The following is a 72089-nucleotide window of genomic DNA, read 5'->3' as shown; positions in this document are numbered from 1 at the left end:
ACATGGACAATAAAATATCCAATGAATGGTGGAATATATATATATAAAAATAAGAAAAGAGCCAAGTGATGAGCACCGCGCCGGGCCCAGCGCGGTCACCCCACTTAAATAATGGCAGTCCCGAATCACGGTTTTTAACCTAGGCTCGTATTGTTGTTGAGCCGGTGTACTTGTACTTTAGATAGATAATACTCCTTTTAAAATGAGATCATGGAAGGGAGAATTAAAAGACAAGTAAATGGTGGTGGGATATCCACCTCTCACCCTGCTGGTGATATCATCTGCGGTCAAATGCGGTATTGTGATGGTAATCCGTGAACCAGTCTCTGCGGTCAGCTTGGGAGCCGTGCAATCGCGGTCTAGTGCAACATATGCGTTGACTTGAGTTGTTGTGGCGTCCGCGTGGATGGGAGCGCGCGCTCCTTCCGGCTGCTGTTGTATAGGGTGCCAGAGGAATATGGCTCCGGTTCGGGATCTACGTTTGTAAACCTAGGTATAGTTTCTGAAAGGCTCTGTTATCCTGAGTTCCCGGGACGCGTTTCAGGAGATCTGCTCGCTCCTTTCCTCAGCAAAAGGAATCTGGATAACTCTAATGTCCCTTGTATCCTGTCAGCTTTTATATCCATTCTGGACTAATCCACAAAACCTGTGATGGATCCTTCCAGGTAATTCTCCACACCTGTAGATCATTTGCTGCTGCATAGTTGTTACTACCTCATATGGAGTTACATAGATCGGCAACTTAGCAACATTTATTGGTCTACATCATTACATCTCTATTCTGTTTTGCATTACTCCCACCGTACAGTTTGAGTGGAAGAATGAAATTAGTTTAAACACAATAATAAGAATAATGAACAATAATGGAAAATGGTAAAATAACTTCCTTTTTATACATGTGCAAATATTTAACACGCCTTCTAATTAGTGCATGCATATGTTAATGCCGTGCATACTATTCAGTTGTGAACCGCTCTAACTATCATGTCCCCTGGATGGTCCAAGTGATACAGAGGGTGATTACTGACATGTCATCACATGGAATTCAGCTACTCTACTTACTCCCGATATCCGACAATAATGAGGTGGTGAGTTCAGACGCTGCGGTATCTGGAGCGTTATATGTAATCAAATATGAAGTACTCCGCAACTTATGTTCAAGCTTTTCTACACTTTTTAATCACTATTTGGAGAACACGGGACTTTTTGTGATAATAAAACTTGACTATTTCACAAGATATAATGGACAATATGAAATGTGTAGTACGCCAAGTTGGAGGAGGCGTACCTTAGTCACGAGGGGTGGTTCACAACTGAATAGTATGCACGGCATTAACATATGCATGCACTAATTAGAAGGCGTGTTAATTATTTGCACATGTATAAAAAGGAAGTTGTTCACTAGATGGATATGCTTGAAAAAGGTGGCGGAGGCCACTGAAACGTCGCATCATATCCTCGTTTGTTTATTTGCTGCGCTGCACCTATGTTTCTTTTACTTTTAATGGAATAAATCACTGAAGATTCTTTTTCACTTGAAGTGCTGCTGGACATTGATTATTTTTTAGCTTTGTGATATCGTTGGTCAGATACTATCCGGCTGGCACTCGGACTTTATAAACTGAATGGTGGTGCCGCTACAAATACAGTGGACTATATTCAGACCGTAAGCAGGCACACCAAGTGTCAATATGGAGAATCCAAGCACAACCACACAGTGTGAATTGGGCTCTACGTTTGCAGCACATGCAGCGTTATTTACTGCTGGAGATATTGACAGAATACGAGGGGATGTGGAAGAAGATTATGTCTTCTTATAGATACCATCATCCATGGAATTGCAACGCAAATTGGAATATCTGTCGAAACGAAGACTTATGCCCCTATTCCACAGGTCGTTTAGTGGAGCAAACGAGCGCTCTCAGCGCTCGTTTGCTCCTCGTTCCCCGCTCGCTGCCGCCGCTATTCAACACGGCTGCAGCGAGCGGGTGAGTGCGGGAGGGGGCGGCGGGGAGCTGCGGGGGGGCTGCCCGGGGAATCGCTGATCGTCCGGGCAGCCCATAGGATATAGCAGCGTCTGCTGCCGATGCTCCTATTCAACGGAGCGACGGCAGCAGATCGCTGCTATATCAGTCGCTTGTTTTTCAACATGTTGAAAAACAAGCGACTGCAACGATCAGCCGACATGAACGATGTCGACTGATCGTTGCACTCTATTCTACCGGACGATTATCGTCCGTAGCGGCCGATATCGGCCGAATACGAACGATAATCATTCCGTGGAATAGGGCCTTAAATCTACAACTACACATCAGCACGCTGGGCAAATATCACAAGGAACAAAAGATCCCAAGAGGTATGAGATCACATCTAAAACCTAATATCCCTCTAGAAGACGCTGAATCCCGCAACAAATTTGAAATTCTGTCCAATAGATATGCACTTGATCTCATTTTAGTACATATGGAAAGTATGCAAAAACAACTGAAGATAGTACATGTGAAAATTGCACAGGCAGACACAGCGTTAAAGTCTCTGCTACCAGAAGAAAATTATCAACAATTTATGGACAAACAAAACACATTACTAGACAAATACAAAAATGATTTACAAGAGAAAAAAAGACAGAAGTGGCATAGAGATGCACAAGATTATATGGATGGAAAGATCTACACATGGGGTGGCCCAGGAGACTACAATCAATTTCAGCGCAAGAAGAAAAGAGAGAGTAACAAGCAAGGGGAAATGGACAATGAAGTTTTTTTTAGAGAAAGGAAAAAACGACACACTAAGACGAGACGAGGAGGAAAGAAAAGAAACAGAAACCGGAAGAAGAACACAGAGGGGCAGCCGTACACAGACACCGAGAGCGACAACAAGGAAGAAATAAAGCCTAACGTGGTAAATATTTCTTCGATTATTTTAACACCAGAACAAACTAGACTGTTGAATAAGGGTTTGAAATTTTACCCGAGCCAATCCATAGACTGGTTCAATCTTGATTAAGACATAGCTGATTTTGCTCGGCGCTTAAATTTGAAAGTTTGGTTCGATTGTAACAAATCACCTAGTATGCACAGTACAACTATGGAGATGCCTAACAAAAAATTTTCCTTACAGGCTCTTGATCTCAGACTAGAGAGTGCGTTTAATCCTACCAATGTATCTCCAGCAATTGAGACATACAATAAGTTGATAAAAATGGAAGTAAAAAAATTACAAAGCTTGTATGACAAAGGGGAGGTAATTTTTCCAAATATGTCTACACATGACTATAAGGCTCTTAACTCCCTGATCCAGGACCACAGAATCGTAATTAAGCCGGCTGATAAAGGTGGCGCGATAGTGGTCATAGACAGGGAGTTATACATGGAAGAAGCTCACAGATAGTTACAGGACACAACTGTATATAAACCTCTGAGTAATGACCCAAAATTTAAAATAGCTAAGATGATTGAAAACATTGTTAATGAAGGTGTTAATAATGATGTTATTGATGAGAAAATGAGTGAATATTTGATTGTGAATTTTCCTAAAACACCACAATTGTATTTTTTACCTAAGATACATAAACACCTCACTAGACCACCAGGGCGACCAACTGTATCGGGACGTGATTCGATTTTCAGTCGTGTCTCGATATTCTTGGACAGGGTCTTGAGACCACTAGTTATGAAGACAAAATCGTACATTAAGGACACAACACATTTTTTGAGAGAAATTAAAGATCTTAAGATTCCAGAGACAGCTATACTGGTAACAATGGACATAACAAGTTTGTATACGTCCATTGAACAAACTATGGGTCTAAGAGCAATAGACAAAGCCATAGAAGAACTGTCCTTGAGGGGAAAAGAGAAAGATTTCATCATGCGATTATTAGAGATTATTCTGACGTATAATTATTTCAGATTTGATGGTAAATGGTATATGCAGACAAGGGGAGTGGCTATGGGTGCGAATGCAGCACCTACATATGCAAATATTGTTGTTGCCCAATTAGAGGAACATTGCATATACAACACGACACATTTTCAACAGGTACTTACCTGGAAACGTTTCATAGACGATGTGTTTATGATATGGACTGGTGAGATGACTGCATTGCATGAGTTTATGGATTATCTAAACACAATAGACAACACAATTAAATTTACAATGACGTGTGACATGAATTCCATCCATTATTTGGATGTGACAGTGACGAAACAAAACGATAGACTGACAACAAAACTATATCTGAAAGATACAGATTGCAACAACATCCTACAATATCAGAGTTGTCATCCACCCAAAATGAAGAACTCACTCCCTAAAAGTCAAATGCTGAGAGCATTCAGAATAACAGAACAATCAGGGGACCTACAAAAATCTCTCAACACCATAGCTAAACAGTTTCAAGATAGGGGTTACCCGAAAGAGGTCATACAACAGAGCAGAGAAGAAGTGACACAGTTAGACAGAAGGAAACTACTGGAAGAACAAACTAAACATCAAACGGTACAAAGAATACCATTCATTACAACATATACACATTTCTCCCCAAAAATTACAAGAATTGTTAACAAGTATTGGTACATCATTAGGGATACTTACCCACATATTCCTGACTTCCAGACACCTCCATTGGCTTCCTATAGACGGGTGGCCAATCTGAAAGACAAATCAGTAAAAACTGATATGAGCAAAAAAATTGAAACACAAACATCTTTGACACAGAAGAAAAAAACAGGTTCATACCCCTGCTTGAACTGTATCAACTGTAAGTACGTGATAAAAGGGCCAAAATTTATACATCCCCACACTGGGCTGGAATACAATATCAATCACTATTTAACATGCAATTCAGACTGGGTAATATACATACTGTGGTGCCCGTGCAATAAAATCTATGTAGGTGAAACTAGTTATGATTTCAAGACCAGGATGAATCAACACAGGTATACAATAAGGTCAAAGAAACAGGATTTACCGGTCTCCAAACATTTCTCTGATGCGGGACACAATGAGAGGGATTTAAGGTGTATGATAGTGGATCGAATTCCACCATTGGAGAAGGGTGGTGATAGACACCTAATACTAAAAAAGAGAGAGTTAAAATGGATATTCGATACAGATGCATTGGGACCTTTGGGTCTTAATGTAGAATATAAAACATATTAGAAGGTAAAAAATTCTCCAGATTACCCCAAGTTGAATGTCTTCTCCAGCAGGATTTACATGTGTAACAACTTCTGAGTACTCAATTTTAACTTCTTTTTCTCTTTATTCTTTATAGATGAGAATACTTGCTTGTTAACCCGGCCGACGAACTCACCACCACAGGGACGGGAAATAGAGGTATATCATCCTTCGAGCAGTATTCATATGGACCGGAGGGACGTGCGGTTTATTTTGTGCATGTGCATGTCGTATACAACAGCCTGGAGAGGCTTAAATGGCCGGGGTAGAAGTGGACAGTATCAACCATATGGATGTCAGCCAGGTCAGCGGTTCGCTGCATGGAGGATGTCCGGGGTCACCTGTCTACAGTATCGTACCTGTGCCAACGACACTATTACCAATAGCTCTAACTATCATGTCCCCTGGATGGTCCAAGTGATACAGAGGGTGATTACTGACATGTCATCACATGGAATTCAGCTACTCTACTTACTCCCGATATCCGACAATAATGAGGTGGTGAGTTCAGACGCTGCGGTATCTGGAGCGTTATATGTAATCAAATATGAAGTACTCCGCAACTTATGTTCAAGCTTTTCTACACTTTTTAATCACTATTTGGAGAACACAGGACTTTTTGTGATAATAAAACTGGACTATTTCACAAGATATAATGGACAATATGAAATGTGTAGTACGCCAAGTTGGAGGAGGCGTACCTTAGTCACGAGGGGTGGTTCACAACTGAATAGTATGCACGGCATTAACATATGCATGCACTAATTAGAAGGCGTGTTAATTATTTGCACATGTATAAAAAGGAAGTTGTTCACTAGATGGATATGCTTGAAAAAGGTGGCGGAGGCCACTGAAACGTCGCATCATATCCTCGTTTGTTTATTTGCTGTGCTGCACCTATGTTTCTTTTACTTTTAATGGAATAAATCACTGAAGATTCTTTTTCACTTGAAGTGCTGCTGGACATTGATTATTTTTTAGCTTTGTGATATCGTTGGTCAGATACTATCCGGCTGGCACTCGGACTTTATAAACTGAATGGTGGTGCCGCTACAAATACAGTGGACTATCTATCTATCTATCTATAAAAAATCTAAAATGCTGCAGCACTCAAGATAAATCAAGTTGATCGGTGCCGGCTGCACGCCAGGGGAGCCACCGGGCTATGCAATATATAAACCAGAAAGGCAGCAGCACTCCGTAGTTGTGGGAAAATCACATGGAAAATTTATTCACACTCCGGGCTTGAAAAAAGACCACTGTTGTAGTCAGAAACGTCGCTGCTGTATTTTTGCATGGAGTGTGAATACATTTTCCACGTGATTTTTCCACAACTACGGAGTGCTTCTGCCTTTCTGGTCTATCTATCTATCTATCTATCTATCTATCTATCTATCTATCTATATAAATAAAAGCGACTGCAGCACTTCAGACTTTGTGAAAAAAACTCTTAGATGGTGTTTATTCCATACAAAAACACACGGTGAACAAACAGCGACGTTTCGACGTCTCAATGACGTCTTTCTCAAGCCAGTGAATACACTCCATATACAGGTGCTATATATACAACTTGTGATTATACAAATCAATGACGTGTAGCATTGCACGTGATACATTAGATACATAATTGGTTGAAAAAATAAGTGATCAAAATAGGGGAATGTTGCCATTCCTAAATTCTGGGTGAAATAGTGTCCATAATCTTAGAAAGGAATGAAAATAAGACTAAACGGAACAGCCGTGGTTCACTCACTCGTCCTGACCCGCAGCATCAAACCCGGAGGTGGATTCATTGAGCCGCACGCTCAGCTGGAACGCACGGACATCTTAGACATGAGAGGTGTAGCATCATCGTAACTTAGCAACCAGTGACGCGTAGGTATCGTCCAAAGCAGCTTTCTGGAGCAATAGAGTCACGGAGTATTGTATGATAAAAGACCATCACTGCTGCCGAGAGTCCAACCAATTATCACAGAGTGGATTCCTAGCGGATGGAACAGGAGAGCCAGATTGAAGATATCCGAAGCGGCGTCAATCTCAGGACCACCCAGGTTCTCTGTGGGGGCTCATCAGCATTCCGGCCTATGTTCATGAATTATATCGCTCCGTATCAGAAAACCGCAGGTAAGTATTCACACCTCTCAATCTGTGGAAGACCAATGTGTAAGGAGCCATTGGGCTAGTTCCGATAGATAAGCTTTTCATGAGATCAGTCTGAAATAGAAAAAATATACATCAATAAAGATGACCAGGATAATTTGCATGTGATGAATAAAGTGAGTGTATTCTTGATATTCAGACATATAGGTAATAGCATAGTGGATATCTGTATTCAATTCATCTTGAAAAACAATACCTGGGTAGGATTTTGAAGTCCACATTTAATCCACGGGGCTTTAAGGAATTGAGGCGGAATATACACTCCAGCTCTCTACGTTTCAGCATTGATACACGGTCACCACCCCTAGTAAGGGGGGGGATCTGATTGATAAACATTAATTTGAGATCACTCTCTTTATGTTTCATGTCCGTAAAATGTTTTGGAACAGGGAGATCCTGTCTACCTTTACGTATAGTGTAGCGGTGTTGAGTGATTCTGGTTTTACCATCATGTGTAGTTTCGCCCACATACAACAACTTACATGGGCACCAGAGAACATAAACAATAAATTCAGAATTACAATTCAAAAATTTATTAATTCTATATGTTCTCCCCGTTTCTGGATGTTTAAATTCTTGTCCCTTTTGTACATATCTACAGTTTACACAGTTCCCGCACGGATGACAGCCTGTGACACGAGGACCTAAGAAGGTAAGTAAAGGACTCTGTGTGAATGTGACCTCAGTTTTGACCACCTTGTCTCTGATATAGAAGGGTCAGAAATATCAGAGACAAGGTGGTCAAAACTGAGGTCACATACGGAGCGATATAATTCATGAACACAGGCCGGAATGCTGATGAGCCCCCACAGAGAACCTGGGTGGTCCTGAGATTGACGCCGCTTCGGATATCTTCAATCTGGCTCTCCTGTTCCATCCGCTAGGAATCCACTCTGTGATAATTGGTTGGACTCTCGGCAGCAGTGATGGTCTTTTATCATACAATACTCCGTGACTCTATTGCTCCAGAAAGCTGCTTTGGACGATACCTACGCGTCACTGGTTGCTAAGTTACGATGATGCTACACCTCTCATGTCTAAGATGTCCGTGCGTTCCAGCTGAGCGTGCGGCTCAATGAATCCACCTCCAGGTTTGATGCTGCGGGTCAGGACGAGTGAGTGAACCACGGCTGTTCCGTTTAGTCTTATTTTCATTCCTTTCTAAGATTATGGACACTATTTCACCCAGAATTTAGGAATGGCAACATTCCCCTATTTTGATCACTTATTTTTTCAACCAATTATGTATCTAATGTATCACGTGCAATGCTACACGTCATTGATTTGTATAATCACAAGTTGTATATATAGCACCTGTATATGGAGTGTATTCACTGGCTTGAGAAAGACGTCATTGAGACGTTGTTTGTTCACCGTGTGTTTTTGTATGGAATAAACACCATCTAAGAGTTTTTTCACGAAGTCTGAAGTGCTGCAGTCGCTTTCATTTATCTACATAGACACCTGAGAATCAAGGTCGGACCGCTGGCACACAGCAAGCCCTGACTCCCTGAGTGCTGCGTGTTTTTCGATTTTTCTATCTATCTATCTATCTATCTATCTATCTATCTATCTATCTATCTATCTATCTTTTTCATCATCCCTTAGAGCATTTGACCCATGTTAGAGTTTTCTATAGAGAGCCTTATGCCTCTAAAAGATTGACTACCTTCTTCCACAGACTTTTGGCAATTAGATTAAGCAAGGGCAGACACACACAGCATAGGGCCCCTGTGCCAGGCCGTATTAACAGCTGCTGCTGCCCTAGGCACTAAACATGAAAACGCCCTATCTTAGGGACCGTGGGGGAGAGTGGTTTCGGAATCGCATTTTTCATGGTTTTTAACGGCTTAAACATAAACAAATTTCCACATTGAATCAATGATTAGAGCCGTCTGCGTATTGTCTGAGGGAATTCTCACCACAGGATTGGTAGATTGGTAGGTAATAGCTCCAGATGCACATTTATCACCGCCACACCAAACCTGACCAATACCGCCATATTGTGACTGTATAACGCCGCCATACCAGACCTGACCAATACCACCATACTGTGACTGGATAACACCACCATACCAGACCTGACCAATACCGCCATACTGTGACTGAGTAACACTGCCATACCAGACCTGACCAATACCACCATATTGTGACTGGATAACACCACCATACCAGACCTAACCAATACCACCATAACCCCCCTCCCCCCTCAAAAAGACACCAGATTTACTGGCAAGTATGAACTGGAGGTGGTAGATTCAAAAAATAAAAACAAAAAAAAAGTTAGTTTTCTTCCTCCTGCTCCCTGGTGCTGCCCCCCTGAAAGGTGCTGCCCTAGGCACCGGACCACGGGTGCCTAGTGGTAAATACGGCCCTGCCCCTGCGCAAAAAATGCCTGGGCCCCCTCTACCCCAGTGATTCCCACCATCCTTTCCCACCTCAGGGCACCTCTACCAAATGTTCTTCAAAATACAGAAAAGGCATTCACAGGTGACGTCTTTTTCGATCTGAGGCAACACTTTCCCTTTTTCTCTCCATCCGGCCCGGCCTCCATAATGATTTCTTCCAGCTACAATTTATCTCTTCAGAACCTGCCAGACAAACATCTCAGGCTCTGCACTTCTTACCTTTTTTACTACCTATAGGCTCCCATACCGTATATATATAGTAATTCTGCTGTTTAGTGTCACATTAAGTAAAGTCAGTAGGTGTGTGGGTTCCCCCCGTATGTAGGATCTCCCATATATTAATAACATCCCCTTCTATGACGCCCCCCATATAGTAATAATGCCCCTGCTGTGTACAGCCCTTATAAATAATGCCCCCTTGTTATGACCCCCCTCCCATAGTAATAATGCCCCCTGTTGTGACCTCCCTAGTAATATTGCCCCCTGCTTTATACAGCCCCTTTTCCCCCCTGCTCCAAAATAAAAAATATATATACTCACCTATTTCATTCAGGGAGCAGCTCTTTTCCATCTTCTCGCTCCATCTTCTGTCAGCCGAATAGGTCCTGCTGCTTTATTCTGTTCCTAATGTTCAGCCTGCTTACCCTGCAGTGAGCATGCTGAACATACTGCAGCGGCGCATCCCTAGAAGCTGCTTGGCTGCAGTCTGTAGGGATGCTGAAAGGGGGAGAACTGATTGTTATTACCCTTTTAGAATTAATTTTAGAAAATAAACTATAAGTATATACTAATTTCTGGTATATATTTGAGTAAGAAGTATAATTCTCTCTCTATAGAAAACTGATTTATTCACTGTTGTGAATAAAAGAAGCACTCTAGAAATTTTTTAATTTGTCCCCCAGCTGCGCGCTGGCACTAACCAGCAATGATAGGTGTTCCGCGTGCAGCTTCGTTCCAGTCCTGCAACGCCGTTTAAATCCTGCGTGCGTTTACATCGCCGCTCTTCTGACCCCTCTTCCGTCTCCATGTTGATTAAAGACCGGAAGTCACACTATCCAATGGATCTCTATGGGGGAGCATGACTTCCGGCCTTAAATCGACATAGAGACAGAAGAGGGGTCAGAAGAGCGTCAGGACCGGAATGAAGTAAAAAAAAAATTCTGGAGTCTCCATAAAACATGCACCAAAATCAGTAAACCTCTTGTTAATGCCCCTGGTTAAGTTTTGATGCACAAAGCTATGCTTCTATTTGTGAACATTTGGTCTGGAAAATTACATTTTGCTGGTGAAAATTTTTCACAATCATTTTGTAGGGTTTTTCATTTATTATTATTTTTATTATTTTAATATATTTATTATTATTTTTTTTTTATTCTTTCTTTAGAGCAATGAATATCAACAAATATTTATAAAGGTAGTAACTGTGTGCTTGTGAGAAGGTAGAAATGAGCAATAAATGAAAGTGCAAGTAAAATAGAAAGTAGTCTAAATAATACAGAGATTTACTAGAGAATTCACACAGTGACGTCATCGGTTTCGTTTTATCAGTTATTCTATTTTTATGTTTCAAAACAATCTGAAAGTGTGGAAACCTTCAGAAAAGTTTTCAATAACACTGATCATTGAAAGCCAATATTTCTTAGGACTATGGTGATAATCTGTTTGTACAAGCTGTTCACAGCCCAGAGATAGTCCGTAACAAGGTTCAAAATATGTCCCTTTTTTCAAGTTAGTAACATTTCTCCATATAATGGGTAGAGTATATTCAATAACAGTTAGAGATGAGTGCAACTGGAGCATGCTTGAGTCCAATTGTTCGTCATTTTAATATACTGTAGGTGGCTGCAGAAGTTGGAACCCTGGGGAGTCCGAGAAAACATGAATACAGCCTATGGCCGGGTTCACACAGTATGACACCAGCCGTTCTGTGACCTGGCGTGTCACAGAAAGGCCGGTGTCAATAAAGATCATCCCGTCCGGTACTGCAGTACCGGTAAGATGAAATTCATTTGTGCCGAATTGGTGTGTACCCACATCCCAATTCACCATAGCACACAATGGAGAGTGCGGCCAGAGCTGCACTTTCCATTGTGTGAACAGTCAGTGGTGTGCGGCTGCTATTCACTGAATAGCGGCCACACAAAACTCCCATGTCAGTTTTTCCTGTGGCTGCTAGGAATTCCGGACAGAGTGTATACTATGTGTATACACTCTAGCCGCAATTCCTCTGACTGCAGTGCAACATAAATTTTCTATGTTGCCTTGATAAAGCGCTTGACAGCGGGAAACGTACGTGGGCTGGGAGTGAGTTCCTCCGGGATGTTCCTGTCTTATACTGTCTATATGCAAGAAAGGTGAAGATTTTAGGTGAAGTGCCGTTCTTCGATCTTCTTTATATTATAAATTTTCTATAAATCAAGGCCATTGTTGCAACATAGCCTATGGCTGGATCAATGTTTTCCAGGCAGCCTTAGGGCTGCATCTAACTTCTATATACTGGCCTTATTTACAGACAGTATAGAACCCATTGATTTTTATTGGGCAATGTGCACGACCACATGAAAGTAAAACATTTATTTATACAGTCTGTATTTCTGTAACAAACTCCATAGAAGTTTATGGGTCTGTGAAAAATGCAAATACCATACAGATTCCACTTGTTTGCTCTCCTTTTTTGTGGATTGTGTCTCTTACAGGATGGATTCCAAGGGTTAGACAGGCTTGTGATATTGTTCCAAGCATTCAATTTATATTTCAGTTTACTTTTCTTTTTTTTGTGTGTATCCACAGTAAAAGGGCTGTTCCATAACTGAATTTTAAATTTCACTGTCAGATCATAAGAAACATTAGTTTCTAAGGCACCGCTTCTAATTAGCAGAAATTAACAAAATACAGCAAGTCTGGTGTAGTATTTTTATTATATTTATAGCATTCACCATGTGGGATATACAATTATATTCAATCTTACGATCACTAATATTATACACTGAACATCTAGTATAGTGTGATGTATTATCCTGTCAGAATAATGCTTATAGGTGACTTAACCGACCTTGCCGGAGACAGAACAAAGTAGGCAAAAATAGATAGCATACCTGTAGACCTTCATTAGGCTCCTTGCTGCTATAGAAATTCACCTGCATCCCAATAATTGCATCACCCCAGTGCTGATAGGATGACAAAGCCCAAAAACCACTTATATGCCACATTCACATTTTAACCACAGAATCTAAGGGGTTAAATAACAGGGATAGAAGGTTACTCTGCTCTTGATAGTTATGGCAGGGGCTCTGCTGTCATGTAACATCCAAGTTCCCTTCGAATTTCTGCACAGGAAACCATTGCCAGACTATTTTTGCCCCACTGACAAAAGACGTATTGTGGTCATTAAGGGGTAATAGATGGCACTTATCTATATTAGCTAGGTTGGAGAATTGATGTTGATACAGAAAACATGGGGGAGATTTATCAAACATGGTGTAAAGTGAAACTGGCTCAGTTACCCCTAGCAACCAATCAGATTCCACCTATCATTTTCCAAAGAGTCTGTGAGGAATGAAAGGTGGAATCTGATTGGTTGCTAGGGGCAACTGAGCCAGTTTCACTTTACACCATGTTTGATAAATCCATGTCTATGTGTAGTAAATGGGCAGCCTATTACTTTCAATAGGAACAGTGAAAAGCCTCATTTGCCCTGTGGTTTCCATGTAGAGAAACTGAACACTTGCTGCCCTGTGATCAGCTTGAAATGGCTAAGAATAAAGTGGAGAAAACATTAGCTGTTATTAATACAGATGAGCGAATTTACAACACAAACGAAGCAAATCGCTTTGTTAGCTCGGCAATCTGCTTATATGCCGGCTTTCTTCGAAGTGCTGCTGCGCTGCCCCAGCTGCCTGGAAAAGCTGGAACCAGTCCTGGGAGAAGTTTGCTAGGACTGGATGCAGCTTTTCCAGGCACCCAGGGTGGAGCAGCATGGAACGGCATGGACTTCAAAGGCAGCAGACTGAGAAGCAGATTTTTTTGCAGAAATCAATAGTCCAGATGATTTTAAGAAACTTTGTAATTGGGTTTATTAGCCAAATATGCCATTATCTGCATTTAAAAAGCCTTTTCCCAGGTCCCTCCCTCCCTCCTCTTTTCCATCCACTGCAAAAAATCAGGAAATTGTGACTTGTTGCATCAGACGTACCCAGTTTGGTCTATAGAAAGGGGAGGGGGGAGGAGGGAGAAGGGAGTTAGCCGACAGCAGAAAGCTGAGAACAAAGGGATTACAGGCACAGAGCTGGGTGACAGCTGTAATCAGAGCTCAGAGAGGTCAGTGGTGACTGTCAGAGGAGATAAAGGGCGATGTATTTGTAGATTAACTCTTTGTTGTCCTGTTTTGGTGTTTTATTTAGCTCTCTCCATAGGAGAACAATGAAGACAGGGGGGAGAGCTTCTAACTGCTTTTTCATAATAAAAATGCATTTTTTGGCTAATAAACCCAATTACAAAGTTTCTTAAAATCGCCTGGACTATTGATTTCTGCAAAAAAAAAAATAAATAATTCACGACAGTGTCACTTTAACTCATCTCTAGTTATTACTATTGACAGTATGCAGAAATCAGTTGTTTGTCACTCAGTAGATGCTTCACTTCCTTCAATTCTGTTGAATGAAAAAGCCAAGTTTCAGACTAGTTATAAATAAATTCAGATAAATACAATAGTACGTAATGTTTATTTAAAATACTCCATATAACTACTTGGAATGCACTATGTCGCTGACAAATTACCGTAACTGTATGTAGGAGAGACTTGGATGGATGTGTTCATATTTGAAGAGTTAGCTTGGTGCCGTTTGTATCCTTCTTCCCACACAGCTGGTTTTAAAAAAAATCCCCGTCCTTCTATTTCAGTGTTCCACCTGTGGCACCTCTGCTATCATAACTTTGAAGTGTATGAAATGTCCGAGTCCTACACTACATAGTACAACTGGTTGGAGCCTTATGTATATATGACAGCTGATGGATTATTACATAGTAGAATGGAGTGTGGGGGATTGTAATGTGTCCTATTTGATCATTAGAACATAAAGTGCATGGCTATGTAATTCATTGCAATCTTTGCAGAGGTGTTGGCTGGGTTGGGGAGGGGTAAACACTTCTGACATGACAGGAACCAACTTGTAGGAATAAATAAGCTATTTTTATACAATATATCAGAGGGAATGCAATTCTATACCATATACCATAGAACTAATTAAAAAAACGTTTGGGATATTTGGCTTGCAGGGGAAATTTATGGAAATCGTTCACGCCAAAAAAGTTCACGCCATCGGCGTCAATAGGATTAATGGGGCCCCATAACAAAAAACTGTATGGAGGCCCCAACCCCTCCAACATACTCACCTGGCCTGGCACAGTCCCCCAGCACGTCAATAGTGCGCCGTGGATCTGGGTGAATGAAGGAACGATACACTGGGCAAGGTAAGTATGTGTATATGGGGAGCTCTTGTTGTTGGGGGGGGGGGGGGGGGGGTGCCTAGAGGGTGTATTTGTGCAGGCTTCTATGTGCTGTGGGGGAGGGGGGCTGGGATGGATGTGGGCTCCTCTGTTCCCTTGTGGGCAAGGGGGTTCAGGCTCCTTTGTGGCGGGGATGGGGTGGTTCAGGCTGCCCTGTGCCCAAGGGGGGGGGGGGTTGTGCGGGCTGCTATGTGCCATGGGGGAGCTTGGGATGGGTGTGGGCTGCTATGGGCCCGGTTCTGCAGTCTGTGCCTGGGGGAAGGGAAGGTGGTCCAGGCTGCTCTGTGCCCGGGGGTGTTTGGGGGGGTGTTCCAGGTATTTTGACATGATGTGAGTGGCCGCTCTGATACCCCCTGTGGCTCTCAGGCAGCGGGAGTGGGCCGCTCTGACACACTGTGCCCGAGGGGGATGTGAGGTGCCGTGTGTGTGTGCGGGTTGGGCCCCTGTCCCTGCAATTTACATTCATGTCCTGGCCCACCAGAGGATCCGGTGGGCCCCAGCTTTAGAACCAGCAGTAACACTGACTGACGTGTCGTTTCTCACTGGTTCTTCATTGGTGGGCCGCCAGGATTATTTCCTCTGGTGGGCCCCAGATACCCCAGTCCGACATTGCACATGACTGCCTTCTTTGTAAGCACCCAGATGACTGGGACTTCCTGTATTTGATCTCTTTTTTTCAACCAGCACAGGACATAGTATTTCCGTCAGTCTTTTTTCAACCAAAATCAGGAATGGGTTGAAAACAGAAACAGAGAAAATCATTTCATTATAATTTTGCCCTGTCAGTTCCACTTCTGGTTTTGGTTGAGAAAATACTGACCAAAAGACTGGTGTAAAGTGAAACTGGCTCAGTTGCCCCTAGCAACCAATCAGATTCCACCTTTCATTTTCCAAAGAGTCTGTGAGGAATGAAAGGTGCAATCTGATTGGTTGCTAGGGGCAACTGAGCCAGTTTCACTTTACACCATGTTGGATAAATCTTCCCCTATGTGTGTACATTGCCTTAAAAGCTGCCTTCTGGAGACTGGACCTGGATTTCAAGTATAGGTTTGTTAGCATGATATGAAAATAATTCTTGTAAATTGTAAACATACTTCATTGAGAAAGTTTTGATTGGTTGGGGTCTGAGTGTTCATGCCCGTACCAACTGTGCGAACCAGCCGGGAAAAGAACACACTAAGCATGATCCCAATGTAAACCACCCATATGGGGGCTAAAATGACGTTGTTTTTTTTACATTTTATGTAGGGAAGTGGTATATTCGCTGTAAGGTTTTTATAAAGTGAGGGAAGAAAATAAAAACACAAAAATAAAATTATATCTTTTAATGAATATGATAAAAAAAAAAACATAAAAATAACACACATTTACACATTCATTTTTCCCAAGAGTTTTTTTTTTTTTTTTTTTAAATGCTACAGAGATCTATGGTGATAGATAAAAAAAACACTATAGCCAGACCATGCAATCTTTAAAAAAAAAAAAATTCCAGTGACTTAAAAGACATCACAAACAAAGGATAAAAGCCATGTAGGTATGGTGTTTATACAGTAGTTCTCTACTGATCACCTCAATCTACCAACTGTACTGCAGAGCTCAATGCACAAGCATTATGAAGTTTGCTCATAAACTCCCTCTAGTGGTAGCTGCTGACATTTACACAGTCATTTAACCTTATGGTTATGCAAACATGTAGCACTGTATCAGGAAAAATAGAGCTCCAGTAGAGATTCAGATACATTATGATTACTAACATTATTCCAAAACACAAAATAGTATTTAAATTGGAACATTCGTTTTGAATGATACTTGAAAAATTAATTAAAAAACTCATATCTTTCTTTTAATTACACGAAAGAGTTCATCATGAATCAGGAACTATAGTTTAAATAGTTAACCAGAAACAGCACCAGCTCCAGAGGTGGCCTTCATATTCTGTGTTCTCATGTAGCCTACAAGAGTTAAGAAAACAAAAATATTACTCTTCACAAAAGAATGGTGATAGTACTATTACTCCAGAACGATGGTAGTACTATTACTACAGAATGACGATAGTACTATTACTCCAGAACGATGATAGTTCTATTACTCCAGAACGATGGCAGTACTATTACTACAGAATGATGATAGTACTATTACTACAGAATGATGAAAGTACTATTACTACAGAATGATGATACTACTATTACTCCAGAACGATGATAGTACTATTACTACAGAATGACGATAGTTCTATTACTCCAGAACGATGGCAGTACTATTACTACAGAATGATGATAGTACTATTACTACAGAATGATGATAGTACTATTACTCCAGAACAATGGTAGTACTATTACTTCAGAACAATGGTAGTACTATTACTCCAGAACAATGGTAGTACTATTACTCCAGAACGACGATAGTACTATTACTACAGAATGATGATAGTACTATTACTCCAGAACAATGGTAGTACTATTACTACAGAATGATGATAGTACTATTACTACAGAACGATGATAGCACTATTACTACAGATTGATGATATTACTATTACTACAGAATGATGATAGTACTATTACTACAGATTAATGATATTACTATTACTACAGAATGATGATAGTACTATTACTTCAGATTGATGGTAGTACTATTACGCCAGAATGATGATATTACTATTACTACAGAATAATGATAGTACTATTACTAAATAATGGTTATAGTACTATTACTACAGAATGATTATAGTATTATTAATAGAGTGATGATAGTACTATTACTACAGAATGATGATATTACTATTACAACAGAATGATGATAGTAGTAAATTATGACGAAAGTACTAAATAATGTTGATAGTACTATTTCGACAGAATGATGATGGTACTATTAAAAAAACAAAACAAAACAAAAAAACAAGCTCTAACAAACCTGTCATGTGAAAAGTAAAAATGTTATGGCTGTGAGAAATATGTCAGAACATGTATGTTTTTTTTTATTTAGAGCGCTTACTGCCAGTATTTTCTGTACTTCCTGTCATGTCCTGTTCCCTCTTTGTTTCCTGTTCCTGCCAGTGAGGGATCAGTGAGTCATCAGGTGGGTGGAGTTATGGATCCACATTTCTTTAGCCACACCCCTAACTTCTAAGCCCAGAAGAAACTGCAGCAGTAAGGACAGCATGACAGACTACAGTCTCTGTACAGCACTGCAGCATAGGTCGGAGCTACAAACAGTAAATAAAGGAACTATGGGGGTGATTTATCAAAACTCATGCAGAGGAAAAGGGAAGCAGTCACCCATAGCAACCAGTCAGATTCTAGGTTTCATTTTCCAAGGTCTTTCTAAAATTAAAAAATCGGATTGGTCGCTATGGGTAACTGCTCCCCCGCACAGGCTTTGCTAAATCTTCCCCTATATTGTTACTATTGTAGTGTAAAGATGTACAGTGTTAGGGCAGAGCTGCTGCTGTGTGTAATATGGAGAGGAGAGAGGCTGCTGCTGTGTGTAATATGGAGAGGAGAGAGGCTGCTGCTGTGTGTAATATGGAGAGGAGAGAGGCTGCTGCTGTGTGTAATATGGAGAGGAGAGAGGCTGCTGCTGTGTGTAATATGGAGAGGAGAGAATCTGCTGCTGTGTGTAATATGGAGAGGAGAGAGGATGCTGCTGTATGTAATATGGAGAGGAGAGAGGCTGCTGCTGTGTGTAATATGGAGAGGAGAGAGGCTGCTGCTGTGTGTAATATGGAGAGGAGAGAGGCTGCTGCTGTGTGTAATATGGAGAGGAGAGAGGCTGCTGCTGTATGTAATATGGAGAGGAGAGAGGCTGCTGCTGTGTGTAATATGGAGAGGAGAGAGGCTGCTGCTGTGTGTAATATGGAGAGGAGAGAGGCTGCTGCTGTGTGTAATATGGAGAGGAGAGAGGCTGCTGCTGTGTGTAATATGGAGAGGAGAGAGGCTGCTGCTGTATGTAATATGGAGAGGAGAGAGGCTGCTGCTGTGTGTAATATGGAGAGGAGAGAGGCTGCTGCTGTGTGTAATATGGAGAGGAGAGAGGCTGCTGCTGTGTGTAATATGGAGAGCAGAGAGGCTGCTGTGTGTAATATGGAGAGGAGAGAGGCTGCTGTGTGTAATATGGAGAGGAGAGAGGCTGCGGCTGTGTGTAATATGGAGAGGAGAGAGGCTGCTGTGTGTAATATGGAGAGGAGAGAGGCTGCTGCTGTGTGTAATATGGAGAGGAGAGAGGCTGCTGCTGTGTGTAATATGGAGAGGAGAGAGGCTGCTGTGTGTAATATGGAGAGGAGAGAGGCTGCTGCTGTGTGTAATATGGAGAGGAGAGAGGCTGCTGCTGTATGTAATATGGAGAGGAGAGAGGCTGCTGCTGTGTGTAATATGGAGAGGAGAGAGGCTGCTGCTGTGTGTAATATGGAGAGGAGAGAGGCTGCTGCTGTGTGTAATATGGAGAGCAGAGAGGCTGCTGCTGTGTGTAATATGGAGAACAGAGAGGCTGCTGTGTGTAATATGGAGAGGAGAGAGGCTGCTGCTGTGTGTAATATGGAGAGGAGAGAGGCGGCTGCTGTGTGTAATATGGAGAGGAGGGAGGCTGCTGCTGTATGTAATATGGAGAGGAGAGAGGCTGCTGCTGTGTGTAATATGGAGAGGAGAGAGGCTGCTGCTGTGTGTAATATGGAGAGGAGAGAGGCTGCTGCTGTGTGTAATATGGAGAGGAGAGAGACTGCTGCTGTGTGTAATATGGAGAGGAGAGAGGCTGCTGCTTTGTGTAATATGGAGAGGAGAGAGGCTGCTGCTGTGTGTAATATGGAGAGGAGAGAGGCTGCTGCTGTGTGTAATATGGAGAGGAGAGAGGCTGCTGCTGTGTGTAATATGGAGAGGAGAGAGGCTGCTGTGTGTAATATGGAGAGGAGAGAGGCTGCTGCTGTGTGTAATATGGAGAGGAGAGAGGAGACTTCATGTCATGGCAGTCACCATTATATCTATTTCTTGCTGAGGTAAGAGAATCCTGCCTCAGATGGCTACTGTAGTGTGTATATACATAATCCAGGACTACAACTCCTATCATGTACATGTGTGCTGGGGTTTGTAGTCCTACAACAGATAAAAGAGTAAAAAAAAAAAATAGTTTATTTGATAATATAAGTAATAGGCAGACACTGAGCCCCCATGCTGCTCAAAAGACACTTGTAGGAAGACAGACATTTCCTGCCTATGGGTAGAGTAGGAGGAGCTGGATTCAGAGAGGAGGGGTGGAGCTAAGTTCAGAGAGGAGGGGGTGGAGCTATAGGTGTGCAGAGCTGTGATGTCACTGCTGACCCCTGTGACCTGGAAGTTCTTTATGTAAACAAACACAAATCCAAAAAGCAGCAACAGAGGAGGAGGCCCGCGGACACAGAGGAGAAAACCACTAAGAGAAAGGGACAGATTACATATAATTCACATTTCCAATAAGAAAAAAATGTTGGACAACCTCTTTAAGTTTGTCTATTCTTCTCTGTTCCTTGTGAAAATGAATAAATTTAATCTATATCTATATATTAGAAAAATTTTAATTCTTTTTTTTTTTTTACAAATCAACTATAAAAAAAATTCTGTGAAACAAAATGAGGTCATTAGGTCGTTTTAAAGGAGAAGAACTGTGGCCAAAATTTATTTTTTAATGTGTTATTACATAAGCAAAGTTAGGAACATTCCCAATGTACACTAATTATGGGGAATGCACATATAGTGCTATTTCCCTCAATTTAGTAGATCAGACAGGCTTCAATCTTCAATTTCTCTAAAAAAAAAAAAAAAAAAAAAAGTCACAACACGGTCTATAACTGAAGGGTTCAGCAGGGGGCGCAGTATATGTAGTAATTACATGTTATATGACAAAGTTATAAGTTATGCCAGATCTCCTAAATTGAGTGAAATAGCAGTATATGTGCATTTCCCATAATTAGCGTACATGAGGAATTTGTCTAACTTTGCTTAAAAAATACATTTTGGCCGATGTTTTCAAACCTCAATTCTTTTAGTGAACCCAGTATGATCCTTGAAATGAAGGCCCCAAAATCCGGAGTGGTCTTTTATTTCTGGGGGCTGTGTGGAAGGCAAAGAGCGCACCAGGGCCACACATTGGATATTTTTGAAAACTGCAGATTTTTGGCAATAAATGAGTTGCATTTTTCTGTTGATACCCGCTGTGTTAAATACAGAAAAATACAGATTGTGATACAAGTGAAAATAAAAAAAATTCAAAACAAAGTGAAATGTATCAAATGTAACAATTTTACATTTTGTACACTGGTCATTTTTTTTCATAAATAGCTTCCTGTGAGTCTATATATATATATATATATATATATATATATATATATATATATATATATATATACACACACACACACAAACACACACAGTATCTTATACCTAATGCTCAGTTTGCACCCTAAGGTGGCAGTCTTGTGCTGCAAAGACCTATAGAACCTGGACAGACATCTTTTAGATAGATAAATAGATAGATGCATAGATAGATAGGAGAGAGAGAGGTAGAAGAGACAGAGGTAGGAGAGACGTAGGCAGAGTTCTTTTTGACTTATTGGCAGAGTGGAACCGTCTGGTTATATCCACTTTTCGTGATTTCTGCGGCACTTACATAGTGCTGCAGGCTGAGGGAATCCTGGCCGGAGTGTATACACATAGGGGGACATTTATTAAGTCTGGCGATTTCTGCGCCGGACTTAAAAATGTCGCCGCAGCTCCAGCACTAAGGAGGTTTATGTAGAGGCGGACTGCCTCTACATAAATCCTGTGCACGCCGGTGCGCTCGGCAGGAAACCTACGCCAGCTGAGAGCTGAAGTAGGTTTCCTGCTTATTTTTTGGCGATTCTAAAGATGAATAGCGTGAACTCTGAGTCCGTCCCCCCCCCTTCCACCCCCTCCCCGCCCCCCTGGCGTACCGGGCGGAAAGTGCCCATTTGCGAATAAAATTATTCGCAAATGGGCACTTTCCGCCAAAAAATACGATTTGGCCGTTTGATACATGTCCCCCATAGTATACACTCCGGCCGGGATCCCTAGCGTCGCGAGAAACTGACATGTCAGTTTTCTGCGCCCGCTATTCACTGAATAGCGTCCCTGTCAGTTCACACAATGGAGCGTGCAGCTCCGGCCGCACGCTCCATAGTGTGCAGTAGGGAGTTCTGATGCGGGCGCGCACGAATGCGCCCACATCAGAACTGAGCGGCGCTAAAGATCATCAGGCCGGTACCACAGTACCAGCCAGGATGATCTTTTCTGAGACCGGCCGTTCCGTGACCCAGCCGGATCACAGAACGGCCGGTCTCTTACCAAATGTGAACATAGCCTAAATCTAAAAATCTATGGCAAGCCTTCATCCACAGCAGCTTTTTCTGCATATGAGTGAGTTAGTTTACTAAAACCCCATTTACTAACATTGTTCTGTAACTTGAGGTATTAGGATATGTTTGGGCATTTGAGGCTAAATAACAGCCATTGTTTTATAATAATGACCGTTATTTGGCCTCAAAATGATGGCCACCCCAAAAGACAGCCATTAAAGGGGTTATCCAGCGCTACAAAAACATGGCCCATTTTCCCCCTACTGTTGTCTCCAGTTCAGGTGCGGTTTGCAGTTAAGCTCCATTTACTTCAATGGAACTGAGTTTCAAAACCCCACCCAAACTGGAGACAACAGTAGGGGGAAAGTGGCCATGGTTTTGTAGCGCTGGATAACCCCTTTAAAATAGCCATAGGGTGCAGATTCCATAACTAAAATTCTATTGTTTTAATTTGTAATGATTTTCTGACTATTTCTTATGAGATATTATAATTTGTGGCTATGGGAACTTTTCCCTTTGCTGCTCCTTACAATAGATGGGGCATAGAATTGGAGAAGGTGAATTGTAGAGAAGGGCTATGTTCAAACAATGTATTTTCAGCACCGTTTAAAATGACGTCCGTCATTTTGAGTCTAAAATAACGGACGTCATTAAGCAGCCTGGCCTCTCCTTAGTGCAATGACTGGTGTTCGCACATTATTCTAGTTTGGGATTACTAATTGCACTTTGGATGCGGCTTAACTGAAAAGTCCATTGAATTTAATAGTAAAAACAGAGAAAGAACAGTGAGAAAAGAAAAACTGTGTGTGAACAGATAATAAAAAACGTCCACTGTTTGCAAAAGACGTCCGAAAATAATGATCATGGTGATCATTATTTTGACGTCCACTGTAAAAACGTCCGTTATTCAATGCTTTGTGTGCATTGGATGTCGGTCTTCCCATTGACTTCAGTGCATTGCCATTGCAGTCAATTAACCCTTTGAGGACCAGGCCCAAAATGACCCAGTGGACCGCGCAAATTTTGATCTTAGTGTTTTCGTTTTTCCCTCCTCCCCTTCTAAGAGCTCCAGCACTTTCAGTTTTCTATCTACAAGGCCATGTAAGGGCTTATTTGTTACAGGAATAGTTGTACTGTGTAATGGCGTCATTCATTTTACCATAACATGTATGATGGAATTCCAAATATATTATTTATGAAGATATAAATTGGTGAAATCGCAAAAAAGAATGCAATATGGTAACGTTTGGGTGGTTCCTGTGTCTACGTAATGCACTATATGGTAACAGCGACATGATACTATTACTCTATAGGTCAGTCCGAACACAACCATATGCAGGTTACACAGATTCTCTAATGTTATATATTTTTTTTAAATGAAATCCTTTTTTTTGGCAATTAATTATAAATAAAATGGGCCTATTGTGATGCTTATAAAGGTTTTATTTTTTCACCTACGGGGCTGTATGGGGTGTCATTTTTTCCGCCATGATCTCTAGTTTTTATTAATACCATATTTGTGAAGATCAGACGTTTTGATCACTTTTTATTAATTTTTTTTTATATATAATGTAACATAAAATCGGTAATCCGCGCACTTTTTTCCCTCTTTCCGTGTACGCCGTTTACCGTTTGCAATGACGCTTGTTATATTTTAATAGATCGGACAATTACACACGCTACGGTATATTATATGTTTATTTGTTTATTTATTTTTATATGTTTTATTTATATAATGGGAAAGGGGGGTGATTTCAACTTTTATTGGGGGAGGGGTTTTGGGGTAGTGTGTTAGTGTTTTTAACTTTTTTTTTTTTTTACACATTTGAAGTCCCTTTGGGGGACTTTTATATAGATTAGTTTGATTTCTACACTGATGAATGCTATGCCATAGGCATAGCATTGATCAGTGTTATCGGCGATCTGCTCATTGAGCCTGCCTGTGCAGGCTTAGTGTAGCAGAACGCCGATCGGACCGCACGGAGGCAGGTGAGAGACCTCCGGCGGCCCGTTTTACCGATCGGGACCCCCGCAGTCACACTGCGGGGGTCCCGATCGGTAAGTGACAGGGGACTCCCCCTGTCACTTACACTTAAACGCGTCGCGGCGTTTAAGGAGTTAATGACACGCGGCAGCGCGATCGCTGCAGCGTGTCATTGCCGGTGAGGTCCCGGCTGCTGATTGCAGCCGGCCCCCACCTGCTGAGCGCGCTTCATAGCGGGAGAAACACCCAGGGCGTACAGTTACGCCCTAGGTCGTCTGGGGACAGACTTCCATGGCGTAACTATACGCCCTGGGTCGTCTAGGGGTTAAATTGCGTCAAAAACTGTTTTTGTAAATATCAAAATTGGCCGCCTTTTTCTTTATTTTTGACGTTGTGTGAACTTAGCCATAGAGAGACATGGCTGTAGGGGAGTGAGACATTGATTTCTGTTCAAAAAATTTTAATCCAGCAAATTCCCCATAGCTTCTTATCTCATTTCCCTTTGTATATTGTGCTGTAGGTCAATGTGTGTTGTGGTATATAAAAAAGTGTGTTATATATAAGGATGAAATGTGTAGATTTAGGATATTATGTATGTTATCCAATCTGTTGCTGGAACCTGGGTGTAAAGCTCGGTTCACACGCCGTTTTTTTCATCCGTTTTTCATAAAACGGATGAAAAAAACAGATGCATCCTTTTTGAGCAGTTTTTCCATTTTCTTCCATTATAAAAATGGAATAAAAAAACTGATAGAAATTAGGTTTGATCTGTTTTTTTTTTTTATAATTGGAGTCAATGGAAAAACTGATCAAAAAGGATGCACACCAATGCATCTATTTTTTTTTGCATAAAATGGATAACAAAAAAAAAACCCAGCAAAAACGCAGCGTGAATCCAGCCTTACTACAAAATGTAAGAATTATTTTTTCTATGATTATTACAGGAAGATTAGTTCGTAGGTTATAGCATTACTTATTTAGTCTTTTAAACCAATACCTCCAATGGGATTGGATATTGAAACATTTGACCTAATGTTTAAATTTTTTTTTCTTAATTTTGATGTTATTTCTTTTTAAATCTATTTTCCTATCTGTGTTAAAGTCTTGCAGTTTTCTTTTTCACCACTAAGCCTAAATCTAAGCTGAGACTTTCTGTTTTATCTGTAACAATAAGGAAACTGCTGGAAAGTGATATGTAAATCATTAGGCTATGTTCTCACACTGTTGTTTTTTGTCTTTTAGCATGGCCTTTCTCAATGCATGCCTGGTGTATTTATCTCTTGAAGATTCAAGTAGAAACACCATGGAATATCTCTGTGTCACCATAAAGCTGATGGTTTAGATATTGTACTAGTAATATGGGCGTTTTCTTTCATTTTTTCTCTTTCTTATCACATTGTACATGCCAGGCTTTCCAGGAATCGTGATAAACACCGTAATTGTTTTTAGCAGAGCAAAATAGAGAATGACAGTGACTATTACTAACTATACAGATGTAAAGAACATGCACTAAAATCTGCAATGTACTATTTTTGCTATATACACACCTTTTTGTGTCAATTTAAGTACTTTTTTGTTACTTCAAAATTTGAATTGATTTTATATGTATCTAATTTCTGTAACAAGTTCACAAGAATTCATTGGAAAATTTATCAAGACCTAAATCAAGTCATGTAATGGTGCGTTTACACGTAACGATTATGGCGAATTTGCGCGATAATCGTACGTGTAAATGCAGCGAACGATCAAACGACAAGCGAGAAGTCGTTCATTTTGATCTTTCAACAAGTTTTCAAATCGTTGTTGATTGTTCGCAAAAAATTCGCAGATCGTTCCATGTGAACAGTGAGATAGGCTTAAGCGATCGCGAAACGAATTTTCCGTACAATATATATCGTACCGTCTAAACGCTGATCGTTATGAAAAATAAATTGTTACTCCGATATCGTTAATCGTATGATTGGACGAATTATCATTTCGTGTAAACGCAGCATAACACTTTAGCACTGATTATCTTCCTGCTTTCCTGCCTCTCTTGATGGCGTACTGTCACATGCAACAACTGCAGCCACTGACTAAGGTGAATATCATTTTAAAAAAAAAACTTTGCAGAATATGTAAGTAACAATCCCCTTAAAGGGGTGATCCAGTGCTACAAAAACATGGCCACTTTTGCCCAACTCTTGTTTTCAGTAAAGGTGTGGTTTGCAATTAAGCTCCATTTACTTCAATGGAACTGAGTTTCAAACCCAATTTGGAGACAAGATCGGAGCAAAAGTGGCCATGTTTTTGTAGCACTGGATAACCCCTTTAACCCCCCATTGGCTGGAGCATACTTTACCTGATACACACTCCAGCTTGCTTCAGAGGTTCCGGCCTCTGGACATCCTACTCAGCCAGTCAGTGCGGAACAGGTAAAGTATGCAGGTAAAGTATGCTCCGGTCGGCGGGGGGTTAAGGGGGCTGTCACTTACAATTCCGAGTATGCGAGTATGTATTCTCATTGAAAATGACAGGCAAGGGATCTGCAGCAGATTTTGCTGCAAATTCTCTGCATGAAATCCGCTGAGGATCCAGTGTGTATTGTACTTTTGAAAATGGGCCCTAGAACATTTGGTTGATAGCTGGGATTACCATGAAGGAAGCCCTCTATGTGATTAGGATTAGTGAGGGTGAGACTGTGTGTCCTTCCCTTAGATGAGTCCCCATATTCAGTTTAATTGAATAATGGACCAAGCTATGACTGCAGAAACAAGTCCTGACCTGTAAGACTATGGTTGGGCCATGGGAACATACAGGCTCGGACTGGACCACCGGGGGGCCGGGGGATCCCCCGGTGGGCCCGCCCCCCTTTGAAGGGCCCTGTGCTGGAGGTGGGCCTCCTGTTAAGCCTCTCCCTATAGTCGGGAGATCAGGGGGCCCTCAGCTGCCTTCCATGGTCCTCTAGTGATAAAAGAACGGCAGCAGGGCCCCTTCTTTCACTCCACTACTGTAAAGTCATGGCCCCCCCCTCCCCCTGCACTGTAAGTGGTATGGTCCGGTCCTAATCTGCTCCCGGATTGGCTCTCTTCCTGCCTGTCACTAGAGGCTCCCTCTGTCCTCACTGTAAACAAACCCTCACATGTGGTAGCAGGAAGAGGCAGAAAGCTGCACAGAGAAGCAGCAGCAGGGCCCCCTCCATCCCTCCTGCAGTCATGTCTCCCCCCTCCTCTTGCTCTGTGTGCTGTCGGTGCCGGGGAGAAGGGGGAGAGGCTGCAGGCTGCACAGAAGAAAAGGTGGAGATGGAGACTAATGGAGGCCCTGGAGCTTCCTGCATATAGTCAGTGTGAGTTTCTGTATATTTGTGTATCCTTGTCATCTGTGTGTATGTAGTGTGGCTATCTGTGTGTGTCTGTGTGTAGTGTGTCTGTGTAGTGTGGCTATCTGTGTGTATGTAGTGTGGCTATCTGTGTGTATGTAGTGTGGCTATCTGCGTGTGTCTGTGTAGTGTTGCTATCTGTGTATGTGTGTGTCTGTGTAGTGTGGCTATCTGTATAGTGTGGCTATCTGTGAGGTGTGTAGTGTGGCTATCTGTGTGTGTGTGTCTGTGTAGTGTGGCTATCTGTGTGTGTGTGTGTGTCTGTGTAGTGTGGCTATCTGTGTGTGTCTGTGTGTCTGTGTAGTGTGGCTATCTGTGTGTGTGTCTGTGTAGTGTGGCTATCTGTGTGTGTCTGTGTAGTGTGGCTATATATGTGTGTCTGTGTAGTGTGGCTATCTGTGTGTGTGTGTCTGTGTAGTGTGGCTATCTGTGTGTGTGTCTGTGTAGTGTGGCTATCTGTGTGTGTCTGTGTAGTGTGGCTATCTGTGTGTGTGTGTGTGTGTGTCTGTGTAGTGTGGCTATCTGTGTGTGTGTGTCTGTGTAGTGTGGCTATATATGTGTGTCTGTGTAGTGTGGCTATATGTGTGTGTGTGTGTACACATCTATTATGTATATAGTGTATATTATATAATGTAGTTCTATGGATGTTTATAGAGAGACAGAAATGGCCGGCTCTCTAGAAGTTTTCCATAGAGTGTATGTAGACTGTACAGATAAGCGTTTAGACTGTATGTAGCCCCCTTGAAGTGTGTGTCTGTGTGTGTATGATTAGATGTATGTATGTAAGGTGTGTATCTGTGTGTGTGTAGTGTTTGTATGATTAGATGTATGTATGTAAGGTGTGTGTGTATCTGTGTGTATCTCAGTATGTGTGCATGTGTACAATGTCAGATTATTCCTTAATCCGAATGTACTATCAGATGTACAAAAATAGTACACTGTACTAACATGAAAGGTTTGTCATCGGTTATGTACAGTATATGTATGTAGGGTGGGCCCCTAGAATCAATTTCCCTGGTGGGCCCAGGGACCCCAGTCCGACACTGGGAACATACCAGGCAAGGCGGCCATCTTGTAACATAAACAGACGCTTATAATGATCATGATAATTATTAGCAACTGTCTATTTAACAAGATGACCGCCTTTACCCAGTATGTTTACAATGTGGGAACATAGCCTTATAATATGGTGCTGGGGCCTGGGACATTGAACGCTTGATTAAAAAACTTTTGAAAACTTTTAAAAAGTTTGAAAACGTGTTTGCTGCACTTTGTGATATATATTTGCCATATATTTTACTTGTTATTATAAAAGTTGATTAAATTGCTGTAGAAACAGCAAGCAGAGTACTGTGCCAAGATATTGCTATGCCATGTCCTCAGCAAGGGGGACCCCTGCATCGTCAACCACAGCCTATGGCTATGCTCCTACTATGGGATCATAGCAGGGAAAGTCTTTTTCCAAACAAAACCAGGATTGGACTAAAAACGCAAAAAGGCTATGCTCATACAATGTCTTTTTTGGCCGTTGCACGTTTTTTTTTTTTTTTTGGGATGGCCATCATTTTGGTGCCAAAACCCCCTGGTTTATGCAAATTCCTAACATAATTTGCATAGAAGGCCATGTTTTGGAACCAAAATGACAGCAGTCCAAAAACCAAAAGACAGAAGAAAAGATAACAGTGTTAAAGTCTGGATTTACTTTGTTCTTCTCTTTCCTGTTTTTGTATTGGGACATTTAAAGGTGAAGTCTGGCTGCCGAGTAATAAACCACTACGGCCGTTGGGGGGGCAAAAGACACTGTGCTTACTGGTCCCAGTGATTATGCTCTGCCGCATCATGGAGCTCTCCCAGGCCCCGCCATCTTCTGGGTTCTGGGTACATCATGACCAGGGATCCACGTAACAGTCTGGTGGGATTTAGCCCCAGCCCTGCCCCAGTCACTGACTGGCTGAGTGTGGCATCTATCAGCCAGGTCATGACGTAACCAGCTGGGAGCTCAGAAGTCAGCCGTCAGGGTCCAGGACCAGGATGTGGCTCTGCACGGGCACCGCCTCTGTTTTCCGCACTTCTCTGCTCAAAGAATTGACATGTCAATTCTTTGAGCGGAGAGGCGTAGAGAGTGGAGGCGCACAAGCCCTCCCATTCAAACTAAAAGAAGGCAGGATTCAGCGCCAAGTCCGTGCTTGGGGAGGGTTCTGCACGGAATCTCAGCACTGATTCTGCAGTGTGAACAGGGCCTAGTTGGAGAGTTCATTCAGGTCTAGCTTTTAAAATACAATAATCTTTACTCTTAATTAGGGATGGTTCGAAACTGCAGAGGTTCGGGTTCGTATGAACCCGAACGCTCGGCATCAGATTCCCGCTGTCTGCCCGCTCTGTTGAGCGGGTGGATACAGCGGGAGGACCGCCTGGAAAACTGGGATACAGCCTATGGCTATGGCTGTATCCCAGTTTTCCAGGCGGTCCTCCCGCTGTATCCACCCTCTCCACGGAGCGGGCAGACAGCGGGAATCATTACCGAGAGTTCGGGTTCGTACAAACCCGAACCGAACTCGGTTCGGACCATCCCTACTCTTAATGTTTGCATTATTTTTTAATGTGTGTTTTATTTTTTATACTTTTTTATACACTTACCAAATACGTGTTTTGTTTCTTGTATAAGGCTTACGGTAAAATTGTAACCAAGTATTGCTAAATAGCTAGTACAAGCCAGTACACCTTTAGGCTATGTTCACACATTGCTAGAACAAAAGGTCAGCCATGCTTAGCAGCACACGCTCTCTCTCTGTCCCTTCATTTCCATTCTAAACTGCTATAAAAAGTTTATAAATAATTATAATGGAAGTTTATGGAATTTATGGTCAATTTCGTATCCGGAAAGTCTCATAGGTTTCCATTATAACCAAACGCCACTCACATTAGCAGAGATGAAGGGGCAGAACGCGTGCTGCTGAGTCTCAGTCCCTAAATCACTGTAACAAATAAACAAGGTAGATATCTTATTACATTCCTTCCTAATACATCAAGTCCTTGGCATGAATCCACCTGGTGAAGCAAATGGACATGCATGGTTTCTTCATATTTACTTACACTCCCAAGTTAATCCTTCCGGATTTCACATAGATTTTATCATTTGCCCATCCCAGTATAAGGCATAGGTATTCAGGACATCTGATGAAATGGTATTGATTATTTTTAAGATTATATTGACATATCGGCATGTTATTAGGAAATGTAAATAATGGTTACAAAGCATGTACTATGTATCGTGCTTGTAAATTATTTAAAGGGATAAATAATTAAAGGGGTATTTGACCAAAAATGTTTTTTTTCTTTCAAATGAACTGGTGCCAGAAAGTGCCAGAGATTTGTAATTTACTTCTATTAAAAAAATCTTTAGTCTTCCAGTGCTTATCATCTGCTGTATGTCCCGCAGGAAGTAGTGTATTCTTTCCAGTTTGACACAGTGCTCTCTGCTGCCCCCTCTGTCTGGAACTGTCTAGAACAGCAGTAAATCCCGGTAGAAAACCTCTGGTGCTCTCCAGACTGGAAAGAATACCACTTCCTGTAGGGAATACCACTTCCTGTAGAGTCACACAGCAGTTGATAAGTAGTGGAAGACTTGAGATTTTTTCTTAATAGATGTAAATTACAAATCTCTGACACTTTCAGGCACCAGTTGATTTAAATGAATTTTTTTTTTTAAACAATCCCTTTAAGTAAGGAAATACATGAGTATAGTTTATAGGTCAAACATAAATGTTACAAAAATGGAAAACCATTGTGTGCAAGTAAATTTATGTGTATGCATCTGATTTTCAGAGACCTCTTTCCATGTCCAGCAACCAATGGTTAGAAGAAGAATATCCAGCAAATCAGATGAATCAGATCCTGCTCCTCCTCTTATAAGGAGAACCTATCATATAAGAGAGCCTTGTTTCCTGTTTTATGACCTGGGGCATTGATAACCTTTTTCAATCATATAAGATTCATATAATAGGTAACATGTTTTATGATAAAACATGACATAACTTATTTAACCCCTTAAAGGGGTTAACCTGTTGATATGTCCCTGTAGCCCCCTACCTCCTCTCTCCGGCACTGCTCTTGTTATGTTTGTATGCACCACCAATTTCAAGATATTTGTTCTGAAAGAAATATATAAACTAGCTCCTTAGCACTGGGGACATTTCTCGCCCCTCCTTCTTCGTACACCATTTCACCTGCCCACATGTCCTCCTATGTTCACGCCTACATAAGCCAATTTTCCAAAGCCAAATTGCTCTAAGTATAGCACATGGATCGAACGCCACCGGTGCAGGGAAGCCGGTGCCACAGTAATTTTTTTTAACCGTGGCCCATTTCCCGAGTACGGCGTCGTTCTATTCCCAGACACCGGCCAGGGGTGAAGCACTGAAGGTGCTGTAGAATAAATGGAGCCGCATCATAGAGGGGCGTGGGGCTTCCTCCCACTGGGGACGGGCTGGCCCACCTCCAGTGCTTCACCCCCTGCTGATGCCCGGGAATAGAACGGCACAGTATAAAGGAACCGGGACGTGGTTCAAAAACGGAACCATGACACCGGCTTCCCCACGCCAGTGCAGTTCTATTCATGTGCAAAACTTAAACGAATGTACTGATGATACATTTGCTTTAAAAGGGTTATCTAGCGCTACAAAAACATGGCCACTTTTCCCCCTACTGTTGTCTCCAGTTTAGGTGCAGTTTGCAATTAAGCTCCATTTACTTCAATGGAACTGGGTTTCAAAACCCCACCCAAACTGGGGACAACAGTAGGAGGAAAGTGGCCATGTTTCTGTAGCGCTGGATAAACCCTTACGAAAACCTCGGCCTAATATCATGTAGTACTGGGTGTTTCCACAATATTCCAGAACTGTCAAACTAAATCCTCATTCTCATTTCCATAACAATTGGTACAGTACAGCTTAATCCTCCAAGTTCACCTGTAATGCTACACAAACAAGTCACACAATTAACTAGGTATCTATTTGCTCACTCTAGTTCACCTAACAAGTTACCCCTCAAAAACATGTTGTCCGTAGTGCTACTGAATAAGCCTTTTTTTTAATGTTTTTTATTTAAGTTTGGCCTGAATCTCCTGCTTCCAGGGTGGGGTCGTTGTGCCCGAGTCTCCTGCTTCCAGGGTGGGGGCGTTGGGCCCGGGTCTCCTGCTTCCAGGGTGGGGGCGGTGGGCCCGGGTCTCCTGCTTCCAGGGTGGGGGCGTTGGGCCCGGGTCTCCTGCTTCCAGGGTGGGGGCGTTGGGCCCGAGTCTCCTGCTTCCAGGGTGGGGTGTTGGGCCCGAGTCTCCTGTTTCCAGGATGGGTGCTTTAGGCAAAGCACTGGCGGCTCCTAAGAACCAGCATTTTTGCAGGAATTCTTTGTGGGTGCAGAGTCACTTTAAGTGCAAAAGATTTATCAAACAGCCTGATACATCTGGTACATTTAAAGGAAAAACGGATCACAACGTATATGCACACAAATGCATTTGTTTTTTTTATGCATTTTTTTTATAAAACGAATTGCAAAAACGGATTGCAAAAACGCAGTGTGAACCCAGCCTAACCCTTTATGTGCTTGAAATTTTACACAAAGACGTATAGAAAGAAAATTCTGATGTTTCAATTGATGTTTTATTACTGAGGCATTTTCCTCTGGATACAATGCTCTCAGAGTAGAACATGGTGCCTCACAGAGTCAACATAAAGCGGCACAGGATTCATCTTCACAGCTTCACCCCATGCATGAAGCCCAAGTTTATCTTACATTGTTTACATAATAAAAACATCCATAATAATTACTTTTTATAGAATTCTTTTAGTATACTATAAATATTTATATATACAGAACAAGAGGTTTAGATTCAGCACATTGCACCAGGACATAAAGATGTTACATAATATGAAGTGATTAGTAAAGAACATTACGGTGCGGTTTGAGTTCTTGTGCTGTGTGAAGCCCTGTGGCTACAATAATATCTCACTGTTGGGAATCTGCGGCATGATGCCGATAACGTCACGATAACAATCAGTTTCATGAACAAATAACATGGGGAAGAATAACATTCAATAACCAGGGGATGGCAAGCATCTGGGTAAATACAAAGCAAATTTTTTGTACCTTGCTTTAAAACATGGTTTGATATTTTTTTTATACTGGAATACTTCAGATTTATATCATAATTTAAGTCATATTATAATTTCGCAATGTTAGGCTAAATTCACACAGCGTACCTTTTGTATTAATCATGGCCGTAGTTGCAAACGGCCATGATTAATACAAAAGATACACTGCATAGAAGTCCGGAGCGTATACACTACGGCTGAGACTCCTAGCGGCCGCACAAAAGACTAACAAGTCAGTTTTGTGCGGCCGCTATTCATTGAATAGCGGCTGCACAAAACTGACAGCTCATACAATGGAAAGTGCGGCTCTGGCTGCACTCCCCATTGTGTGCTATGGTGGGTTGGGATGCGGGCGCGCACTGCAGTACCGTTCGGGATGATCTTCACTGACACCAGCCGTGTCACAGAACGGCTGGTGTCATTCGCTGTGTGAAGCCACGGGTACGGTACATGACCCACAGCTCTATTCATTTGTATGGAGCGATGGAAAGAGCCAAGTATGCCGGAAGAGCCCTGTACTCGGCTCTTTCCATCAACTCCATAGGAGTGAATAGGGCTGTGGGTCATGCCCTGTGCCTCTGACTTCGGTGATTAGTGGGGGGTACAGAGGTTGGATCCCCCATGATCTCCTATCCTGTGGAAAGGGGAAAAGTGAAATTTTCCTGGAATACCTCTTTAAGCTTGCATGAACTCAAATGGCTGTATCCATGTTTTTTAGGCGGTCTTAGCGCTGCATCCATCTTCCCCAGCCCCTGGGATTCAAATACTGTGAATTTATTATATGTTTGCTAACCTCTACACATGACCTTGCCCTGTGCATGACACCTTGCCTGCTATCTTTCGTGTCCTACTTAGGGAAAGTGAATTCACTTGAACATTTCAGCTGATGTATCAAATAGTTTTCCTTTAAAACTTTTTTTTACATGAACTTTACAATTACATTATAAAAAAGGAATTTGAAGAGTTGCCGTCAGCAGTCTTGGTTTACAGGTAGAAATTCACAGAATTGGCTATAAAAAAGTGTTTTAACGTTTTTTATTCTTTTTAGATTTTTATTTTACCTTTGTGTATAAATATTGTCTTACACCTAGATGCGGTGGGTCCCCTGCAAAGTATGTAAATTATTCATCTGAAAAAATATGGCTGGATAGAAAAAGGAAAAACATTGTGTGAACATATCCTTAAAGCTTCATGTGCCCCACTTTTGCACCATAAATACTGGCTTTAATTTAAAAATTCTCCCGGTTAATTTTTTTTTTGTCAAGTACTCCAGGAAAATTTAGTTTTTTAATTTTTTGGGGCAAAAAATATAGAGGAAAGTGGCAAGCAAAAAATCTGCGAACTACTGTAACATCCTCTCTGGTTTTCCATCTAACGCCCTCGCTCCCCTTCAGTGTATCCTTAACTTTGCTGCCCGACTAATCCACCTTTCCCCTCGCTTTGCCTCAGCCTCTCCCCTCTGCCAATCCCTTCACTGGCCACCATTTGTCCAACGTATTTTAAACTGTTGACCATGACATACAAGGCCACCCACAACCTGTCCCCTCCGTACATCGCTGACCTGATATCCTGCTACTGTCCCTCGCACAACCTTCGATCCTCCAGTGACGACCTTTTGTGCTCCCGCCTTGTTTGTATCTCACACAACCGCCTCCAAGACTTTGCCCGAGCCTCCCCCATACTCTGGAACTTGCTATCACCGACACATCCGCCTCTCATCCACCATCAAGTCCTTCAAAAGTAACCTGAAAACCCATCTCTTCAAACTAGGCTCAACCTATAATAATTCTGCGTCACACTTGACTGGCTGCACTTTACCTCCTGTTTCTCTCCCATTACCTTATAGGCTGGGTTCACACGATGTATATTTGAGGCTGTATTTGTGAGGCTGTATAGCAACCAAAACCAGGAGTGGATTGAAAACACAGAAAGGCTCTGTTCACATAATGTTGTAATTGAGTGGATGGCCGTCATTTAATGGCAAATTTTTGCTGTTATTTTAAAACAACGGCTGTTATATTGAAATAATTTACTTACTTATATAGTTATTTACTGTTATATGGCGGCCATCCACTCAATTTCAACATTGTGTGAACAGATCCTTTCTGTGTTTTTAATCCACTCCTGGTTTTGGTTGCTATACAGCCTCACAAATACTGCCTGAAATATACGTAGTGTGAACCCAGCCATAGATTGTAAGCTCTCGCGGGCAGGGTCCTCTTCCCCCATATACCAGTCTGCCATTTGCCTTCAATGTGTTTTGATCTTGTAATGTTCTTGTTTGTTACCCCTATTACTTGTATAGCGCTCTTTAAGTGAGGGCACTTTATAAATAAATTATTATTAATAATAATAATAATAATAATAATAATAATAATAGGGTAATGTACCAGGAAACATAGCAAAAATTTCTCAGGAAGGGTTTAAAGAACATGACAAAGGTGATGACTTGATCTCCAGACAATATCCAATACAATCACACTCCTGTCCAGCCCTGACTATATGGATTGGACCTTTATAGTTATACTTTAACTAAAAGAGACAAAAGATTTAACATTTTGCTCTCATTGAGAATGCGCTGACACGCGGTGTTTCTGGCAGGTTTTAGGCTGTTTCTCATTAACTATTGAAAAAAAAAGGAAAGGTGGGGGTATCCAATAAAACCTACTGCACTTACCACGTCGCTGGCAATTTACATAGCTGGGCAGTTTTTTTTACAAGGTACTTATTATGGTAAATAATAAGAATCCCTACCAACCACGTGACCAGTCCTGTGTCTTTATTATCCTGAACGTAATCTGAAATGGTACAGCAGAGGAAAAGGAACAGGAACAGGTGAGACAACTTATACTTAGCTATAGCTGATACCATTCGTGCATGAGTATACTAGGGACCAGGGACACATTTCTAGACCTAAGATACTAGTACAGGAAGATTATACGGGTCACATTGGTGCTATGCAGATCAGGTTTGACACACTAATTTGGAATGTGTTTGTACAGACAAGGTGGAATTTCTGGCATCGTTGACTTAAAGGGGAAATCTCATCTCCTAAAGTTTTATTATTTTATAGAAAATGCAAAATTAAGCAATTTTGTAAAATGCTTTTCATTAGCATTTTGGCCATCTTCTCTTCCCTTTTTAGTTGACAGCTTGTTGCCTAGGGAGCTGGTAAGTATATTTTTTTCTAAGGATGAGCAAAATTACAGCGCTACCATAACGATTCGCTAGGCTCGGCGGTCGGCTTGTCAGCGGACTGCTTTTGAATTCCATACAGCTCGATGTTTCTCCTCTTTGGGTGCCTGAAAAAGCTGCATCCAGTTCTGGGAAACTGGGAGAAGTCTCCCAGGGCTGGGTCCAGCTTTTTCAGGCATCTGGAGCAGCACTGGAGTGACATGAGGAGCAGCTCCCAGTGGAATGACCTCTTCAAAGGTCACAGAGCACACTCAGTAATATTTTACATTTATCTCAAGGGGACAGAGTCTATTGTTGTCTATGCCCATGAGGCTTGCTGTAAAGCATGTCACTAAATGGTGTTGAAAACAGCTCAGGCAAGATGGCGGCCCCCATAACAATGTACAAAAAAATGAAATGGAAAAAAAAATTACAGTTAAAGTAGAAACAGATTAGAATAAAAGAACAAGTTTTAGTATCAGTAAAAGAAAATCTAGGTACATAGGTGGCACATTCCCTTTAAGTTGACCATTCACACCTCAATGTTACATATGATAGCCACACCCCTTTTTGGCTTAGCATAAAAGTGTCCATTAAGTATCTAAAAACCATGAAAACCCTGCGGCAGTTTGTCCAAGCTAAAGACAGAAATGAATCCAACAGGAAGGAGAAATGTAAGTCCTTTGTGCGTATCTCCCCTTTCCTTATGAATAGTGATGAATTACACCATACATATACACCATAGACTGGCAGCCGAATCCACAGCGAATGGCGAGTGTGGCCAACATAAGTCTAAGGTGTATGGCCACCTTAAAGAGGACCTGTCACCCCCGGTGCTGGGGTGACAGGCTCCCGACCCCCCGTTAGAGCCCCCTATACTCACCTAATCCCGCCGGGTCCTGCTTCTGGAGATGGTCGGGTGACTGAGATATCAGTGCCCGAAGCCCGGCGCGCGCGCTCCTCAGATGAGTCCAACGCTCATAGAGAATGACGGAGCGTCGGATTCGCCTGTCATTCTCTATGAGCGTTGGACTCATCTGAGGAGCGCGTGCGCCATGCTTCGGGCACTGATATCTCAGTCACCCGACCATCTCCAGAAGCGGGACCCGGCGGGATTAGGTGAGTATAGGGGGCTCTAACGGGGGGTCGGGAGCCTGTCACCCCAGCACGGGGGGTGACAGGTTCCCTTTAAGGTATTAGAGAGTGAATCAGATATGAAAGATGTTTTTTGGCATTCATGTATGTACAGTACCACAACCTTAACCTTAACTTAACGTTATTATTTAAGGGGTACTCTAGTGGGAAAAAAATCCTTCAAACTGGTGTCAGAAAGTGCCAGAGATTTGTAATTTATTTCTATAAAAAAAATCTCCAGTCTTTCAGTACTTATAAGCTGCAGTATGCCCTGAAAGAAGTGGTGTATTCTTTCCAGTTTGACACAGTGCTCTCTGCTGCCACCTCTGTCCATGTCAGGAACTGTCCAGAGCAAACCAAATCCCCATAGAAAACATCTCCCGCTCTTCAGACTGGCACCAGTTGATTAGAATTCTTCTTCTTTTTTTTTTTGCTGGCTTATTCCTTTAATATTAATACATATACTGTAGGTTGGATACGACACAAACAAGAATATACTATTTTGCACGAGTATAAGTATCTAATTCTTAGGAATCCAATATTGCCAGGAAGCTAAGAAGGCATAACATAGTCAAAAGTACTATTTACTGCAGTCTAACAGTGTGAAACAAAGCAAAAGAAGGAAAAGAAAAAAAAAACAGCAAACAGTATCCGTACAGTGCTGAGCGCCACAATAACCCATTTAATGGGAGAACTTGGCCTGCTTCTATTTACTGGTTACATGATGCCAAGCAACATCTGAAGTAGTTAAAAGGAAGAAAATCCTTTTTAACAAAGAGAAGGAAAAGAGGAAAAGTACACACAGTATAATAGGTGCTATAAAGGAAATACTTGGGACGGTTGATGTTTTGCATGTCGTGATGTAATATTTGTAATTATTATTTTTATAATCTGCAGGTTCCATCGATATACTGAGACAGTGTTTCCTTATCTGCCACAGACTGGGAAGAGCTTATACCATCTGGTATCAGAGGGCAGTTCCTAGCCACGATACTAGCTGAGTTATCACTGGGAGAGGACACGTGGAAGAAGACAGATACAGGCTCAGCTTCTCTCTGCAGGAGCCTATAGACTTGTACAGTGCAGGAAGAGCACAAACTCAGACTGGCTTTTACTGTCTACACACTCTGTTTTTGATATCGACTAACCAGTTCTACTAGGTTCGTGTAGTTAGAAGTCAGCGACTTGCTGTAAAAGGAAAAAAACAAACAAAAAACGAGCTCATACATCTGCTGTACCATGGGTGCTAGGAAGCATTATGGGAGTATATGGGTTACCTTGGCACTTATATTTAGTGTATGGCTGGCAATGGCGCATTCCCAAGAAACAATGAATTTTACCACCGAGGAGGAATTCATTGAAGCTGTACTGTATACCTATGGAGTGAATGGGAACCTTAATGCCAGCCATGCCAACAGGATGCTGCATGGCTGTGGGAGACCCGAGGAGATGCACTCAAGTTTCAACAAGGTAAGAACTTCATTCAGATGCCGCTTTACTACTATATCTATTTCTTTGTAGAAGTGGACAATTTTGGTGCGTTTGGGGGGAGTTCGGTAATTTTATCATGTCATTAACTCAATGCAAAACTTTTGCGGTTTAGGACAGAAGACAATAACTCTAATAATTAGATTATGAAGAATTTATCAGGGTATTTTCACAAGTAATTGCAGAATACTGTATGCCTGATATATAGATGCCATTGTATAGACAAGTGCAGCAGGGTGCCCTATTTTTTTATTAGTAATAGTGGTATAAAAGGTATACTAACCTATATCAGGCCAACAGAGGCCAAAAGGACACTCTATTACCGTGATGGCGAACCTATGTCAGCACTGACACACGTAGCCATGTTCTCTGTATGCGGCTGCAATGCCTGAGAAGGATGCCAGCATGCCCTGGTGGCGCCGCAATAACAGTACCAGGCCTCTGGCAGTGGGCATCACGTACCCCGCTGCCCATACTGCATGGACTGTGCGTGACCCATGTTACCCGACACTGTCATTGGATACGCTGTCCTGCGCCTCCAACGTAAGCTACGGAGCCCTGCTCCACGCTCCAGTGCAGTGTAATCTGTGTCTCAGAGGTGCTGGCTTTATGCTAGTCAAGAAATGAGGGGCCTGGAGGGACTGGGGGTGTATGCTGGTGAAGGGATGATGGGGCAGGGGGACTGGGGGTGTATGCTGGTGAAGGGATGATGGGGCAGGGGGACTGGGGGTGTATGCTGGTGAAGGGATGATGGGGCAGGGGGACTGGGGGTGTATGCTGGTGAAGGGATGATAGGGCAGGGGGACTGGGGGTGTATGCTGGTGAAGGGATGAGGGGGCAGGGGGAATGGGGTGTATGCTGGTGAAGGGATGAGGGGCCAGGGGGAATGGGGTGTATGCTGGTGAAGGGATGATGGGGCAGGGGGACTGGGGGTGTATGCTGGTGAAGGGATGAGGGGCCAGGGGGAATGGGGTGTATGCTGGTGAAGGGAGGAGGCAGGGGAACTGGGGGTGTATGCTGGTGAAAGGATTAGGGGCCAGGGGGGACTGGGGGTGTATGCTGGTGAAGGGAGGAGGCAGGGGAACTGGGGGTGAATGCTGGTGAAAGGATTAGGGGCCAGGGGGGACTGGGGGTGTATGCTGGTGAAGGGATGATGGGGCAGGGGGACTGGGGGTTTATGCTGCTGAAGGGATGAGGGGGCAGGGGGACTGGGGGTGTAAGCTGGTGAAGGGATGGGGGCAGGGGGACAGGGGCATGTGTGAGGGTGAAGAGATATGGGCAGTTCTTTTTATATTTAAAAAATAGCATCTCCCTGTTGGACCTGTTGGTGTATTAAAACAGTTATGTATATCAATTATATATTATTTGTTATTACAACTATAAATATGGCAAAATCATATTTTTTAATACTAAGTGATACTCAGTTTTCTTCTCGAATTTAGACACACTAAGCTCAAAAGGTTGCCCATCATTGCTCTATTAGGTAAATGGGTGCCAATGATGAAAGTGCTGGGAGCTTTCACACTGTGATATCAGCCATACCTCTCATAGAGCACACAATTAAAGGGACTATACTCAGTGCTTCTGGAGGTTGGTAGAGTAATGCCTTTATTAATACATGGCTATTATGTAAATGCTGACGCCACATTTCTTATGACTGTCGTCATTGTCTGCTGGTTTGTGGGCTGACGTGCTGACAGCTATAGTAATGAACTTCTGTTTAGTGTGTTTTTATGCCAAAGAGTAAATTTAAACGTCATTCAGTTAAATTAATTTTTATTAAGTGTTAAGCAATTCAAAGGAAATATCTCCCTTTTTACAAAAAACATCCAGTGACAAAGAGGGATTTAAAAATGAATGGATTAATAAGAGATTGATAGGTCAACTAGGATCTCAGCCGTAAGGGTCCTATGACACAGAGTGATAGTCTGCCAAATCAGACGGATTCGGGCAGATATCGCATCGTGTAATAAAGACAACATTGGTCTTTTTCAGTATAAAAATCGGCTGGCGGATGCAAATCGCTATGTGGATGGTAATGGATGGCTGATGAAGTGCAGAGAAAATAATAAACATTATACTTACCTGTTTAGACTCCCTGGTGTTCTCTACTCAAAGCTGCAACCATCAATCTTCAGAAGCTGTCTCTAAAGTGACAGGCCGCTCAGCCAATCACTGGCCGTCCTGTCCTGTCTCGGCCAGTGACTGGCTGAGAGGCCTGTCACTGCATAGACAAGTTCAAAAGCATCAACAACGGCTGTGGCAAGAATGTACTTTATTACTTTCTATATAAGCAAGGGCTGCATGGACATCGATAACAATGTCCATACAGCTCTTTATGCACAATCATTGAGCCGTTTAATAAGCTCTGTAAGCAAGCACTGATCTAGCAGCTTGGCACTCACTTACTGCACTAAAACTACATCTCCCAGCATGCATTGCACCTTGGAACCAACTTTTGGGTACCCCCTCCCCCATCTTGTAGTATCTGCCCACCACTGGCTTGATCTGCTTCTGCTTTTCACAGTAAAACCAGTATCTATCTATCTTTCTTTTTTTCTTTCTATCTATTCATCTACATCGATAGATCAGAGAAAGAGAGATGAAACAACAGTGTCTCCTTTCCCCAGTACTACTCAGGAAAGGCTGTTGTTTTCCCACCCTTGGCCAGGTGATCACGGAGAGATGTCAGTGGTGGGCAGGGTTACAGATGAGGTGTTGCAACTTGTCTGGCAACAGAAGAGACAGAGATCATGTGACTTCTGTCTCAGAAGGGTGGGAAGAGGAACAAAAACAGAGTGGACCAGGAAGTGAGGATTTCAGGTAGATGGATTTGAGGTAATACAAACAAGCTTAGATCATGGGTAGGGATTGAACAGGAATAAATCTTTCTTAACCAGATTCCTCCTTTTATGGGGTCTGTCAGGTTTTTGTCTAGTGTTCGTTATTCAACTAAATTTTAACTGGATGAAAAGATCAGTTGACTTTTTTGTGCGGTTATTTGAACGGATTCTGTGATAGAGGCCAAAATTAAGCCTCCAATGCAGATGTAAACCTGGCCTTAATAAAAATACAAAAAATCATCCTGGTTCTGGTGAAAGCTTCTAGCTTTTGGGACCTTTGACTATAACCTGCTGCCAACGGCAGGTATGGCCAACTAAAGTATTAGGTGCATAGGGACCATTATAAATGGGTTGGTGTCAGTTCACATCATATGCAGTTTTCATCCATTTTCTAACTTAAAGTATGTTTTGTTTTTTTTTAAGGAAAATATTTGAAATATATGAAAGCAAAAAAGAAACTGAATGTACCACCAGGTACATCGCTTTGGGTTTTTTACATTAACAGACCAGCGCTGCCTTGGGGATGCCACCGCCCGGTTCCTGTGCATGGTGACGGTCTATTCCCGAGCAACGGTTCTTTTCTTCTAATTGTTGATTTTTTATTCCACTTTCTGCACAGGATTATGAGATTAGCTTATAGTATTTATAAATAGGTTGTACAGCAGCCTTAGAAACCTGTAGGGATGGGAACTGTGTCCATCATAGTGATGTTGCGATACCAGATTTTTAAGATATCAATACCAACTTTTTTTTTCCAATGCTCGATACCAATTCAATACATTATGGCCAACAGGGGTTTGTGCCATGCAGCTCTCCCACGGATGCCATTTTTGCCCATGGTCTAGCTAATTGTGCATTGTCAACATGGACCTTATTTAAGGTCTGAAGTTGGTATACCGGCCACTCCTGGGAAGGCTCTCCACTGTTCCAAGTTTTTCCATTCATGCATAGAAACATAGAAGATTTGTATTTCCTTTAATATTTTCTGGTCAGGTCTCATGCTTGACACCTTCCATCATTTTTGTACCCCTCCTATTTTATCAGTATCTTTTTGTAGGTAATGTCTCCAAAATACATAATGGCTTTACATATGCAGTTACATAGCTTTAGCAATGGCTTTTTAACCCCTTGCCATCAGCAATCTGTATATATACACTCCTACTGCACATACCACGCGCAGTAGGAATGTATATATACATTCCTGCACTGACGGGGCTTCCTGATGTGAGCGGGATCGCTGCAGTGAGAGTGATCCCGCTCACATCAGTGTCCGGGGCCAGAGGGCCAGTCAGACATGGTGCTCTTTGCTGCCACCTCTGTCCATGTCGGAAATTGTCCAGAGCAGGAGAGGTTTTCTATTGGGATTTGCTCCTGATGTAGCCAGTTCCTGACATAGACAGAGGTGGTAAGAGAAGGCACCATGTCTTATTGGAAAGAAAACACAACTTTCGTCAGGACATACAGCAGCTGATAAGTAAAGGAATACTTTACTTTTTAAGCAGAAGTAATTTACAAATCTATATAACTTTCTGGCATAAGCTGATATGAAAATATAAAGTACCCCCCTTAAAAAAAGGCAAAAAGGCAAAAAAACAAGGTGCAAACAGTTTTGATCATGTCCACCAATTTTTGTAGCATGAAAAAAAAAAACTATACAAGGAGCAAATACTATCACCATTGATAGTACCGCTATAATGTTACTGTACAAAAACCCCATCTTGAGTAACCTTCATTTTCATCTCCTGTATGAGTTGAAGTGCGCTTGGCCTAGTGTGGGGAGTGATAGCCATTGGTCTAGATTAGGAGCCCATCCACAACTGTCACCTCTACAACCCTCATTGCTATGCCACTGCCTGAAGTTCCTCTTCTCAATCATCGCCACTGGGGGAGACTTCGGAGGTAACCAGAGATGAGCGAATTAAATTTGTTTTGCTTCTTAGGAAGCAAAACTGATTTGCGACCCATATCCCTCTGGCTGGCCCTCCATGCAGAGGAAGCATACTGCCCAGGGACTGAATGGAAAACATGGATACAGACATAGCTTTATTAATGTTTTCCAGGCATTTTCCAAGAGGTCCCTGGGCGGTATCCTCCCTCTGCACGGAGCAGCCAGCCTGAGCCATATGAGCGCAGATCAATTTTGCTTCGTACAATGGATCTGTTAACTAAATAGTAAAATATTCGATTGGATTTGATCTGAATAGCTCCCAATATTCGATCGAATATCGAATCCCATTATAGTCTTTGAGAGAAAAATCCTTGGGACCTGGAAATCAAGATTCGACGAATCGGAGGTCACCAAGTCCTAGACATCTTTAAAAAGGGATGCAAACACCTCTGGAATGCTACTGGGAAAGCAGGAAAGCAGTATTACAGGGAATGGTATTACCGGCAATTAGCAATTGCCGGCAATAATACTGCACCCTGTAATAGTTAATATTTAATTAATAAAACAAAGTTTCATTCTAATAAAGCTATTTTTGTTGTACAATAGCATAATTAAAATGAATCCATGAATGAATATACTGTTAATAAAAAAATATATATAAATTAGGGATGGTCCAAACCGAGTTCGGTTCGGGTTCTTACAAACCCGAACGCTTGCGCTCGGGAATGATTCCCGCTGTCTTCCCGCTCCGTGAAAGGGGGTGGATACAGCGGGAGGACCGCCTGGAAAACTGGGATACAGCTATAGCCATAGGCTGTATCCCAGTTTTCCAGGCGGTCCTCCCGCTGTATCCACCAGCTGCACGGAGCGGGCAGACAGCGGGAACATGTGTATACATGTGTATATATATATTTATTTACAGTATATTTAATTGAAAAAGTATGTATTTGTTTTAATTATGCTAGTGAACAACGAAAATAACTTTACTAGAACGAAAATGTGCTTTATTAATTAAATATTAACAATTACAGGGAGCTGTATTAATGCCGGCAATACAGCTCAATGTAATACCTAATTCTTTACTTTCATTAAAACAGCAAATGTTTCTTCTAATGATGCTATTTTTTTTATCACAATAGCAGAATTAGAAGAAACATTTAGATTTTTATGTCCGCCCAGCTGATTGGCTGAGTGGACATATAAAGAGCTGGTCCCCGACACACTAAGCTCAGTGTGCCGGGGACCGGCAAAGAGAAGACATCAAGACATCGGAGGGTGAGTAGAAAGCTCTCCCTCTCCTCCCCTGCACTGTACCTATCCCAGAAAGGAAGAGGGGTCACTGCCGCTTCCTTGCTGGTATGGGTGCAGTCTGACATCAGTCTGGCCCATAAGGGGTTAAGTGGCGACCCTTGCTTAACCCCCTGGGGGCCAGATTGTTCAGTATGGCACCCAAAGGGTTAAGGGGGTTGCAATGCATCCTCCTTTCACCCCGTGGGTGCCACATTGTAAGCAGCGATCTGTAAAGATGCTGCATACTGTAAGGTAATTTTTTTTGTGTTTCTCCCTTTCAGATATCGGTATCCTGTGGATTACGGCGGATTCGGTGGACTACGTCGATGACCAGCGGTTGTTGGGATTTTTTTTTTATAAAATGGTCAACAAGGGGTGTGGGGGTGTTACTAGGCTGCTGTTGCTTGTTTTTTTAACCCGGCTGGTTATGAAAATAGGGGGAATTAATTAAAAAAAAAACAAAACGCATAGGGTTCCCCCCATTTTCATAACCAGTCTGGTTAAAAACCAAGTAACTCCAGGGTGGGAAGGGCCCTTTGTTTTGGCCCTCCCCAGCCTAATATTACCAGCCTGCTGCTGCCCAGTCCAGGAGCGCCAATTTTGATGCTCCGGGACCACTGGCACCCGGCTCTTCCGAGTACCCCTGGTGGCATTGGGTACTGTGGTAATAATGGGGGGGTTAGTGTTAGCCATTTTATACCGGCTAACACTAAGCCCCGACTTAGTAATGGATTCCATCTATTAGATGGCTTCCACTATTAAGTCTATATAGTAAAGAAATAAAGACAAGACACAAGAGAAAATAATTTTTTATTCAAATAAAAACACCCCCACACCCCTTGTTGACCATTTTATATAAAAAAAAATATCTAAACAACCGCTGGTCATCGACGTAGTCCACCAAATTGCATCCTCCTTAACCCTTTGGGTACCATACTGAGCAAGGGTCCCCACTTAACCCCTTGATGCCAGACTGATGTCACACTGCACCCATACCAGCAATGAAGGGGTTAAGTGACACCCCCTTCCTTTCTGGGATAGGTACAGTGCAGGGGAGGCAGGGGAGAGCTTTCTACTCACCCTCCGATGTCTTGATGTCTTCTCTTCGCCGGTCCCCGACACACTGAGCTTAGTGTGCCGGGGACCGGCTCTTTATATGTCCACTCAACCAATCAGCTGGGCGGACATAAAAATCTAAATGTTTCTTCTAATTCTGCTTTAGTGATAAAAAAATAGCATCATTAGAAGAAACATTTGCTGTTTTAATGAAAGTAAAGTATTAATTATTACATTGAGCTGTATTGCCGGCATTGCCGGCATTAATACAGCTCCCTGTAATTGTTAATATTTAAATTAATAAAGCACATTTTCGTTCTAGTAAAGTTATTTTCGTTGTTCACTAGCATAATTAAAACGAATACATACTGTTTCAATTAAATATACTGTAAATAAATATATATATATATATATATATAAATATATATACTGTATATACATTTATTTATATATTTATTTTTTTATTAACAGTATATTTAATTGCAAAAGCATTGATTCGTTTTAATTAAGCTATTACACAACGGAAATAGCTTTTTTAGAACAAAACTTTGTTTTATTAATTAAATATTAACTATTACAGGGTGCGGTATTATTGCCGGCAATTGCTAATTGCCGGTAATACCGTACCCTGTAATACTGCTTCTCTGCTTCCCAGGGAGCATAAACTTTATTAAAACAGCTAAACAATTGTTTAGCTGTTTTAGTAAAGTTAATTTAAATTCGAATATTCGATCACATATTCAATCAAACTCGAATCTTTCGAATAGTGCAATATTCGATCAAATACTATTACCTCATCTCTAATGGAAACTCAAAAAATTCAATTGGTCCCAGTAACTTTATCAGCATCTGTTTATGTCATGGTGTCTGGGGCATGCTGCTCTGTTTTGTTAAGAATTTTTTGCTGGAATACATGGCTGCAGGAATAAAAATAAATAAATTTGAACTGGGTGTTGCAGTATTTTCCTTCCCTAAGCATTTGCTTTATCTTTCTATAATTCTGCCCAGTCAGGAGTTTGCACCATGGGGTAAATGTTGTCTGTGTATATATAGGATGAATGACAAATATTTTTCCAAGACACAACTCTGCACAACACATTAACATTAACCTGTGCATACCTAGTCTTGTGAGCTCAAAGCTGTAAAGTGGATATAACTGTGACCAATCCAGGCAATGCTCTGTAAGCTCCGCAGCCGTGTTGATACATAGGCCCACATATACTAATAGTGAATTATTATTATATATAATAGAATTTTGAAATTTTCAATTTCCAAACCTAAAAAAGTATTCAGTATGAAGTTGAAGTCCATTTCAATATTTTTCACCTTCCTTCTGAATCCACTTCTGGCATTGGCTCAAAAGACTGAAAGAAGCAGCACTGCTAGAATCCTGGTGTAATTTGTGCTAATGCAATTAAAATACAATTGTAATAATTGCACCCTGGCACAGTTATATGTTTTGATTGGTGGGTTCTGGTCACTGAGCCCCACTGCCATTCACTTAAACGAATGGACAGCAGCTGAGCACTCTGCCTGTTCAGTTGTATTGTTCTGCTTGGCTCTGCTGAGAAAATTCCCGTCAATGTGTACTCCACTCGTGCAGGGTATCAGCATATCACCCCGCTTTGAACACCCCCTGTACAGCCCGCCCACCAACAGCGTTACTTCATTCTCTCTGCTCAAGTGAGTGACGACACTTGTGCTCCAGGAACTAGGGAGAACAATGCCAAGGTCGGTTGAGATGAGCATAAACCATTTGTATGCTGGTCGAGGGGCGGGGGACCGGTGTGAGACAGCAGATGTTGGGGGAAGGTGATGAGCTGACAGAGGCTGTCCAAGTAGAGGGCGCAGATCCGATGGGCCCTTGGCTGTCCAGGGGGCGGGTGGGGATGCTGGTGTGAACTGTACCAGGGAGACTGCGCGCCCCATAGCAGCTGCGTGGTCTGCCTCCATGGTAGCTATGCCAGTGCACTTGTGCAGAAAGAACACACCTTTAAAGGGCCAAAAGCCCAGAAAAACACACCCTCTAATGGCTCCCTACATATTAAAACCTAACTTTCAATACTTTTTGTAGATAAAATATATAATTCTTAGTAGCTGTTATTTAAAAACCAGCAGGTTTAGGCTGTCTCATCTCAGGGTAGCATAAAATAATGACAAGCTGAACAGAATGATGTATCACTTCCATTATGTGCATGAGCCCAGTAGTTCTGGATATTCACGAAAAGCAGAAAACCCCACCCACCCGCTGCTGATTGGCAGTTATCTATTGATTCTGTGTATAGGTAGTAAACTGTCAATCAGCAGCTGGAGGGCGGGGGGAGGGTTGTGGCAAGAATCCTATTCTCCTGCATATTAGGAGAACGGCTGAACAGGATGATGTAAGTAATACACCAATCTCTTCAGCATTTCTATCACTAGTTTATGCTGCCCTCATTTAGGGCAGCATAAACCTAGTAACAGATTCCTATTAAAGTGTTCAGTTTTCACATCAATGAAATAACTGGTGCAGCTTTGTGCAAAATGGTGTAAGTAGGAGCATAGGCCCTCATTTACTAATGTGTTTTGACAAGTCAGTTTTGACTTATCCCTGTCAGTTTCTTGTTTTCCATCATTCACTAATGTTATGCACTACAAAAATCTCTGACAACTGACTCACCGGTTATTTTGTTTAATCACTGAAAAATGAATGTGCCCCTTTTAAAACTATTACAGCTAAACATACCATCACCTTTCTGATGTGTATTGAATTTTGCAGATTTTACACCTTTTATGTGGCGATAAGGTCAGGTTTTAGTTACCGTATTTTCTGGCGTAAAGGCGACGTTTTAACCCAGAAAAATTGTGTTAGAAGTCGGGGGTCGTCTTTAATGCCGAGTATGATCGCCCCATATGGTGGGGGAGTTCAGAAATGGACGCATCCCCACCATATGGGGTGACCGCTACAAAAAAAAACAGTTAACTCACCTGGGGCCTGTTCCCGGCCTCCGTGCACCTCCTGTCCTGTTCCCGGCGCAGGCAGTGTGACGTACACTAACTACGCCGGGGATCCCGAAGCTCCCCCGAGCATCTCATCGGAGACGCTCGGGTTCCCAAATCCTTTGTCATTTTTACGAAGCTCTCCCGGCAGCAGAACGTCTCTGAGCTTCTCCGATGAGATGCTCGGCTGCTCGGGAGAGCTTTGGGGATCCCTGGCGCAGTCAGTGGACGTCACACTGCCTGCAATGGGAACTGGACAGGAGGCGCGTGGAAGCCGGGAACGGGGTCCAGGTGAGTTAACTGTTGGCTTTTTCGCTGCAGTTAACCTGACCGCAGCAAGGCTTAACATTTTCTGGCGTATAAGGCGATCCCCTGACAATCTTTTTGAAAGTCAGGGGTAGTCTTATACGCCCAGTCGCCTTATACGCTGGAAAATACGGTAAGTGTAAAAAAATATACACTTAGGGCAATCTGACACATAACAAATCTAGCGGGATGAGAAACTAAAACCAAAATGTCTAGGGATTTTGAAAATCCAACAATCTTAATATATCTGGGTCTCTGGGTATTTGTATAAAAAATGTGTGCGTAGTGCAAATTATAGTAGATGCCCCCAAATTTCTAGGAAAACCAGTTAACATGTCAGGACATCTAAAAAACAAAGGACACAATCCCTTTCCAGGTGTCTGAGCTGCTTTGTCAGTTTCAGGCTATGTTCACACAACGATTTTCTATGGCCGTTATTTCATATTTAAAATAACGGCCATTGTTTTGAGCTTCAAACAATGGCCGTTGTTTAGTATGTTACAATGGCCATTATTGCATTTATGGATGCTGGAACATTATTCTAGTTTAAAGATGGCCCTTTTGGGGTGTGTCTTTAATTAAAGGGCCCATCGATTTTAATACAAAGGGCGGTGAAAAAAAAGTACAATGTGCAAACAACTTAAAATAACAGCCGCTGTTTGAGCAAATTATGACAACAACATTAATTCGACGTCTGCCACAAACAGTGGCCGTTATTTTGTACTGTGTGTGAACAGATGGCCATTGTTTCCCTAGACTTCAATGGAAATCATTGAAGAATGAAACCAATGGACGTTATTTTAAATTCAAATGGCATGTAAACGTGGTCAAGAAAACAAAAACATCCAAATGATTAAAAGTGTTGGGAAATTTCACATAAAAAAATGGAAACATTTCCACCAACAGCGTTGGCTTTCAATGAAAGGGGAACTATCAGCAGGTTAGCCCCATTGCACCAAACCCCCTTTTAATGATAATCAATGAAGCAGGTGGGCCTCATCGGTCGTATGGGGACGGGGCAGTGCACCTAACGGTACTCTGGTCCATGGAGCAGTGTCAGACTGGGGAATCTGGGGCCCACCAATGAATAACCAGTGAGAAACATGTCAGTCAGTGTTTGTGCAGCTTCTAAATGTGGGGACCTACCGAAGAATTCTCCGGTCCTCTGTTGGGCCAGTCTGACACTGCCATAGATCCAACATCTAACTGCTGGGGAACGACGCCAAGGAGGAATATAAGACACATACCTTCCTCCTTGGCACTCTGTGTGCATTAGGAGGCTATCAGCAGGTTATATTTGTATAACCTGCTGATAGTTCCCCTTTAAATCTGGACCAATGTGTGCACTGACGGCAACTGATAGAACATATTATTCAATGTACTGTATACCTATTTTGTGGCAGTTTGATTCATTTCACAATGTGTGCACCCAGTCCCAATGTTACACAATGTATTTACTTAAATGTACAGTACCAGCTCTGTAAGGTTAACGTGTTCTCTCCGTCATGCGTCTGCATGGAACACCCCTTGTTTAACAGCTCAGCACATTGTTTAAAATGATCTCTACATAAATGTAACCTTGTACCTAGAAGAAGCTGTATTACGTTTTCATGGCTACTAAATGTTAGTATCGTACTAGTCATCATGTCTGTAAAGAGTAAAAACTTCAATGAACTTCTCTCCTTATCTGTTCACAGACACAGTAAAATAAATGTTATCTTCAAAATTCTCTGTCATCACTTTTTTTTTTTTTTTTTTTACACTTTCTAAAGTCACTCCCTTCTCTCCTATCTGATGCCAGTACAGCCCTTACAGCATGTTATCTCCTCCAAAACGAAATGCACCCATTCTCAATAGAGTTTAAAGACACTGAAATCCTTATATAAGGAGATGTTTTCTTTTGAATAAAAAAATAAATAAAATAAAAAAAAAAAAAAAAAAAAATATATATATATATATATATATATATATAATGCTATAGGTTATTTAGTCTTGTACACAAAATAACAGTACTAGAGAAATAATAGCAACTATTCAAATAAACTTTTCCCTTTCCTTTTTGTCTTCCAGTGTTATTCTAATGAAGAAATCTTTGCTAATTATGGAAACCAAATTACTGAGGTTAACTTTCGAAATGCCTGTCCGGCCCTTGTATATCTAATGTTGACTCACCCATGTAACTATGAGGAAAGCTTGTATGAAAGGCCCACCGCTGCACAAGGTACAATATTCCAAAACTTTAAAGTTTCCTTTTTGAAATTTGGGAATATATATATATATATATATATATATATATACTGTATATATATAATTACTATCACAAGTATCTATAGCTATATATCTATATAATTATTATCACAAGTTGATACAGTCACTAAGAACTATTTTAAAAGTAACTGCCTTTTTATTATATAGATTATATATTGTGTATTGAATTACAAATTATATGTAATTTTTTCATTAGATATTTAAAAAAAAAAATATATATATATATACTTTATTTTCCGGTGTATAAGATGACTTTTTAACCCTGAAAAATTGGGGTTAAAGTCGGGGGTCGTCTTATACGTCGGGTATGGTCTCAAAAATGGCCCCAACCCCCTGTATGGGGCGACCACTATAAAAAAAACAAACATTTAACTCACCTAGGGCCCGTTCCCGGCCTCCCGCGTGTTCCCGGCACAGGCAGTGTGACGTACACTACCTGTGCTGGGAACGGAGATCGACGAATCTCTCCTGGGCAGCCAAGCATCTCATCGGGGAGTCTCAAAAACACTCGGCTGCCCGGGAGAGGTTCGGCGATCTCCGTCTCTGGCGCAGGTAGTGTACGTCCCACTGCCTGCACCAGAAACTGTACGGGAGGCGCGCGGAGGCTGGGAACGGGCCCCAGGTGAGTTAAATGTTTGCTTTTTAAAAAAATTTCGCTGCAGTTAACCCCTGCCTTTTTCCGGCGTACCCTGACAATCTGCGTAGAAGTCAGCGGCCATCTTATACGCCTTTTAGTCTCCTTATACGCCAGAAAATACGGTATATATATATACTAGAAAATGTACCTGGCGCTGCCCGGGTATAAAGTGTCAGTGTGTTAATTAGATTTGTTCTAAGGTGCCCAGGAGGCCAAGCTAAAGGTATTGTTTCATCTGAGTTAATCAGTGGAATTAGTGTATACCTGTAGTGCATAGTTGGAGGGGTTCTGTATACCCACAATGTATAGTTTTTAGGGGTCTCGCATATCTGTAGTGCATAGTTGGGGGGGGCTGTATACCTATAGTGTATAGTTGAGGGAGGTCCTGTATACCTGCAGTGTACAGTTGGTGAAGGTCCTGTATACCTGTACTGTATAGTTTGGGGGTCCTGTATACCTGTAGTATATAGTTGGTGCTGTATACCTGTAATGTATAGTTGGTGGAGGTCTTGTATACCTGTAGTTTATAGTTTGAGGGTCCTGGATACCTGTAGTGTATAATTGGTGGAGGTCTTGTATACCTGTAGTATATAGTTCGGGGGTCCTGTATACCTGTAGTAAATAGTTTGAGGGTCCTGTATAACTATAGTATAGAGTTGGTGGAGGTCCTGTATACCTGTAGTGTATAGTTTGGGGTCCTATATACCTGTAGTATAGAGTTGGTGAAGGTGCTGTATACCTGTATTATAGAGTTGTGTGTAGGTCCTGTATACCTGTAGTGTATGGTTTTGAGGTCCTGTATACCTGTAGTGTATAGTTTGGGGTCCTATATACCTGTAGTATATAGTTGGTGGAGTTCCTGTATACCTGTAGTGTATAGTTTTGGGGTCCTGTATACCTGTAGTGTATAGTTTGGGGTCCTGTATACCTGTAGTATATAGTTGGTGGAGGTCCTGTATACCTGAAGTATATAGTTGGTGGAGGTCCTGTATACCTGAAGTATATAGTTGGTGGAGGTCCTGTATACCTGAAGTATATAGTTGGTGGAGGTCCTGTATACCTGTAGTATATAGTTTTAGGGTCCTGTGTACCTGTAGTAAATAGTTTGAGGGTCCTGTATAACTATAGTATAGAGTTGGTGGAGGTCCTGTATACCTGTAGTGTATAGTTTGGGGTCCTATATACCTGTAGTATATAGCTGGTGGAGTTCCTGTATACCTGTAGTATATTTGGGGTCCTGTATACTTGTAGTATAGAGTTGGTGAAGGTGCTGTATACCTGTATTATAGAGTTGGTGTAGGTCCTGTATACCTGTAGTGTATGGTTTTGAGGTCCTGTATACCTGTAGTGTATAGTTTGGGGTCCTATATACCTGTAGTATATAGTTGGTGGAGGTCCTGTCTACCTGAAGTATATAGTTGGTGGAGGTCCTGTATACCTGTATTATATAGTTTTGGGGGTCCTGTATACCTGTAGTGTAAAGTTTGGGGTCCTGTATACCTGTAGTATATAGTTTTGTGGAGATCCCGTGCACTTGTAGTGTATAGTTTTGGGGTCCTGTATACCTGTAGTATCCTGTATACCTGCAGGGTTGTATTTACCCGTATGGCAGTGTTATTCAGTCACAGTGTGTCGGTATTGGTCAGGTCTGGTGTGGCGGTGTTATCCAGTCACGGTATGGTGGTATTGGTCAGGTCTGGTATAGCGGTGTTATCCAGTCACAGTATGGCAGTATTGGTCAGGTCTGATATGATGGTGTTATCCAGTCACAGTATGGTGGTATTGGTCAGGACTGGTGTGGCGGTGTTACCCAGTCACAGTTTGCCGGTATTAGTCAGGTCTGGTATGGCAGTGTTATCCAGTCACAGTATGGCGGTATTGGTCAGGTCTGGTATGACAGTGTTATCCAGCACAGTATAGCGGTATTGGTCAGGTCTGGTGTGGCGGTGTTATCCATTCACAGTATGGCGGTATTGGTCAGGTCTTATATGACAGTGTTATCCAGTCACAGTATGGCGGTATTGGTCAGGTCTGGTATGACAGTGTTATCCAGTCACAGTATGGCGGTATTGGTCAGGTCTGGTGTCGCGGTGTTACCCAGTTACAGTATGGCGGTATTGGTCAGGTCTGGTATGGAGGTGTTATTCAGTCACAGTATGGCGGTATTGGTCAGGTCTGGTATGGAGGTGTTATCCAGTCACAGTATGGCGGTATTGGTCAGGTCTGGCAGTGTTATCCAGTCACAGTATGGCGGTATTGGTCAGGTCTGGTATGACAGTGTTATCCAGCACAGTATGGCGGTATTGGTCAGGTCTGGTATGGAGGTGTTATCCAGTCACAGTATGGCGGTATTGGTCAAGTCTGGTGTAGCAGTGTTACCCAGTCACAGTTTGGTATACCTGTTGTGCCCTGTATACACATGTACTGTATGGATGGAGTAGGGGGTCCTGTATACATGTACTGTATAGATGCAGTAGTGGGCCCTGTATATATGTACTGTATAGATGGAGTAGGGGGCCCTGTATACATGTACTGTATAGATGGAGTAGGGGGCCCTGTATATACATGTACTGTATAGATGTAGTAGGGGGTCCTGTATACATGTACTGTATAGATGGAGTAGGGGGCCCTGTATATACATGTACTGTATAGATGGAGTAGGGAGTCCTGTATATACATGTACTGTATAGATGGAGTAGGGGGTCCTGTATATATATGTACTGTATAGATGGAGTAGGGGGTCCTGTATATACATGTACTGTATAGATGGAGTAGGGGGCCCTGTATATATATGTACTGTATAGATGGAGTAGGGGGCCCTGTATACATGTACTGTATAGATGGAGTAGGGGGTCCTGTATATACATGTACTGTATAGCTGGAGTAGGGGGTCCTGTATATACATGTACTGTATAGATGGAGTAGGGGGTCCTGTATATACCTGTACTGTATAGATGGAGTAGGGGGTCTACCAGTTATTACTGTGGATGTTGTGAGGCAGCTGCCCTAGCAACCATTGCTCCCTGTGAAAATGAAAGCAGTAATCCTATTGGTTGCTAAGGCTCCAACTGCCGTGTCTGCTGCAGCTAATTATATCACCTGTGTTTGCAGTGAGGAGATTTTCCCATTCATCTCTATGGGGCGCCTCTCTTTCCCCTCCCCCTCCCCTCCTGTACATCTGGCGGGGACGGGACCTTCGCAATAACCTTCCCGGGCACCCAATGTATCTGTGTGCCAAATTTGGGGTCAAACGGTTCAGGCGTTTGGAAGTCTATAGAGGACAGACAGACAGACAGAAGGAGAGACAGACAGACTTTTATTTTTATGATATATATATATATATATATATATATATATATGTGTGCGTGTGTAGAGCACTAAGTGAAAATGATCCTCATGTTTTGCTATCCTATTTGATGGATAGCTGCTAAATAGTCGACCACAGTCCGGTCTCATTATTATGACCACTTTCAACATAAGCTTAAGCATAAGAACTGGCTTGGTGGGTATATAAGGTGTGTAATAGGCCGCCTGCACACATATTCCTCGTTGCTGTCATGGGTAAAGGGGGTCATTTATCAGAGTTACAAATTGGGATGATTATTGGCTTTTGGACCAAGGGGAACAGTATATCTGAAACTGTGCAGTTTGTAAACTGTTTATGTACCACTATGGTGAATGTGTATTATGAGCTGGCACCACTGCAAATAACCAGCATGGAAACTACAGAGCCCTATATATGACTCCATCCTTGAAGATCATATTCACCCATATATGTTGACTGTCTCCTCTGGGAAGGATGGGATGTTAGAGCAAGTTATTGGTTGGAAGAAGATGATCAAGACATCACATCACACAACTACCATACAAGCCTCAATATATACTGCCCATATAGTATATGTGCAAGTGATCATGTAGACACTGGTAATTGTGAAGGGTAATTGCATCCATAAAAAAAGATGTCTTTTATAAAACACATAGCAATGAGTGCCTGGTATGAAGAACTTCCATCATATGTGAGCGTTTTATTGGACACAACATGATGTTTCTTCATGACATGACAAGTTCTTGTTTACAAGACCATACATGCTGGAAGGTCAACAATAACTTTAGATATATGACATGATTGTGTAAAATACTAGTGACAGGCTAGCAGGACTATATTATACTATAAAAAGTTACTGTGATAAGGAGGGATATCTAAATGACCACACTGTATTTAAAGAGAATCTGTCACTAGGTTTATTCCGCCTTAAGGCTGCGTTCACACTACATATATTTCTGTCAGTATTGTGGTCCTCATATTGCAACCAAAACCAGGAGTGGATTAAAAACACAGAAAGGATCTGTTTACACAATGTTGAAATTGAGTGGATGGCCGCCATATCAGCAGCTGGTGGGCGGAGTTTTTTGCTTCTCATGAATATCCAGGACTACTGGGCTCATGCACATAATGGAGAGGGTTACTTAATGTCTATATTATTCATATTTCTGTCTATATTATTCATATTTCTGAATCAGCTGCACAGAACAATGTAAGTGATACATCATTCTGTTCAGCTCTGTCACTAGTTTATGCTACTCTTAGATAGGACAGCCTAAACCTCCTGATAGAGTCTATTTAAAAACTGGCTTAATAAAAATAAATCAAAATTTGCCAGATCAAGCAGAATATGAAACTGGCTGTGTAACTGGCCACTCAGTAGCCACCAATATATAGTGAATATCATGATGTTTCTTAGTCAATATGAATGAGAATGCAGTCTTGATGTTGAGTTTCTCATGTGCAGAACAGGTATGGTGATATGGTAATCACAGTGCGGTAACTGGTGTTATGTTGCACAGGGATAGCTAGGTACAGTAGTGCTTTGTATGTGTTACATGTTGGAACTATTAACACTATTAAAGGGGTTGGTCACCAATTCTTTTTCCTTTCCAATCAACTGATGCCAGAAAGTGCCAGAGATTTGTACTTTACTTCTATTAATAAAATATCTGGTCTTCCAGAACTTATCAGCTGCTATATGTCCTGCAGGAAATGGTGTATTATTTCCTGTCTGGAGAGCAGAAGAGGTTTTCTATGGGGATTTGTTACTTCTCTGGACAGTTCCTGACATGGACAGAGATGGCAGCAGAGAGCACTGGAAAGAATACACCACTTCCTCCATGACGTACAGCAGCTGATAAGTACTGGAAGACTGGAGGATTTTTAAGAGAAGTAAATTACAAATCTCTGGCACTTTCTGGCACCAGTTTATTTGAAAGAAAAAAAAAAAAAGGTGAACGGCCCCTTTAAGTAGCAGATACCACCAGCAACACACTGGTGGTGTATGCAGCCTAATGTACCCCGAGTTTTTTTAAACATCTTATTAAAGGGACTTCATAATAGCTTATCACATAGCTATGTCGTGGTGTTGTCTTTCTAGCTGTAATGGTATTTAACATGTGAACTTATCATTTATTTTGCAGTCTGGGGATTCAGCTTTCTCACAGTAACCATCATTAACTTGACATCACTGGTTGGACTCTTTATTACCCCTCTTGTAAAGAAGCCTTATTTTCCAAAAATATTAACGTACTTTGTGGGATTGGCCATTGGAACCTTGTTTTCGAATGCTATATTTCAGCTTATTCCGGAGGTGAGTAGTTGTCCTACTTCATGGGAGGAAAACTTTTTATAAAAAAAATTATAACACAAAAACAAAAATGCTGCAAAGGAATGAACAAAATCAAATGAAAAGACATTTAGGGGCTGATTTACTAACGCGTTCCGGCAGCAAATTGTCGTGTTTTTGTCTATTTTCCCTGTTGGTTTAGTGTTTTAACAGATTTCTTAAAGGTGTGCGACAAAATTTTTCAAAAAAACTGACAAACCCATCATTTTTTGTCCAAAAACCTGCTATGTTGGTGTGTCATGGTTGTGTTCTTTAAAACCCGCCACAAACAACAGATTTAGGCTATCGTATACACACATCGTATACGCTCCGGACGGGATCTGTGCGGCCCCGCAAATAACTGACAGGTCAGTTTTCTGCGGCCGGAATTCAGTGAATTCCGGCCGCAGAAAGACCTGTCAGTTCACACAGTGAACCAAGCGGCTACAGCCGCTTGCTTCACTGTGGGCTATGGGAAGCTCTGATGCGGGCGCACGCTGATGCGCCCGCATCAGAGCTCTGCGGCCGGAAAGATCACCCGGCCGGTACTTAAGTACCGGCCGAGATGAACCGGCCAGAGACCGGCCGTTCCGTGATCCGGCCGGGGTCAAGGAACGGCCAGTCTCTTACCTAGTGTGAACATAGCCTTTATTAAGCAAAGTCATTTTTTTGTCAGGTTTTCTATTTTCAAAGCCAGCCATGTCTAGTGTAGTCGGATGGTCGGGTTTTAATTTTGTCCTCTAAAAACCGTTTAAGATATACATAGGTGTGGCACAATAATGAATTGGGCGTAAAAAAACAGACACAAACAACAGCATAATGGCTTAAAATTGTAATGTCATGTTTATCACATTTGCAAAAGGGTGAATTGCCAAGTTCCTTCATCATCCCGCCATATGTGCCGCAGGGTTTAGTGACAACTCACTCTATTCTCTGTTCCGCCGTCCACCATCGGCTTCAAATTTCCTTATCTACTCCGGAAATATTAGCAGGTTAACCAAATTTATCCTGCTGATAGCCCTCTATAGCACCTGGTACGCTGAGGAGGAAGGTATGTGTCTGACCTTCCTCCTCAGCAACATTCTTGCGCTGAATCAGCCTGATCTTCGGCAGGGAGCCCCCACAGCGCCATCCAGACCTCCCGCTCTATTGACAATCAATGGAGTGGGCAGGCCAGATGACAATGTGGGGGCAAGGCAGTCCATGCTCCTAACAGTGCTCCCGGTCGAAGATTAGGCCAATACAGTGCAAGACTGTTGCTGAGGAGGAAGGTAAGACACATACCTTCCTCCTGAGCGTCCCCAGAGCTATAGGGGACTATCAGCAGGTAAGATTCATCTAACCTGCTGATAGTTCCTCTTTAAAATAGCAGTATTTTTTTTGTACTATATGGCAAAAAATGGAGGTGGAAGTAAAATATTTCTTTTTAACCATAGCCTTATTTTTATGGTCTATACTTTGTCTTCCTTCTACAGTAAGTTCAGAGGTCACCCCCCCTCCCCCACACAATTTGTTGCTCCGGGATCCCCACAGATCACAATTTGGCACTATACGTTCTCTTGTCTCTTTTTATTTACATGACATTTCATATCATAAACTATACTTAAGAAAACTTTCAAGGACTCATTGTAACATTTAGTAGCGAATTCCAAGGGAGACTGGACAGACCGTCTTTGTTTTAGTTTGAAAGCAACTCTAGTACGATAAGAGGCTGCAGCTAACAGTTGTGGATCTTGTTGCAGGCATTTGGATTTGATCCTAAACATGACAATTACATTTCAAAAGCAGTAGCTGTTTTTGGAGGCTTCTACATCCTAATGTTTGTCGAGAGAATATTGAAATTGGCTCTGAACATTTATGGAGAGGTAAGATACCAAGGTACACGTCACTGCAACAACACTTCGAGGCTGTTGTTTTTAGGCTCCACTTGAACCCATCATTCCAAGTTGTAGATTTTACTTCTTTTTGTATTTTAGGGTCTTCACAATCACTTAGATATTGACCACCCTCCTCACCAGGAAAAGAACACCGAACACCAAAAGTGCAAAAATACAAATGGAGCCACCATGTTTGTGAATTCTGCCATAACAGAAGCAAATGGAGTTGTTTGCTCAGATCAAGTCAGTGTGGTTTCATCAACGGTATGGTATATTCTTTCAAAAAGTGCTTTATATTCATGTGCTTTATAATCATGTACTGTATTTTCCTGCGTATAAGACTACTCCTTAAACCAGGAAAATCTTCTTAAAAATCAAGGGTTGTCTTATACGCCGAGTGTCGTCTTATAGGGCAGGTGCTGGGAAACTTTGGAATACGGTGGGGGGAGCTAAAAAACGTCCGCATCCCCGTGACTGTATGAAGGGCAGAGTAAGATGCAGGTGTTCGGGGTATGGAAAAAAAAAACCCATAGAGTGGCGCTGTGCCCAGAAAAAACACTCCTCTTTCACTCGTCTGGCCGTCCTTGTATCCTACCAGTATTACTGTACCTTCTTCTCTGCTATGTGATGTTTTTTATAAATTTTTTATTTGGTGTGCATTGGAAGAGGGGTAGTCTTATACGATGAGTATATCCCAAACTCTATATTTTAACTGGAAAAGTTTGGGGTCGTCTTATACGCCCTGTCGCCTTTTTGCCGGAAAATATGGTATTTATGGCTGCCTTTAGGGCCAGATTGGCAGTCTGCCTTAGAGGGCAGATTCCTGGTGGGCATCTCTAGTAGGAGACACGGTAAGCCGACCTGCTACAGTTCATGATTAGGGTCGGGACTAGACTCAACATCATAAGAATAGTCGCAGGAGTCAGCTGCTGCCTTCAAGAGCCATTATGATGAAAAGAAGGACAAGTCTAAGGGCATGCAGAAGAAGGAAGTGGATCCCCAGCCTACAGATGGAGCTCCATACATTATATTCTGAGGCTTTGCCATCGCAGCCTCTGTACAGTATTGGGCTATTCAGACTATCAGTACATTACAAGGATGCAAACCAATGCTGAAAAAAAGGACATGTCCTAGTGCGGACCCAGATTTTTTTTTACGGATCTTCTCATAGAAAAGGGATCCGCTGTTTTATACTGATTGTAACTAGAGATGAGCGAACCGGGTTCGGGTTCGAGTCCATCCGAACCTAAACGTTCGGCATTTGATTACTGGGGGCTGCTGAACTTGGATAAAGCTCTAAGGTTGTCTGGAAAACATGGATACAGCCAATGACTATATCCATGATTTCCACATAGCCTTAGGGCTTTATCCAAGTTCAGCAGCCACCGCTAATCAAATGCCGAACGTTCGGGTTCGGATGGGCTCAAGCATGCTCCAGGTTCGCTCATCTCTAATTGTAACCTGTTTGGCATCTGTATTTTCTTAAAAAAAAAATACGGATGACTCATAGGTCATAAGGTTGTGTTTCTAAGCAACCGCAACCAGGAAGAAGGAACTAGAGAAGCACATGTTCTGGCAGAAGACTTTTTTTAGGGGTTGGGCATACTGGTGCTAGTTTTTTTTTAACCTACCCAGCTTTATTAACTAGTATTGTGCAGTTATTAACACAAAACAGATTTACGGAAATACGAATGCATTGCATATGCCCAATCCGTAATTTTTAGTGGATTGTACGGGTGGATAGCGGTAGGACTCTACGAAAGTGTGAATCAGGCCTTAGTGAGCCAGCAACTCACTAAGCTACCAATACTAATTATGTGCTCTGCATAGCCATTTCGTTATTTCTTAAATCAGGCTAGGTTCACACTGTTAGACCATTGGGGTGTTTATGGTTTCAAGGCCAAAAAAATGGACCAAAATGTCTGTTTTATGGGCCAAAATGCCTAACAATCAGCCATTCATTTAGTATAACAGCTTTTGTTTGTTTATGTGTATTAAATTTAGGGCTTTGATTGTTACAGCCCTAAAATTATATGCCGGGACTTTTATGGCCCATTTACATGCCAAAGACCATATTTTGGCATTTATTTTTCCCTATAAATGCCTGTAGCCAATAAGTTACAAATAAGGCCAAAAACATATTAGGAACATTAAAAATAAGGCGTAAAAAAAATAGTTATTAACATTTAGATTTTTGAGTCCCATTATTCAGGACTCAAAGAACTCTCTTATTGGCCGTTTCATGGCCGTTTTTTTGGTTGGCCTTCATTTTGACGCCAAAATGCTTCCGTCTGTCATTTGCACCAAACGGCCATGTTTTGGCACCAAAATAATGGCTGTTTAAAAAAATGGCTGCGAAACGACCAAAAAAGCAGTTGTGTAAACATATGTTCCCACTGCGTAATAATATCGGGGAAGGCGGCCGTATTGTAAGATGTACAGACGCTAATAATTATCATGATCATTATTAGCAGCCATCTATTTAGCAAGATGGCTGCCTTCCGCTGATTTTATCACACAGTGGTAACATAGCCATAGGCTATGTTCACACAACATTTTATTTTGATCATTTGGCAGCCATTTTTTTGAACGGCCTTCATTTTGGTGACAAACATGGCCGTTTTATGCAAATGATGGCAGTCATTTGCATAAACCAGACACATTTTGGTGCCAAAATAAGGTCCGCCCAAATAAACTGCTGCAAAATGCCTAAAAAGAGTGTGAACATAGCCATAGACTGCCATTGTTTTTTTTTTATTCTATTTTTTACCCCTGCTTTCAAAAGAAACGTGTAAATGGGTGTTGCATTATTTCATATCTTTTTTCTGCCCTTGTTTTTTTTTTTAACATTCTTCAAGATAAATCTACAAAGGTGCCCGAGCTGTAAACTCAGCAATTCTGTACTTTGCTGTATTTCATTTTCCATGATTTATTATAGGGTTTGCTAAAGGGTTTTTATTTCCAGAGGTGACGTAACAGATAAGCTCCTATGAGTGATTAAAAGATTTACAATTTGCTTTGTTTAACTAGGAAATGCTTATCGGAGTTAAAATTCTCTTTATGGCACCTATAATTTTGACAGCTATGAACGTGTTTCCAAATATGTAAGTAAAGCAGCTTAACCACACTGTCAGATTCTGCTGATGCAGCAAAGTCGCAATTGTTTAAAGAGACTCTGTCAGCAGGTTTAGGCTGTCCTATCTAAGAGTAGCATAAAGTAGTGACAGAGAAGCTGAACAGAATGATGTGTCACTTACATTGTTCTGTGCAGCTGATCCAGAGATATCGTTCAGAATAACATGGACAATAAGTAGCTCTCTCCATTATGTGCATGAGCCCAGTAGTACTGGATATTCTTGAGAAGCAGAAAACTCCTCCCACCCGCTGCTGATTGGCAGTTATCTATCCATGCTGTGTATAATTAGTCAACTGTCAATCAGCAGCTGGAGGGCAGGGGGAGGGGTGTGGCAAGAATCCTATTCTCCTGCATATTAGGAGAACAGCTGAACACAATAATGTAAGTAATAGACCGATCTGTTCAGCATTTCTATCACCAGTTTATACTGCCCTCATTTAAGGCGGAATACACCTAGTGACAAATTTCCCATTAAGGTCCCTGTGTCTTGGAAACAGTTCTTTGAGATTGTATATCTTTTGCCCTCTCACATGCATGTTGCCATGAGGTCGATTTTGTTTCTGGTAATAAATTAGATCTAATTTTAACTTCCTTGTCGTGTGGTTTTACATATACAGACACCATGGGATACAATATGATATGACTCTCAAATTGCATTTAAAAAAAAAATAAGGTTACAAAATATGATGGTAATGGTTTCAGAAATTTAAAGGATATCCAGCGAAAATCTTTTTCTTTCAAATTCAATGGTTTCAGAAAGTTATATAGATTTGTAATTAACTTCTATATAAAAATCTCAAGTCTTCCAGTACTTATCAGCTGTTGTACAGTATGTACTGCAGGAAGTGGTGTATTCTATCCAGTCTGACACAGTGCTCTCTGCTGCCACCTCTGTCGGAGACAGGAACTTTCCAGGGCAGGAGAGGTTTTCCATGGGGATTTGCTGCTGCTCTGGACAGTTCCCGTCTCAGACAGAGGTGGCAGTAGAGAGCACTGTGTCAGACTGAAAAGAAAACAACATTTCCTGTAGGACATACAGCAGTTGATAAGTATGGGAAGACTTGAGATTTTTAAATAAAAGAAAATTAAAAATCTATATAACTTTCTGAAACCAGTTAATTTGAAAGGAAAAGATTTTCTCTGGATAACCCCTTTAATGATTTGATCTTCTAAATATACAGTTGTTGTCCTGGTTTCTGCAGTAACAAATGCAACACCCTGACATTACTTTGTAGTGAATTGAATGTTAGTGGTATAGTATTATTGGTATAGCTATAGTGGTTTTAACTGTAGTAGTTACAACTGGGCCCTGGTGCTAAGTGGGCCCAAAAGCCCCTCTACCACCCTTAAAGGGGTTATCCAGCAAAAATATTTTTCTTTTAAATAAACTGGTTTCAGAAAGTTATATAGATTTTTAATTTACTTCTATTTAACCCTTTGAGGACCAGGCCCAAAATGACCCAGTGGACCGCGCAAATTTTGATCTTAGTGTTTTCGTTTTCCCTCCTCCCCTTCTAAGAGCTCTAGCACTCTCAGTTTTCTATCTACAAGCCATGTAAGTGCTTGTTTTTTACAGGAATAGTTGTACTTTGTAATGGCGTCATCCATTTTACCATAACATGTATGATGGAATTCCAAATATATTATTTATGAAGATATAAATAGGTGAAATGGAAAAAAAGAATGCAATATGGTAACGTTTGGGGGGTTCCTGTGTCTACGTAATACACTATATGGTAACAGCGACATGATACTATTATTCTATAGGTCAGTCCGAACACAACCAAATGCAGGTTACACAGATTCTCTAATGTTATATATGTATTTTTTTTAATGAAATCCTTTTTTTGGCAATTAAATATTAATAAAATTGGCCTATTGTGACGCTTATAACAGTTTTATTTTTTCACCTACGGGGCTGTATGGGGTGTCATTTTTTCCGCCATGATCTCTAGTTTTTATTAAAACCATATTTGTGAAGATCGGACGTTTTGATCACTTTTTATTGATTTTTTTTTTTATAAATAATGTAACATAAAATCGGTAATCCGCGCACTTTTCCCCCTCTTTTCGTCTACGCTGTTCCCCGATCACAATGACGCTTGTTATATTTTAATAGATCGGACAATTACGCACGCTATGGTATATTATATGTTTATCTATTTATTTATTTTTATATGTTTTATTTATATAATAGGAAAGGGGGGTGATTTCAACTTTTATTGGGGGAGGGGTTTTGGGGTAGTGTAATAGTGTTTTTAACTTTTTTTTTTTTTTACACATTTGAAGTCCCTTTGGGGGACTTCTACATGCACTACTTGGATTTCTACACTGACCATTGCTATGCCATAGGCATAGCATTGATCAGTGTTATCGCCGATCGGACCGCACGGAGGCAGGTGAGAGACCTCCGGCGGTTCGTTGCAACGATCGGGACCCCCGCAGTCACACTGCGGGGGTCCCGATCGGTAAGTGACAGGGGACTCCCCCTGTCACTTACACTTAAACACCGCGGTCGCGCCGCGGTGTTTAAGGGGTTAATGACACGCGGCAGAGCGATCGCTGCAGCGTGTCATTACCGGTGAGGTCCCGGCTGCTCACTGCAGCCGGCCCCCACCTCCTATGAAGCGCACTCCGTTCCGGAGCGCGCTTCATAATGGGAGAAACACCCAGGACGTAGAGTTACGTCATGTTCATGCCTAAGAAGTTTCATAATACCCGAAATGTACAATGTAGCGTAGATAGAGTTTTGCCAGAGTAACCCTGTAATGTCATGGGGTTCCTATAATACACTCTAAAAACTGTTCTGACAAAGAAGCTACAGAGGAAGAGTCCATTTCTACAGCCATTTGTCTTGTCTTTCACATCACAGGACTCAGGTGAAGGGGCTCATTGTTGCAGAGTAAGGAAATGGACACCGCTGAGGGATATCGGAACACTAGCGTGGATGATTACAATAAGTGATGCCCTACATAACTTTATTGATGGACTTGCTATTGGAGCTTCATTTACTCTGTCCCCTTTGCAGGGGCTGAGTACATCTGTTGCCATTCTGTGTGAAGAATTTCCCCATGAATTTGGTAAGAAGGCAATAATAAATACTATATTAATAAGTTAACAATAGTAATTGATAGGGGAGCTTTGAGGGGAGCTGATGATTTCAGCAGAGGTATAGCAAGGGGAACATAGGCCTGGAGCAAAAGCTCAGCGTGTCTGAAGTTGGGCAATACAGACTTGCATCAAATATATATTAAAGGGGGATTCCACTCAAACATAACTTTTGATATCTTGCTGCCCATGGTGAGACTAACAATTCTTTCCATACTTGCTATTATCTATTAAGTCTCCTTCCCCAGTTCTGAGCTGCTGCTTTCTGAAAACACAAAAAACTGTGTGTGAGCTTTTTTCTCTGTGTCCCCCTCTTCCCCCTCCCTTCTGAGACAGCTGATGTAAACAAGTCCCTGACTGGCTTTATCTGCATCATTGTAGCTTCTTTTTTATTGCTGGGGGGTTAATCTGAAGTCAAGTTGCTAATGAATTGACTAAGATTCACCCTCCCAGCATTGCAAAGAAGCTACAATGTTGCAGATAAAGCCTGCCAGGGAATTGTTTACATCAGCCATCTCAGAAGGGAGGGGGGAGGAGGGGAAGGCAGAGAGAAAAGCTCACATACAGATTTTTGCCTTTTAGGCAGAAAGCAGCAGCTCAGAACTGGGAAAAGGAGACTAATGCGTGCGGTCTGTGGCTGTACATAACAGGTGGGTACCGCGCACTGCAGAGAGGGATGGCACCGTGAGCCCTTTCTGCATCTCCTTAATGGCGGCAGGGCGAGTATACTCGTCATGCGTCTTTAAAGGGTTAAAGGGGCTATCCAGTGCTACAAAAACATGCACACTTTTTTTTCCAGAGCCAGCACCGATCTTGTCTTCACTACTTCTTCAGACACCGGTAGTCAAATAGAGAGAATGTAGGTTTAGGTGAACCCGAACGTGCTCAGAGTTCGCTCATCTCTTCTAAGCATGTAATAGCATAAAAAGCATAAAACAACAAAGTCTAAAACCATTTCTGTTCTTATCTTTCAGGTGATTTTGCTATCTTGATAAGTTCTGGAATGAGTATTCCCCAGGCGCTATGCTTCAACTTTCTTTCAGCTTGCTCATGTTACATTGGACTGGTTTTTGGAGTTCTAGTGGGCAATAACTTTGAACCTAATATTATTTTTGGACTAGCCGGAGGAATGTTTCTGTACATAGGACTGGCTGATATGGTAAGACACAACGCAATTCACGTTTTCATTAAAAGGCTTGCTTGATTTTTTAATTTTTTTTTTTATTATAATAGAATATAATTTGTAATCCATCCCTTCCCCTTAGTTGTTTTCTCCAACCTCTTTTTGCCTCTGTGCCCCTAGGTATTCTTTGTTGCTACTTTTTAGATGCTCATTTATTTACATGAAGAACTTCATGTTGACGTCATATCCGGGTTACAGGGGTTGGCAGTGCTGACATCATATCCAGGTAGCAGGGGTTGGCAGTGCTGACATCATATCCTGGTAGCAGGGGGTTGGCAGTGCTGACATTATATCCTGGTAGCAGGGGGTTGGCAGTGCTGACATCATATCCAGGTAGCAGGGGGTTGGCAGTGCTGACATCATATCCAGGTAGCAGGGGGTTGGCAGTGCTGACATCATATCCTGGTAGCAGGGGGTTGGCAGTGCTGACATCATATCCAGGTAGCAGGGGTTGGCAGTGCTGACTAGAGATGATCGAACAGGGACAAAGTTCAAGTTCGTACGAACCCAAACCATAGGCATTTGACTTCCGCTGTCTTCATGTTCTGTGGGGAAGGTGGAGACAGCTTGAGTACTGCCTGAAAAACAGGGATAAGGCCTCTTACCTAGGCTGTACTCCTGTTTCTAGGCGGTACTCGGGCTGGCTCCACCTTCCCCACGGAAACAGGAAGGCAGCGGGAGTCAAATGCCAATGGTTCGATCATATCCAGGTCGCAGGGGTTGGCAAAATTTTTTATTAAAGTATTGTATTGACCCCCAAAAGTTATACAAATCACCAATATACACTTATTACGGGAAATGCTTATAAAGTGCTTTTTTTCCCTGCACTTACTACTGCATCAAGGCTTCACTTCCTGGATAACATGGTGATGTCACTTCCTGGATAACAAGGTGATGTCACTTCCTGGATAACATGGGTGATGTCACTTCCTGGATAACATGGGTGATGTCACTTCCTGGATAACAAGGTGATGTCACTTCCTGGATAACATGGGTGATGTCACTTCCTGGATAACATGGTGATGTCACGACCCGACTCCTAGAGCTGTGCGGGCTGTGGCTACTGGAGAGGATGATGGCAGAGGGATGCTCAGTGTCCCTCCAGTGCCCTGTGTCCCCCTGCTATCATCCTCTCCAGCAGCCACAGCCCGCACAGCTCTGGGAGTCGGGGCGTGACATCACCATTTTATCCAGGAAGAATCTACTGTATGTGAAGAATCTATCTCAGCAGCAGAAAAGATATGAGGCTGTAAGAAATAAAACATAGATTTCTGTGGTATTTTAGACAGGGCCTACACAAAGACTTCTCGTAGCAGACTATAACAGTTATATATACCCACTTTTTTTTAGTTTCCTGAAATGAATGAAATGCTCAAAGACAAGATAAAGGGAAGAAAAACAGACTTGGTCTATTTTACCATTCAGAACGCTGGTCTCTTGTCTGGATTTACGATCATTCTATTAATAACCCTGTATGCCGGAGAAATCAAGCTGGAATAATACGGATTGATGGAATGACTAGAAAGATACAGGAAGATACAATACAAAGATACTTTAATACCTTTTACCTTCTTTTTTCTTCAAACCTCAAGAAGTGGTGACGGATAATCATTGCTTATGCACACTTGGATTAAAAAACACAAAGAGAAAACCTAAGAACTTTGCAATTGGATTCAAGGCGTGAATAACAAACTGCTGCTGCTCTGAGAGAAGGGAATATTTATATGTATATTTATTGAATGCACCAGGCATTTACCTGTACAGTGTTATAGTGAGCCCACGGTGTTACAATTTATCAAACATATATAGTACTGGCAGCTCTTGCACCTTCATTCCTTGTCATTTTTGGAAAAGAAAAGAATCAACAATTAAGCTAACGTCCAAATCACGTCCAAATAAGATTAAAATGTTTTTGCCTCTGTTTTTTTTAATCAATATTAATCATTTCTTTTGTTACCTTTTGTATTTTTTTGTTGCACTTGAATGCAGAAGAAGTAATAAAGGACTATTGGATGTTGCGATCTCAGGCTAAGTTCACACAACGTATAAATTCGTTAAACAACAGCCGTAGTTGCAGGTTTGCAACCATAGACGTTTATTAATGAATTTGCTGATCGCTTTAATTGTTATGGAATCCCGGCTGGAGTGTTTACACATAGTAAACACTCGATGAGTCAGCACAAAAAAACTGACATGTCAGTTTTGTGCGGCCACTATCCATTGAACAGCGGCCACATAAAACTGACAGTGCAAACAATGTAAAGAGCGGCTCCGGTCGCACTTTACATTGTCTGCTGTGGGTAATTGGAATGCGGGCTCATTCAGGTACCATTCTAATTAAGAAGAAATGAAGTTCATTTGGCCGGTACTGGAGTACCGGCTGGGATGAACTTCACTGACAGCAGCCTTTCTGTGACACGGCCGTCTCACAGAACGGCCGCTGTCATACAGCATGTGAACCCGGCTTCAATATGTAAAACTAAACAGTGGGTGCTACGTGAAAAAAATATTTTTATACATGTATAAATGCAAGTAAACCAATTAAATAGTGTAAAATGTCTGATTACCAAAGAGCTTTTATGTCATTGTTTGTAATTACAGTGTTCACATTAAATACATAAATAAGCTTTCTAAATATTTGATTATAAAACATTCCTTTTTTTGTGTTTCCTTCATGATGTATGAGTTATGTGCAAAATGTCAATTTAAAATGATTAAATTGGACTATAAATGCTCTATAAATCCACATACAATATATACAGGTTAGACTGTGTGAAGACCACCATCTGAGTTTCTGCCAGTGGTCTTGTCAGATTTGGTGGGTAGAATATTGCAGAACCCAATGGACTTCTATATAAGTCAACCAGTCCATTGGACGCAGAAGGTGTATGTCGATAGACAGGTCTGGTACTACCCTCTTTGTTTATATTATAATAGAAATCATGATGGTGGTGAGCAAGGAGTCTCTTACTTGTCCCCTATCCTGTGGATCATAGAACCCCTTTAAAGGGGTATTCCTATTTTAACTAATTTAGGAAAAATTTTTGAGCAAGTTAAATATTTTTGCAAATACATTAATTTAACAAACTTGTAGCCTTCTCCTGATATGCCCGCTTCTTCCCTTCCCTGGTTGTCAGCTTAAAGGGAACCTGTCACCCCCCCGTGTCGGGGTGACAGGCTCCCGACCCCCGCTACAGCCCCCTATACTCACCTGATCCCGCCGGGTCCCGCTTCTGGATCCGGTCGGGTCACGGAGATCTCAGCCCCTGCAGCCCGGCGCACGCGCTAAGAGATGAGTCCAACGCTCATAGAGAATGAAGGAGCGCTGGACTCTCCTGTCATTCTCTATGAGCGTTGGACTCATCTCTCAGTGCGGTGTATTAATACAGGGTGTATTATTATACTTAAATGGGCCATTGGGTAGGTGGTATATAGGCTTGGAGTGACCATGTTCCCAACTTTGTACATTCCCAGTGGGCTGGTCTTCCTGGGCCCACAGTGGGCCACCTGGGTTCATAATGGTTTCCAGCCACCCACTCACACTAGCACAGAAGGTCTTTGTCTATGCACATTTAGGCTATGTTCACACGTTGTATGAGACCGGCCGTTCCATGACCCTGGCCGGGTCACGGAACGGACGGTCTCTGGCTGGATGATCTTTCCGGGCCGCAGAGCTCTAATGCGGGCGCATCAGCGTGCGCCCACATCAGAGCTTCCCATAGCACACAGTGAAGCGAGCCGCCGGAGCCGCTCGCTTCACTGTGTGAACTGACAGGGCTTTCTGCGGCCGGAATTCACTGAATTACGGCCGCAGAAAACTGACATGTCAGTTATTTGCGGCCCTGTGTGGGATCCCGGCAGGAGCGTATACGATGTGTATACGCTCCGGCCGGGATCCCATTGAAAATAAGGCATTGTTCCACCACGCCAAAAGTACGGCCGGCCGTACTTTTACGTAGTGTGAACATAGCCTTATACTGTAAGGAT

General features: G+C 41.9%; 1 protein-coding gene across 1 annotated transcript; it reads left to right on the top strand.

Moving 5' to 3' along the window:
* The first annotated feature begins 39298 nt into the window (after positions 1-39298).
* SLC39A8 (solute carrier family 39 member 8) lies at positions 39299-70671 on the top strand. Its single transcript, XM_069976801.1, has 8 exons — positions 39299-39859; positions 52310-52460; positions 58614-58783; positions 60541-60663; positions 60775-60939; positions 66684-66891; positions 67894-68078; positions 69453-70671. The coding sequence occupies exons 1-8, from the start codon at positions 39629-39631 to the stop codon at positions 69600-69602; spliced, it is 1383 nt and encodes a 460-aa protein (XP_069832902.1). The 5' UTR covers positions 39299-39628; the 3' UTR covers positions 69603-70671.
* The last annotated feature ends 1418 nt before the right edge of the window (positions 70672-72089 follow it).

This window comes from Dendropsophus ebraccatus, chromosome 7, assembly GCF_027789765.1.
Source record: "Dendropsophus ebraccatus isolate aDenEbr1 chromosome 7, aDenEbr1.pat, whole genome shotgun sequence".
Classification (NCBI taxonomy): domain Eukaryota; kingdom Metazoa; phylum Chordata; class Amphibia; order Anura; family Hylidae; genus Dendropsophus; species Dendropsophus ebraccatus.
Note: the sequence above shows the minus strand (reverse complement) of the source record. Positions and strands in the feature narration are given on the sequence as shown.

Bases quoted from the DNA above. Each gene is read 5' to 3' on its own strand.
- SLC39A8 (XM_069976801.1), top strand. From the start codon at position 39,629: ATGGGTGCTAGGAAGCATTATGGGAGTATATGGGTTACCTTGGCACTT. The intron at 58,784-60,540 runs GTGAGTAGTTGT...ATCTTGTTGCAG, and splicing joins TATTTCAGCTTATTCCGGAG to GCATTTGGATTTGATCCTAA. The intron at 66,892-67,893 runs GTAAGAAGGCAA...CTTATCTTTCAG, and splicing joins AGAATTTCCCCATGAATTTG to GTGATTTTGCTATCTTGATA.